Raw genomic sequence first — 72,089 nt, 5'->3', positions numbered from 1 at the left:
CTTCATAATATAATATCAATTGTACAGACAACCTAGAATAATTGTATATGCATATGGAGAGCTCATGTATAGAGTTGACATTTAAGTTGTGTTAAGTTGGTTACACATATGGTTATTTCAATACCTTTTATTGGTTAAATGATGCACCTGATCTTGTACCTGATATGAAGTTATGATTGGCTTAAAGAAACCAAATATGATTGTGTCAATTAAAACTAAGAGTATTTTTCAAACTTTATTTAATATTGAAGATATACCGGTATATTAGTATATTATACCGGTGATCTTATAATATGGTAATGTTGAAGGTATATTATACCGGTGCTCTTATAATATGGTAATGTTGAAGGTATATTATACTGGTACTCTTATAATATAGTAATGATGAAGATATATTATACCGATACTCTTATAATATGGTAATGTTGAAGGTATATTATACTGGTACTCTTATAATATAGTAATGATGAAGATAAATTATACCTATACTCTTATAATATGGTAATGTTGAAGTTATATTATACTGGTACTCTTATAATATGGTAATGTTGAAGGTATATTATACTGGTACTCTTATAATATGGTAATGTTGAAGGTATATTATACCGGTACTCTTATAATATGGTAATGTTGAAGGTATATTATACTGGTACTCTTATAATATAGTAATGATGAAGGTATATTATACTGGTACTCTTATAATATGGCAATGTTGAAGGTATATTATACTGTTACTCTTATAATATGGTAATGTTGAAGGTATATTATACTGTTACTCTTATAATATGGTAATGTTGAAGGTATATTATACTGGTACTCTTATAATATGGTAATGTTGAAAGTATAGTATACTGGTACTCTTATAATATGGTAATGTTGAAGGTATAGTATATTAGTACTCTTATAATATGGTAATGTTGAAGGTATATTATACTGATACTCCTATAATATGGTAATGTTGAAGGTATATTATACTGGTACTCTTATAGTATGGTAATGTTGAAGGTATATTATACTGGTACTCTTATAGTATGGTAATGTTGAAGGTATATTATACTGGTTCTCTTTTAATATAGTAATGTTGAAGGTATATTATACTGATACTCTTATAATAATAATAATACGGTAAATGAAATACATTGTACTCCTATGATCCAAGTACATGTATTACTACTACTTTCTACTAGTAGTATATTTTCACTGGTAGGACAAAAGTAGGAATTAAACAGAAATAATCTAGTATGTAGATAGTTTGAGTTTTTACACTTGTTAGAAGGAAGTAAAACAGCTACCATAATAAAAATTTTCTTGTTTGGTGTTTTCAGATGTTGGCTGTGTCATCCATAGTTTGCGCTGCCATACTTGTCAATTCAGGCTACTCAAACGCTGACTGGAACTACTGCCTTGCTGCTGCTGCTGCCATCTGGTTCATATGTGAACTCGTATTTTTTATTCTCTACATCACACCTTTAGGGTTGCTATGGACAGCACATGCAGCACACCATGTATGTGTAAGTACCAGCTGATATTTACCAGGCGATTACAAGAGCGCAGAGAGAAGGCAATCCTAAATAGATTTTAATAAGTTTGAGTTTTTACACTTGTTACAAGGAAGTAAAACAGCTACCATAATAAAACTTTTCTTGTTTGGTGTTTTCAGATGTTGGCTGTGTCATCCATAGTTTTTGCTGCCATACTGGTCAATTCAGGTTACTCAAACGCTGACTGGAACTCCTGCCTTGCTGCTGCTGTTGTCTGGTTTACGTGTGAACTCATATTTCTTATTCTCTACATCACACCTTTTGGCTTGCTATGGACAGCACATGCATCACACCATGTATGTGTAAGTACCAGCTGATATTTAACATGCAATTGTAGTGGCGTAATGTGACTACTAAATTATCTGTTTTTCAGGCGATTGTTGTGGTGTAATGTCACTACTATCCTTATTTAAGTAAATTATTTTTCCAAGTATTGCCTTAACTCAACGTTTTTTAAAAAATCATCAACATATGCTAGTTGTTTTCCATTGTACAATACATTTCTTTTTTTCAGTTTTTGTTACTCTTGTTCGCCTTTTCTATGTTTTCCGGTTTTCTTTTGCATATATACTAATAATTTGAGTAAGCTCACTATTAAGAGCTTATTTCTTGCTTTCACAATTGAGCATGCATAAAATTCCGTTACCGCTCTCCATGACGTTGTGCTATCACGTTGCGTCGTAACGGAAAATGGTAGCGTATTTGCACCTATATAACGACATATATCGCGTAATGAATCTGTCAAGCTCATGTGGCTCAATTGGTAAGGGATTGGACTAGTGAACGGGAAGGTCCGAGATAAAATCTTCTGCACTATGGAATCTTTATTCCAAGATTTTAATAGACAAAAACGCTAGACAAAAACACAAACTTTGAGACATATATGTATATATATATATATATATATATATATATATATATATATATATATATATATATATATATATATATATATAAATAATAATAATCCTGGTATTTGGTTTGAACTCGATTTTTTCATTTTGATTATCGCTTTTTGGTGTTTTTTCATTAAATTAGTTATTTCTTCTTTTTTTCATGTTCCTTGCTCCTTCATGTCATTTTTTACCTTCCTCTTTTTTTTATCGTTTATTCAGGTTTTTCGGTTTTCATTTCCATTTTTCCATTTTAAATGCTTTTTGATTATTCCTTTTTTAACCAAATATGTGTAAACAAATGAGTTGCGATCTCGGTAAGTGGGTTTAAATCGCATGTATTAATACTGCGTAATAGCGATATCAAGTTAGTAAACTCAATGCCACGTGCATATCCTGTGTTTTTAAAGTTACATTTATTTAGGCCAATCAAGTATGCTCTTTCAAAATTTGAACTCTGCTTAACTATTAAAAGCTTAAAACGGACCAAATTTTTTTGCGAAGCGGTTGCTATGCAAACATGGCATCGCATGTTTCATCGCATAAGTCAGACGAGCATTTTTTTTCATTGACACCATTGATGATAAAGATATAAATGATACTTTCAAAAAATATTTTGGCAATGTAACCAATGCAGAATCGTCCGAAGAAGAGGAAAGTTTGATGTAGATGATTTTCCATGTTCAATTGATAATTATGATGTAATAATTGCACGGTTAGAAGACCAAGAAGCCGTTAGAGTTCCAACTGGGTTGTGAAATCTCATTCACGAAAGTGAACCTCACCCTGGTAACAACAAATTCGACCTTCTCAATCACTCTCTTTTCTGTAAATTGAGTTCAGGAGGCTCAAAGTGTATAACTCAACTCGAGAACAATGAAATCATTTTCTGCAGGTATTCTTGCTCTTAACTATCCAGTACTGAGTTGGATATTGCTATCTTAGCAAAGATTCAATGCAGATTTCATGCTAGTGAGCACAGGGTTTCTATTATTAGAGCTTATAATCCACTAAGACAAAAAGCTAGAAGTGAGTATAAACACCATAGTAAGCCAGTATACAGACTTACATGTATGCTTGCATATATATATATATATATATATATATATATATATATATATACCCATATTTCCGAGTTAGGAGTTGAATAAATATATACCAGTTAGGAGGTTGCGGAATATAAGGGATTAGGAGTTAACGCAAATATATATGGGTAAGCCTCCTATATGGTCTAATTTATCTACATTGTAGATATATATATATTTATTCACCTCCTAATTATTATATATTTTTATGGAAATTTTAGGAGAATATGGTATCATACAATATATATTCATCGCCTTATCATACTTTGTATATATGCATACTAGAAAAACTGTCAAAACTTGGAGAATGTCTAGATGGTTGTTGTAAATTACATATCAATTTGAAGGTAAAATAATTCATACCTCAATGAGTAAGCAAAATTAATGATTACCAGTTAGCAGATTGCTACAAATTACACATAAATTAGAATTTTACCATTGTAACTTATGTAATAGTTACAATGGAAACATTACATAGCATGGCATAGCTTACATACCCTTTAGTAAGATGCCGTAACTTATATCATTTAGGAGTTTGCTATAACTTGTTTCTTTTAGAAGCTGCTCTGATTTACATATAATAAAGTATGTTGCTATAACTTATAGATCATTTGAGAAATTGATATAATTTGAATTTCACATAGTTGGTAGCAATTATCTATATATCAGTTAGGAGGCTGCTATGGATTATATATTAATTAGGAGGCAGCTGATATTTATATATCATTTAGGAGGTTGCTATAACTTACATATCATTGCAGAGGCTGCTATGAGTTACATATAATTTAGGATGTTGCTATCACTTATAGATCACCTAAGACCTTGCTATAATTTGAATTTTCCATAGTTGATAGCTATTATTTATATATCAGTTAGGAGGCTGCTATGGATTATATATTAATTAGGAGGCTGCTGATATTTATATATCATTTAGGAGGTTGCTATAACTTACATATCATTGCAGAGGCTGCTATGAGTTACATATAATTTAGGATGTTGCTATCACTTATTGATCACGTAAGACCTTGCTATAATTTGAATTTTCCATAGTTGATAGCTATTATTTATATATCAGTTAGGGGGCTGCTATGGATTATATATTAATTAGGAGGCTGCTGATATTTATATATCATTTAGGAGGTTGCTATAACTTACATATCACTGCAGAGGCTGCTATAAGTTACATATAATTTACGATGATGCTATCACTTATAGATCACCTAAGACCTTGCTATATTTTGAATTTTCCATAGTTGATAGCTATTATTTATATATCAGTTAGGAGGGTGCAATGGATTATATATTAATTAGGAGGCTGCTGAAATTTATATATCATTTAGGAGGTTGCTATAACTTACATATCATTGCAGAGGCTGCTATGAGTTTCATATAATTTAGGATGATGCTATCACTTATAGATCACCTAAGACCTTGCTATATTTTGAATTTTCCATCGTTGATAGCTATTATTTTTATATCAGTTAGGAAACTGCTATGAATTACATATTAATTAGGAGGCTGCTGATATTTATATATCATTTAGGAGGTTGCTATAACTTACATATCATTGCAGAGGCTGCTATAAGTTACGTATAATTTAGGATGATGCTATCACTTATAGATCACCTAAGACCTTGCTATAATTTGAATTTTCCATAGTTGATAGCTATTATTTATATATCAGTTAGGAGGGTGCAATGGATTATATATTAATTAGGAGGCTGCTGATATTTATATATCATTTAGGAGGTTGCTATAACTTACATGTCATTGCAAAGGCTGCTATGAGTTTCATATAATTTAGGATGATGCTATCACTTATAGATCACCTAAGACCTTGCTATATTTTGAATTTTCCATCGTTGATAGCTATTATTTCTATATCAGTTAGGAGACTGCTATGAATTACATATTAATTAGGAGGCTGCTGATATTTATATATCATTTAGGAGGTTGCTATAACTTACATATCATTGCAGAGGCTGCTATAAGTTACATATAATTTAGGATGATGCTATCACTTATAGATCACCTAAGACCTTGCTATAATTTGAATTTTCATAGTTTATAGCTATTATTTATATATCAGTTAGGAGGCTGCTATGAATTATATATTAATTAGGAGGCTGCTGATATTTATATATTGTTTAGGAGGTTGCTAGAACTTACATATCATTGCAGAGGTTGCTATGGGTTACATAGAATTTAAGATGTTGCTATCACTTATAGATCACCTAAGACCTTGCTATAATTTGAATTTCATATAGTTGGTAGCTACAGTACTGTTTATATATCAGTTAAGAGGCTGCTATGAATTATATATTAATTAGGAGGCTTCTGCTATTCATATATCAATTAGGAGGTTGTTATAACTTACATATCATTGCAGAGGCTGCTATTGGTTACATATAATTTAGGATGTTGCTATCACTTATAGATCACCTAAGACCTTGCTATAATTTGAATTTTCCATAGTTGATAGATATTATCTATATATCATTTAGTAGGCTGCAATGAATTATATATAAATTAGGAGGCTGCTGCCATTTTTACATCATTTAGGAGGTTGCGATAACTTACATATCATTGCAGAGGTTGCTATTAGTTACATAGAATTTAGGATGCTGCTATGACTTATAGATCACATAAGAGTTTACTATGATTTGAATTTCATATAGTTGGTAGCTACTATTTATATATAAGTTAGGAGGGTGCAATGAATTATATATTAATTAGGAGGCTGCTGCTATCTATATATCATTTAAGAGGTTTCTATAACTTACATATCATTGCAGAGGCTGCTATGGGTTACATATAATTTAGGATGCTGCTATCACTTATAGATCGCCTGAGAGTTTGCTATAATTTGAATTTCATATAGTTGGTAGCTACAGTACTATTTATATATCAGTTAGGAGACTACTATGAATTATATATTAACTAGGTGGCTGCTGCTATTTATATATCATTTAGGAGGTTGCTATAACTTACATATCATTGCAGTGGTTGCCATGGGTTACATAGAATTTAGGATGTTGCTATGACTTATAGATCACAAAAGAGTTTACTATAATTTGAATTTTATATAGTTGGTAGCTACTATTTATATATCAGTTAGGAGGCTACAATTAATTATATAGTAATTAGGGAGCTGCTGTTATTTATATATCATTTAGGAGGTTGCTATAACTTACATATCAATGCAGAGGTGCCATGGCTTACATATAATTTGGGATGTTGCTATCACTTATAGATCAACTAAGAGTCTGCTATAATCTGTACAATAAAACAACAATCTGTATAAAACAACAATAATTGTTGTTAGAACCTACATATTGTATAGTATGTTAAACTTTAACGCAGGAATCAATAAATTTGTATTTAAAACAACAACAGCCACCATGCTTGATACTAAAAAATTCTAGTCAAGTACTCTAGTCAACTAAACTAACTAAAGTACTAAACTAACTAGTAACTAAAGTTCTAGTCAACTAGTCAAGTACCATAGAATGGTCGTTGCTTAGTCACCAAACGGAGTAAATTTATTCAGACGTCAAGTTTAATGCGATATTAAAAAAGCCTCAACAACAAGAAGACCCTGCTGCCAGTTTAATTTTGCAGCTTCTTGAGTAAGTTGTGGGCTCGGGCATAAGTCATCATTATAATTTTCAAACACCAATTTCTTTTAACAGTATACAGCTCTGGCATTTTTGGTAGTTTGCCTCAATCTTCCGATCATGGCTTTTTGAACTCTCAATTTTCTTTTAGGCTGCATAACTTTCTGCTCACTAATATAAACGAATAATGTAACTCAATATTTGTAAATATGGTCTATGTTATAGTTTCTTATTCAGTCACATATCGCTGCTGCACTGCATACAAAAACTTAAAAAAACTTAGTTGGTAACAATGCATGGACGCAACTCAGTTACTGTGATTGCTAAAATGAAACACACACATTTTTGCTTGCTGTGCATATCATCTACAGTAATAATATGAATTACTTGCACAACATACTTAGTTATTCAATCTAACATACAATAACAGCAATGTCTTTCTATTCATCTTAAGCCACTCTTAGAACGTTAAGTAAAAACATTTCCCCACTCGGGAATGGAGTGTCAGGTTGCAAAACCTGCGCAATACCACAGCACCATAAATTGGGTAGATTCCAAACAAGCCCATTGTGCCTATGTAGAACCCAGGGAAAAACTTAATGTCACATAGAGAGCCAATAAAAATACAATAACATTCTATCTTGAGGGCATTTTCGCTTTTCAAAACTTCTTTCTTACTGCAATTTATTGTTAGCGATGATCAGTCGGGCTGGACCCAGCACAGTACCAATTTTTTTCTAACTTTAGATCTCTTGACTTTGGGTAGTTTTATTGATCAATAGTATTACTGAGTGCTATTATTCACATTTTACCAGTAATAATAATGCCCTGAACTGTCAAGAAATTGATAGAACATTCTACTCAGACACATTCACTTAAATTTGGAAAATGACCCAAAAAGATATATTTCTCATTGTGTAGTGAATTTCTGATTGTTTTTAGTCAAGCACAGCGTTCTAAGTAATTTTTTGGGCTTGTCGGTTTGACAGTAAGTTGTCAGTAGACTGGCTGCTGCGGCATATTTCCTTATATTTAGTTTTTCTTTAAAAGAATTATTATAATTTATCTTAGAGCTTGTTTCTTGAATAATACATCATAGTGTACAGTGCAGTACAACAGATAATATCTATTGTCGGTATTGTATTATCTATCATAGTCATTGTTTTATGCACATTTTCTGTACATAAAATAATAGCTAAGACTGCTTGATACAAAATAACTATACAAGTGCATTACTGCGGAGTTGGTCTCTTTTAGTCTTCAAAAAGAGCACATTTATTGACAAATACAACGCAATGATAATAAGAAGGTTCAACAACATAAAAAATTCAGCTGGCATTTTTTTTCGCAGCCTTCTTTAGCAAGTTGTTGGCTCGAGCCCGAATCACTGTAACACTTCTGTTAGGCAGCGTTGAGTGTTTAGCATCCAACACTGATCTTGTTGGCAGTTTGCCTGATTTTTCAGTCCAGTACTTGTCAAATTCTGCTATTTCCTCTGCACTTTACCGTTTTCTGCTGACTGAAATAGTAAATAATGTGAATTATCATTTATAAAAATCTGATAAGCTATGGCTTTGATGAATCACATATCATTGCTCAGCTCCATTCAAAAGTTAAATAAGCTGGTTTACGTGCTGCAAGTCAAAACAGAATTGATGGTTTCTAAGATACAAGTGAACAATAAGGACATTAATGCTCGTTAGTGTCATTTCTCATTTAGTAATATAATACTTAACCAATGTATTGTTATTCAAAACACACATATACTGTAAAAGGTACTTTGATGCCCACTTCTATATACTACTTTAGTAGCTAATTATGAAACTAAATGGTGTTCCACTTGCATGCATGCGATAGAGCAGTTTGGATTTCTATTTGCTTCAAATTATTAGAGAAATGATCAGGATTAACATTCATTGAGCAGTCTCAATGGCCAGTGTTCAGAACGATTGCTGCTAAGCTTAGTGTGACCTGACTGGGTAGCTATTTATTGAGTCATTAATTAGGCTAATACTTGACCTATGGGGTCAAGCAATGTGGTTAAACACCATTGTTCAGGTGTTCATTGAAACCACTAATGCCTAGATTGCTCTAGATACCTAAATGCCTCTGACTAGGAGAGCTATGTTTTGTAACCTGACAACAGCAGAACACAAAGACTAGTGTCAGCATTTATGTAGGTAACGAATTTGACTGAAATACTTGAAAAGTTAGACACCTTTATTTTTTCTACTGCATTTGAGCTACAGCAAAATAATCACGCTTGGTTCCCTAGTACATTGTGTTAGTTTAAAGCCACTTATCATAGCATCACCCACATTTAATCTGATGTCTGAAAATCACTCTTCGGTGTTGATAATCCATGTATGTCACTCTGCACTTATTTAAAATCAATGCATTTTTGATTAGATGCTACTACACAAAGAGAAATATACCCTTGGGTTCTTTTTTTAAATTCACGCATTAGTGATTTGCAAATATATGAAAGCAGAGCCTTATTTAAAACTAAAATCTTGTTGTGTCAATATTTGCAAAGTTATGCTTGCTATTTTAACCTTGACCCAAAACTCCAATATTATAATATTCTGAAATACAGCTAAATTGACATAAGGTAGAATCTTAATTTGGAGGCCATGTTCATTCGAGTGCTATTCTAGAAGTGTTGAAAACTAGAGTGCCACCCTTTAATTGACAACCACATCCAGCTGACTGCGACTTCAACATTCTTTGATCTTTGGATCCGATTTTGGACAGGATGGATAGAAAAATGTTGACAAATTTTTACTAACAATGACTCAGTTACAACAATAGCAATTAATACTTTTGTCAATGCATATTGAAGCGAGTTTTCTAACTTCTAAGCTTTACAGTGTTTTCGTTAAAGCGTTGAAAGCAGCACCGTGGAAATAATTAATAACTCTATCAGGCTGATAATAATTTTATTGTTTAAGCGGCCTTGATAGTTCGGCATATATGAAAAAACGGTTTAGCAAATATGATGAAATCTGTACTACTATTTGAGGCTAAAATTTCTTGCACATGCTACAGCATTAGAATAAGCAGTTAACGATGGCATTTTGCAAGCTCAACGCCCAGTGTATATGTTATCACTGAATCACAGCTTAGTTTGTGTGTTATATAGTTTTTTATGTGTTTTTTTCAAAAGAAGTAACGTTCACTTGAACGGCGGCGTTCTATCTTTAACCAGTCATCTATTATAGTACAGGTCTAGTAGAGGGGCGTTTAAATGAATGGGGATTCAATTAGAGATTACATAATATTTTATTAACCCTTTCACCGCTGCATGCGCATTTAGGCGAAATCAATGGACGACCGGCATATGTGCATGTTGCGAATTTCCTGGCAATTGCGTAGTAACTTAATTTTATTATTCGTTGACAACATAACTAACAGTCTTTAAGACTTTTTATGGTATTGACAGTGTTGTCCAAAAGTTTCCCTGTAAAATTACCCTAAGCTCACGAAGCAATTTTAAATTTTTGTTTAGGACTTTTCAACATAAAAAGAAACATTTGTTCTTTCTGATTTTCGAAATATTTAGTGCTATTATAGCTTTCGCAAGTACATCCAGAATTGAAAACAGATAATTACTTATGTTGATAACATTATTGATGATTGTTGATGACTGACGGATTAAGATTTTAGTGATTACACATATAATTAAAGTAGCAGCTCCAATAGTGACTCCAATGGTGGTCAAAGTAATAGTTTTTGTAAGAGTAAGGAACATGGTAGAGCATTGTTTTTCGAGATTCGAAGGGATCGTAGCTTCACATAGCATTAGCAATGCACGAAGTAGGAATGCATTAAGTTTTTTGAATAGTACTATTTTTTAACGTGTTGGAAAAATAAAATCTATAACAAAAAGGTTTTAGATAGAGTTGAAGCTAATAAAGATTGAACATATATTATGAAGCACAATCAACAATTTTTGCCACTATAATTGGAAGGGTTAAAAAATGCAGTGCCATGGCATTCAAACATAGATTTTATAGTAATATTATTTCTTATAAATTTTTTGAAATAAAACTTTTATTAATGTGGCACGCTCTTGTGGAAACTAACCGTTAATCAGCAACATACCCCCTTCAAGAAAGCGTCCAGCTGTGCTTCGTACCATTTTCCATCTGGTGGATATAGTGCTTGGATGCGGTGACCAGGTTTCTACCAAAATAAGCAAAACAATTTTAATAGCCCAAACAGATGTTATGCAGATTAAAAAGTGATGCAAAAGATGCCTGTTGTTTTTAGGTTTTTCAGCAAACCCGTGTCCCTACCTCCCATTACTAAAATTCTATGAAGCTGTAATATTTTATCTCATGCGATATTCTTCTACAAAATTGAAACATAGATTTTAAAGCTTCAACAATTTAAAGAATTTCATTTACTCCAGTCACTTACTTATGACTCAGCCTCTAGTTTAAATCCGTATCAAATTACGACTAAAATGCATCAACTTGTTAATTACAATGAAAATAATACATTATGATAACTTTATACTGCCCTGAGCAAGCAAAACGCCCTATCTGAAAAGTTTTTCAAAATTCACTTTTTTGTGCTTATATGTAATTTAGGTTGAGATCTAACATGTCTCGAAATTTCATATATCTGAGACCACCAGAAATAGCACTTTTCACAATGTGCAAAACGCCCTATCCACATTTACCACACATAAAGTGGCAATCAAAGCGCTCTATCTGCAGATACAGCGTTTTGATTGGCCTGAACATACACAAAGTTGGACATTATGAGCAGCATTATGTAATCAAAGAGTATATAAACAAAGGGAAGCGAAACTGAAGCATATATATTTGGTTGTTTCAAGGCAGCTCATACAAGCTAGTGCACTTCTAAGTGCTCAATCTTATTGCTATATTTTTTATCATAATATATTTATTATGACAAGACGATATCTAAGTGACAAAAGTCTCGATTTAAAGATCCGACTCAGAGATTTGATGAAAAATTTGTTTTAATTACATGTCCATTGGAAGGTTTTGCTTTTTTAAAATACTGACATTATTGCACTCAGTTGTTTGCTTTAAATTATTTTTAATAAAAGCGTTTGATCTTTTTTAAACTACTATTTTACTTATTCCTTTCATTTCATGACATCTGGTTTGAAGGATACCTATATCTTTGATCATCTCTTAACTTTTGAGCTAAATATGGCTATTACAGGGTTTTAATCCATGTGTTGACTGGATGAGTAATAGGAATTGCAACATATATCATTTTGATGACTAATTGCGGATTAATATCAGAATTTAAACTTGTAATCCTTTGATAATCCCGTCATGGCAAATGGTCTTGTGGCAAACTAACAATGAGAAACCAGTCCAATTAAGCAATCAAAAGGCCCTATCTGCAGTGATAGGGCGTTTTGATTGCCTAGTGCCAGCTTAGTAAATTGTCAATTTAAGCAAACAAAATGTCCTAAGTGAAATAACTCCTTTGATTTTAAAGTTTCACGAAAAAAAAATTCAGTAAAGATTGTTGGATATCTCACCATGATAAATAAAAAACAACAACTAAAATACTGCTAATACTGATGCCAGGCTTGACCAAAACGCGTTTGTGCTTGTGCTGAACAATTTACAAATATCAAGATACAGCATTTTGCTTGCTCAGGGCAGTATAGTATAGGCTACTAATAATTCTGCCTGTTTGGTGCTATCAATCAGCTAACACTACTAATCAGAATAAAAAGCATCCATAATTATTTTAATGCTTTTTAAAAAGTTACAAAAGTTAGGAGCATCGACAGAGTCACAGATATTCATCAATTGCTGGCTACTGTGCTATATGTTACCATAACTATTTTAATGCGTGTCGGTTAATCTCACAAAGCTACCCTTGTGTATAATTACAAAGTTATCATTTTATGAAAATTAGTAATAATTTCATTCTTTTAGCATTATAAAGTTGGGGTTTCTTGACCTTTTTAACTTGACAATATTACAATCTTGCAATTAAGGCAGTAAAATCCAAATCCAAATTAGCTGCAAAAACCTATGCATTGTTGTTTGCCGTCGCAATTTGATGACATGAGTAAGTTGCTTAGAAATAGTATTTAAAGTGGCTCGCCCTAAAGGTCAAAAATGGCCATTACCGGTCTAACCTTTTGCATTGGTATTGAGGCGAAGTAAAATACTTTTTCATGATGCCTTTTCATTATAATATGGTACAATTAATTCAATGACAAAATTGGCAAAAGTAATATAAAACAATTGTGACAAACAAATATACCAATTGTGACATGATTAGTCTGTTCTTCTGCTGCTGCAAAACCCTAAATGGCTAGACGCGTGAAAAAAGCAAAATGTTTAGCGGCTACAATCTCGCTAGAAGGTTGAACTTATGTGATAAGTCTTTAGGTTGTGTAGGAATGAGAGGTTGGCTGGTTTCTTACAATCTATTTAATCAATTGACTAGCATGCAAGAAGATAGCAAGCCATGCCACATTAGGAGAATGAGTCACTTTAAGCACAAGCCACAATTGCATAAGTACATAGGTCATTTCTGCTAGTGAGAAGACCTTGGAGAATAAGACCACATTATGCAATTCTGTGAAGATTTTATTACTGCAGTTATACTTGTGCTGCAATATTTCTAATAGAGTGAAAAGCAAATGAGCTGCCCAACCACAACCTCCTTCATTATAAAGTTACAAAGAATAGGAATAACAACAATAGCTTTCATTCGGAGGCTGAGGCTATTGAGAAGTAGAAAGTGAATTAGCTAAGCAGGCAATAGTAGAACACACATAATAAGAGCATAGGCATCATGATTGATGTGTATGCAGGCAATGAATTTATGTACAATTTCACTACCAAATATTTTAGTAAAGCTAGACACCTTTGGCTAAAGAGTGCCAGATATAGGTCAAAACAAGCCAGTGACAAATCTAATGTTATGCATCCTTGTTTGGACACTTTATTTCTAAAGTGTTTAATGCATTGGAAGTTTAACATAAAAGTGTGCCAAGAATGCACAAAGAACATTGACAGCAATAACTGCATAGTACTGACAGCAATAACTGAATAGAACATGATGTTTAATTAAAATGTAACATAAAAATAAACGTTTTATTTTGTTTTGGTAAGCTTGCAGCAAAAATGTTTGCTGTGCACATAAAATATTGTTTTGCTCCAAATACTTTACAAACAAGTAATAATAACTTTATTGATGCAAATTGTACTGAAATTATATTTGCTACGAGCACCAATGGAAGTCAAAATAAGTAATACAATTCTTACAGACCTTTTAAAAACAATGGCCTTTGCTGCTACAGAAAAGTGAGTAGACCAATAGGAAGAGAAGTATATGTTCTTATACTGCTAAAACTACCTTTGGTTCAGAAATGAGATTTGAAAAGAGCAATGAATTATTATAAGCATTGGCAAAATGTTTGGGATGGATAGGAAACAAAGCTGGGTATTGCACAAGCTGGTAATTTAGCTAATGTAAATAGATTTCCTACACTACCTAATTGAAAGCATCAATGCAAAATCTAAATACATGTAAATACTTACTAGCCATAGTACAGAGTGACCTTTTAATGTTTGTCAACATAACATCCATACCGCTTTGAGCATCTTGAAATTATATTAAAGTTGCTTTCATTATGAGCTCCCTTTGACATTTTAAAGTATTAAAATGGGCAAATACAAGTTGCATTTTCAGAGAACTTTTAAATTCAAGTCATATGCCACAAAAAGTTACTCTGCGTTGTTTGTAGTATATTCTAAAAGTGCTAACACTACATTTGTTTTAAATTTTAAAGTTGACACAAATAATTGAGCAAATTATGTAGCTTATTAGTAAAACTTTTGTTAACATCAGCAAACAAACTGCATACATGCTGCCCGATACCGAAGGCCAAAAATAATAATATATATTGCTATTTATATTTTAACCAATAGTTTTGCAGTTTTGTTATTGTACAGCAATTTGTATAAAACCTACTGCATTTCAGGTTTGAGTAACTATGAGTTTTAGTAGTGTTCTGGCCCCTCCTATCGCCTGTTTTCAACATTTTGAGGTAATAATTAAAAGCCATGAGTTGAATTGCGCAACTTCAGCAGCATCTTATATATATATATCATTCGCCAAACTCATTGTCTTGAATCATCAAAGTTCACTAAATCATTCAAAAGGAAATACATACACTTGTATCTCTAATTCTTTTATAGCTTTACCCTTTTACTGCCACCCATGTACAAACTAAGCTACCGGCCTACCGCCAGCCATTTCACCGAAAATTGCCAATTTAGCTTCATGATATGTACATGAAGCATGTATACTATTTTGTTTCAACTTCAAAGTTTATCTATAAACTTTTTGTAATATATTTTATTTTGCTAAAATGTTAACATATAGTGCTATGCAAAAATCAATGTACCTTCACTTTGTGCATTGTTAAAGCTATGTGAAGCTACAATCGCTACGAAGCTAAAACGATGCTCTACAATGTCCCTTACACTTAAAAAACTATTATTTTCACTATCATCAGAGTCACTGCTGCTAATTTAATTATCTGTGTAATCACAAAAATCTGAATTTGAATTGACTATAGTGTCATCAACATACATGTAAGTAATTATTTGTTTTCTGACTTGCGCGATACTTAACAAAACTTACACAAAAAATGTCCATTTTTATTTTGGAAATTCTCAAAAAAAAATTTGAAACTGTTTGGTTATCTTAGACTAATCTATTAGAGAAATATTCGAACCACACTGACAATACCATCAAAGTTTTAAAATCATCTGTTATGTTTTTAATGGATAATAAAATTAGGTGACCACGCAATTGTTGGAAAATTCGCAAAAATGTGCATACGGCAGTTGCTGATAGATTTAGCATAAATTCGCATACGGTAGGGTAAGAGTAAAAACCAACAAAATATTTGTCAATCTCCTGCCTCTAAACATGATATCTCAAATCTGATAATTACTCTCAGTGTTGACTGAGTAACTAAAAGTGGTAATGAGTAACCATGGAAAACTATTCATTTTATATAATTATGCAATTGCTCAGCAATTGCAACCATGACTCATAAAGACTAAGAAGAGCAATACTAAATCTCTTTGCTATGCTACATTCCTTTGATTGGTTTGCGCTATTTATATTAGGTAATCTGCCAATAATAGATGAATAGAACACAAAAGTGGCATAATGGTTTATGTAAGCGTTTAAATAATACAATGCCTGTAAAAATTAACAACTTTTCTTACTGAAGCTATGGCTATATCAAATTATTACACTAATTTTTGGCTCGCATGTATAATGTGCTATTTTACAGCAACTTATTGCAATATCGCATACCTTTAATTTGATGTCTGCAAATCAGTCTTTGGTGTGGGCCATCAATGCTTCTCATCCAGCAGTTATCTATAACTAAAGCGTCATTGATTATTTGCAACTATACAAAGAAAAACTACTTTTGGGCATGCTGTTACATTCTTACGTCAGGTATACATTTGCTAGTTACAGTAAAACTTTGTACAGTATATTTTGTGTTGGTGAATTTAAAGTTTTGCTTATCATAGTGACTTTGCCAAAACGTCAAACTTTACTACATTTCAAAATACAACCTTACTGATATAATGTTTTATAGTTTGTAATCTATAATTATGTATATGTTAAAAAATATTATAAATTTCGGTAGATGAAACCTTGATTATTTTGACATATTTTTTATGCAAACCAACGTGTAATTAGCAACATACCTTTTCTAGAAAAGAACATCCAACTTTGTCTAATACTCTCTGCCATCTGATAAATATGCCATCTTGGCAATAATGCTTACCAAGTTTCTACAAAAATGAAAAGATAATTCAAGTAGCATAAACAGATATACAAACCAAAATGAATGCAAAATATACATTTTAGTTCAGTGGTTAGGTTTTTTTTGGCAAACTTGAATGTCTGCCTCCTACTACTGAAGCTCTATAAAACAGCTAAGCTCTTAATTACTACACAATTACTACACAAGATTCAAACTAAATACTAAAAGTTTTAAAATTCAAAGGCTGCATATACCCACTTACTTGCTTATGCCTATGCATGTACTACTATTACTTACAAAATCGTAACTGAAATACGCATACTCTCACTATTCATGATAACAATAATACAATTACTTTATGATCATGTTATTCTAATAACAGTTTTGACTGTTGGTAGAACCACATTAATAACGTTACTTATCATTATAAAAAACATCAAAAATTATAATAATAATAACTGAAAATAGATTAAAGTTGAAGAATTAACTGATTCACTAAAATAACTATTAATTGTCAGCTGGCGTGTTTGTGTTGATGTTACAAAACTGAACATTCGTGTAACAATAATAAAGTCAAAAATTAGGACTTTACAAAAAGTTTTGATTTTTTCCTTTTTGGTAATATAATGCTGACCTTTCTTGACTTTTCTATGCAGAACAATATCAGCAGTTGGATGACATAAACGGATGTAAAAAATATATCAAACGTGTTCTGTGCTACATTCCTTAAAAATTATAATAATTGAAACATACTTTTTTCACGCTAGTCCTATTTCAATATTAAATAAAATTTATACTGCTTTTCTACAACTGTATGTTTCAAGTAAATAAACTGTAAATTGACTAAAATAACATGAACAACTTACCGAATGTGACTTGCTCCCTTACATGTAGTTATTCCGCTGCTACCAAGCTCTAGTAGACTACATGGGTGAAGAACTAATAGTCCTAACAGCCACAGCAACATTATAACAGCCACATCTCTCTAGCTGTTATATACTGTGGTTATACTTTTGCCACTTTACTTCAATAAATTTAAAAAATCAATTCTTCGACTAAAAAACCATCTCTCAGGTATTGCGTTTGGATGCAAAGTTTCAAAAAAAGATTTATTTTGTGGCTGGATGCAACGGCATCGAAAATATGAATTGTACTGACTATGGACTTATTTAAACTTTTACTACAGCCATGCTTAAACATCAGTTGAAACCATAATGTGCAATTATTGTAAATTTTCACAAAAAAGAGCAGATCAATGAGAAACCTTGCAAAAAAAGGGAGTGCTTAAATGGCAGTCTTGAAAACTATAAAGAGGGTCAGCAAATAAATTGTAATGTATTGTAGTTTGTTAATATACAACTTTATTTCTCAAATCTAATAAAGCTATCATGAATATTAGCAAAACTGACTGTATCCGACATAGCTGCTAATTCTTTGTATTTGCTGATGCTTAGTCATAAACTTATTGCAATATGTTTTTAAATAGATTGTGCTATTAACTGAAACGATACCAAAACAGTTAAAAGTAAGAATGGTTTAAAATTGATATATGCCTCCTAGTTCCATATATAAGAGCCTCCTAGGGTTTATAATTTATTGATAGAAAATTACACATTTTTGTTGGAGTTGTCTCCTCTTTTCCATATATATGAATATAGATATATAAGGCGATTATGGGAATCATGTTTAAAATACTTCTATAGGGTTGTTAAGCACTATAAACACTGCTAGAATTAGGAGGCTCCCTGGACGCCTCCTAATTTTTCAGAGCCTCCTAACATGGATTATATATTGATAGAAGCCTCCTAGTTGGGAAATATAGTTCTATATATATATATATATATATATATATATATATATATATATATATATATATATGCACACTATATATGTGTCAACATGCCGGACAAGTGTCATGTACACAGTGTAAACAGACTTATACAAATATTGTATATCATTTCTAATTACGATCATGAATTATAGACTAAATACTCATACCCGTAAATACTCATATATATCAATATTTTATTACTTACTTCCGTCTCAGTATATATCGCTCATGCACAGAGATGATCACATTGGACATAGAAAAATACACACAGTCAACTAAATATCATAGGTAACTACAATTTATCAAGCGGCGCGGGACTCATATGCACACACAACGAACAACAATCATACTCTACATGTAGCACTTCCTAGGGTGAGTTAGACATACGCCGTGTAAACATATCAACAAGATTGTAAATCACTACAAGTCAGTCTAGTCAATCATTCCAAGAAAACTAATTCGTGGAAAACAAGCCAAACAAATATTGCGTATCAACAGTCGGTATGCTTTCAAAGAATCATAAAAAGATTCTTGGCAACAGCCCAGTTTAGTTTACCTGATTGAATGGAATATCCAGAGAAGCTACAGAAGGGTTGGCTTCACACTTGACTAAAATATGTCTACATCTATATTGGGAGGCAAGTTTTAATGCTGAATCTTTGAAAGCCAGCATCTCTAGTTTTAAATCTAAATATTCAGATTCAGAATAAAATTCTGTCCTAGAACCTGTATTTTTGAAATCCTGGCTAAATTTAGTAGTGGTTGCTATGGTGATTCTAACTATAAACAAATAGTTACGTCACTCAAAACTTTAAACTCGAGTTTCTCGGATTCGCATTTTAATCGCTTTAAAAAGGTATATATAAAATTTTGACTATAAAATCAGTTCTAAACAACATAGAGACCAAATTTCTTCTGCAGAGAAATTTGTAGATTTTCTTTTGTTAAGCTGAGCAGCTATCTAAATTTTGATAATTTCCAACGTAAATCCACTTTTTGAGATCATGACCCAAATAACCTTAGTGCCTTTTACAATGTCATACGTATATACATTATAAACGTTTTACGTTATATGCGTTAAACGTTATACATTGTATACATAATACATATAGCGTACGTATATACATTGTATAATTATATGTATAACTAGGTGAATGCCCGGTGTTGCCCGAGTAATAAAAAAATCTTTGCACAGAAAATTCATTTTTATTTAACATATAACAACAGTTATCATTTTAACTTTCGAACTTTATATCATGAGGAAAATGTTTTCTGTCAAATAAATTAAGAAACTACATAAAACAACTATAAAAGGGTTTAAATGTAAATGTGAAATAATTAGCAAGTAATAGCTAAATTAAGTCTGTTTTGCTACGATTACAATAAAAGATGATTTGGTAATGATACAATTAATACAAACTGAGAACACAACATAAAAATCCTCAATATGTAGAATTAATAATAACAATTCGTGAATAGAAGTGTGTGTGTATAAAAAAGGTTACTGTTTCAGCAGAAGCTATCCATCAAAACTCTGAATACGGCGATACTGGTACAAATGTAAAAATGAGATATGGGATTGTCTTTGTCTGGTACTTTGTCTGACCAAACGGAGAAAGAATGTAGAAGCTACTCCAACTTGAGATAATACAATTGTTTGCGTGCAAAGTATTCACTTTTACCGATTTAGCAACCGGACTTTACGAAAAAACCAGAAATAGAAGTGTAATGCACATTTGAAATTGAAACTGCACATTTAAAAATTTTGAAATTAAAAAATAGGTAACGGCAGCAAAAAACTAGTTTTTAAGCAATTTCAAAAAATATCAAATGCAAAAGGTAATATTAGTTAATAATCAAAAGTACACATTTGGCATGCACTTGTGCACCGTATGCATGTACTTACAGTATACAGTATTTGTTATATGATAATATCTCTAAATTGCTAAGGGTTTTATAGTTCATCGGTTATATTCGGGGTTTTGAAACTTGTGGTAGCAATCACCGTGAGTTCAAATCCAGAACACAGCAAGCTTTCAACCCAAGATTTTAATAGCTATAGCTGGACAAACCAAAACACAGACACACACCGAAACACACACAAACTTTGAGAGTTATATATATAGATACATGTATTCTATTATAGTACGATATGCTTTGTATTCTTGCATTGTTTTGCACTTTATTGCATGTTATTTCATGGTAATGTAATTCATTGTTATTGTTCAAGTCATTGTTATGCATTATATTGTAATGCATTATATTGCAGAGACTAGTCTATCACATCATAATGTTCGTCTTTGTATTTGCTGCCTGCATCTGCTTGGTTGTTGTTGGTATGGACTCAATCGTTGATGCTACGTCATCAGCCCTCAAAAGAAACATCTCCTCAAATTTCAACTTGGGCACAGGGTTTAAAATAGCAGCTCAAGGATACAATGTGAGTTATTATTTAGTTTCCAATAAATTTAATGAGGCTGTTCTAAAAACAATAGTTTAAACAGCTACCAGGTAATTGTATGAAACATTCTATTTACCTCCCACTACTCTGTTGAACTGTGATCAGGTAGTTATATGAAACATTCTATTTACCTCCCTCTACTCTGTTGAACAGTTATCAGATAGTTATATGAAACATTTTGTTTACCTCCCTCTACTCTGTTGATCAGTGATCAGGTAGTTATATGAAACATTCTGTTTACAGGTGCTAAAGTTTTAGACGATGCTCACTCTCTCTTAGTTCAGCGCTATTCGTGATAAGTTATTAATAAGATATAGTGAAAACGAAACGGGAAACAGGCAATAAGGATCAAGATGATGCCAAAATTAAAGTTTATTAAAATACTAAAACTCAGCTTTAAGTGTGTGTTTAGTAAGTAGCTAAACTTATTTAAAGGTTGACTTCAAAGTCTATGTTAAAGTTTATGTCTCGGAGGTAAAAACTTTCTATGGTACATGCGATCTCCAATAAAATGTAATGTTAAATTTTATTGGAGACCTTTTTAATAACCTCTGAATACACCAAAGTTACTGTAGGTAGCTATAGTTGAAAAGGTTAACATACTATTTTGTAACTAATTCTTAATATGTACAGTACTGTTATATAAAATTTTGATGGTTTTTATCAGGTGGTGTCTGCATTAGATAATTACTATAGGTTTCTGGACCCTTCTATAAGACATTCTCGCTTTACGATGCCAACACCGAAACAAATTAGTGTCGTATGGCGGGGATGCAACATATTTGGTACAGCCTTGACGTTCTCTTACTCGCATAAAACCGAGCAATAAAATCACCAAATTTCATAGCATTTCTGCAGAGTAACCTATTATTGTTAAATCAAAAAAACAGGTGCAATAAAAATGCAATTAACATATTTTTGTCGTTTGCTGGTAAAACTCCTTTTTAGCTTTCCCTCGTTTTGCAATGTGTGTTTTGAACAACATTATATATCTAAACTTAAAACAACATTGTATTTGATGCTAAACACAATAAACTAACTTAATACTCTAGCCTGTGGTCTTCGTGCCATTTGTAATCAATGACTTCATGCTGATACCCCCTATCAGTCTCTTGCATGAAACCTGCATGTATTATTACAAGATGGTGATTAGATGTCTGCTATAACTCTACCTCAGGCAGTTTCAGGAGGTATGTTTTATTATGTCTAGTTCCGTGAAAAATATATTTACATCTACAGTACTTACAGGTGTAAGTACGCCATAACTCTATGGGTAGTTATCAATCTCTAAAAAAAGACAACTCTACATTTTACTACCTTACATTAAAACTTCCATATTTACAGGCATTTGGCATATTCACCATAATTGGATTTGCCTTTGACATCTACCTCGGTTTAGAGATCCTTCTAAAGAAACTTCCTGCCTCAGCGACCAGAAGACAAGACTCAGAATTTTCAGCTTCCGATTACACCATCACTAAAGTATTATTAGTGATGTCATAACTAACGCTAGCCATGGTTTTGAAAGAAAATCAATTTTAGATACTAATTGGAGTTTTCTTCCCAACATGCAACTTTACAATGTAGTAATGCTAAGCAGATTAACTCACACATTTATGTATAACAAGTGTAGTTGTTTATCAAACTAGATGTAATCTTTCCGACTGAGTTCCTAAAGGCCTGTACAATTCATTGTTATATATACCTATAATGTTATTGCAAGTTCCAATGGCTATAAAATAATGCGAGAATATCTATTCAGTGGTCAGCTGACAGCAAGGTTATAGCAACAATTATGACAACTTTCAATTGCTCTGAAATGATATGAGAATAAATCTGATGCCTGATAGTAAGGTTGCAATAGAAATGATTAATTTTCGACCTTTATAGAGTGGTTCTTTAGTCTAGAGGTTTCGTGCTGCAAATATTAGGAGAGGTGTATATACCTACCAAACTCCTAGCTAATTTATAACATCTGATATAGAGCTAAAATGATCACTGCCTGACAGCGATATGAGAAGCAAAATAAAACACCAGACATGCCAACATCATTAATAAACTTGGTAATGTTAAAATCACCAAGTATTATTTTTACCACTTCCCTCTTTCTGTATCATCCTTTTCCTGAGTATCAAGATGACAAGGCTCTGTGTGATCATAAAGAGACAATGAAAGAAAGACAGAGTCAACAACAAATACACTTGGGAGTGATAGAACAGGAAACACATTCTCAGATGTGCAGCTGCAGCTGATGAGCTGATGTGCAGCTGATGATAAGATGCAAAGTAAAGATAAGAAATAAAAGTATTTCCATCAGTTTATACATTCAACACACCAATAATCAAAAATAGTTTTAATACTGAATTGAAACTGATTGTGGTTTCTATGATAAAACCGTGATGGAAGCATTGCGTGGCCGTTTGATGCGCCCATTCAGCCTTAGCAATCAGCTGAACTAATCACGTCTTTTTAATATTACGCGCCTTATGACCTAACTATGTGTTACACGCAAAGTTTTCTACAACTCAATACGTACATAATTAAATCTATATACAGCAAAAATTAATAACAAATTAAATGATTCCAAAAAAGTGCTGAAGCACATTTATAAAAATATCCCCATTTTTATTGTAAATTATTCATTTTACGAACGGCTCGTCAGATTTGTGGGAAGACAAATTTAGTCCTCTTATGGGCAAAGCGAATGTCGCCTATATTTTGCCTTCTTCTTTCGATGGAGCGATAGGAGACCTTATGAATGCAATAAATCTGCTAAATTACCCTAACTTACTTCCAACTTGTCAACCTGGCTCCATATAACCATGCACAGCCTCTGCTTGCACTGTCTAAACATATATCATACTATGTATTCCGTAAAACCTCTAGTTGAACGCCATGACGCTCTATCTTTCAAACCTTTCTCTATAGTGGCAGTCGATCGGAGGTGGTGTTCAAATAGAGACTAGTTTTGTAATTTTCAAATGGCTCGCCAGAAATTTAAAAGATAAATTTAGCCTTTTACGGGCGACTAAAATGTTGCCTATATTTGGCCCTCTTTGTCCAGAGGAGCGATATTAAACCTTTTGGAAACAATGAATCTGCTATCTTACCTCCAACTTGCCAAAGATCTCTTAATAAAATATGCATTGGGAAGCCGAGAAATAATTCTACCAGTTGATATCTATTGCTTGCAATTATAACCTGCATGATATTATAGCCTGTGTACTGCTTTGCAAATTGTTCGAGCTTTCAATTTTTATTTCACTCTAAATTTGAGACATTATTATTTCATATCTGTATTTATCAATGTTGCATAAAAGCTCATTGCACTCATTGATATGTTTTTTACAATTTGCAGCTAAAACTAGCTTTTTATGCGCAATAGAAGAGGAGCTACGAGCGTCGATCAATTCTAAGATCAGATTACTGCAATAATGCTATCAAATAATATGGTACAAATCTGCAAATTCATAGTATAAGCTATATAATGATAATTCATCAGATGCTACAAATATATAATCATGAACATGTGACATAAACGAACCATGCTAATATTACATACAGAAACAAAAATAAATGTTTTTTAAACAAAAATATTTACATCGTTTGCTAGGATAGCTGCATTCTATTTGTTGCTTTCAACGGAACGAACATCTTCTGGTTGTCCAATACCTTCCACAATGCCATCTGACTTCAACTTTTCTTCTGCAGTGCTGAACTAGTTGATATTAGTTTCCAAACAATTTTTGGCAGAGCAAAACTTTTACATGTTGCATTTAGCAAAAACGCAACGCGCAAGTTTTGCTCCCTAGACGTAACCTTCCACTCAAAACTTGCAAAAACCATTTTTATATACATGTATGTACATCAAAGTATTGAGACCTCGTTAAGCTAAAACTTTCTATTAGCCTGAGACAGTTACCTTGTAGTAATTATTTCTATGGTGTTGCTTTCAAAGTTCATCTACCAGCGTAAATTTAAACCGTTTTTTATATGTGAACTTTGAAGTATCAATACCGCGTTAAACAAGGAACTACTATTAGGGCAAAAAAGTTATTTAATATTTTTATGGTGTTGCTTTCCAAGTTTCAACAGAAAAATACAAAAAGCTTTGGAGATGAAAAACGAGAGAATTGATTATTATTAATGTAAACGATTCATTATTAATACGATTTTGTGAACATTTCTCTACTGATCACTCGATATTATGGGTTCATAAAGATCAAAGATAGCCAAAGTAGCAGTCAAATGGTGGTGGTGTTCAAATAGAGGGTGGCACTCTATTGTTCAACCTTTCTCTCATAGTGGCAGTCAAATAGAGGTGGCATTAAAATAGAGGTGGCGTTCAAATAGAGGCGGCGTTTAATTAGAGGTTTTATATTAGACCTTTATTGCAACTATCTTTGAGACATTATGACAGAAGTATTGGCTAAGGAATGCTGACAGAAGTATGGGCTCGAGGGTGATGACAGAGGTATGAACGAAAGAACGCTGACAGAAGTATGGGGTAAAGAATGTTGACAGAATTATTGGCTAGGTAATGCTGAAAGAAGCATGAGTTAGGAAATGCTAACAGTGGTATAGCCTAAGAAATGCTGACAGAGGTATTGGCTAGGAAATGCTACCAGAAGTATTGGCTAGGAAATGCTACCAGAAGTATTGACTAGGGAATGCTACCAGAAGTATTGGCTATGGTATGCTACCAGAAGTATTGGCTATGGTATGCTACCAGAAGTATTGGCTATGGTATGCTACCAGAAGTATTGGCTATGGTATGCTACCAGAAGTATTGGCTATGGTATGCTACCAGAAGTATTGGCTATGGTATGCTACCAGAAGTATTGGCTATGGTATGCTGCTCGAAGTATGAGCTAAGGAATGCTGACAGAGGTATTGGCTAGGAAATGCTACCAGAAGTATTGGCTCGAAGATTATGACAGAGGTATGGGCAAGAGAAAGCTGACAGAAGTATGGAGTAGAGAAAGTTGACAGAAGTATTGGCTAGGGAATGCTGACAGATGTATTGGTTAGGTAATGCATCTTTAGTGATATGCAGTGTAACTTACTAGGTAAAGTTTGAAATTAATTTAAATATTTTTATTATATATTTTTTTGTTTTACCTTGAAGTTTAATTTTCAATTGAGAAGCTGCATCACATTAAAAAGTTCGAAATGTCGTCAGCTGATGCTGAAAGTTAACTTAGCCTAGATTCAACATACCATTGAACTTCCATGTAACTTGTTAAAAAATTTGCATTTTAAAGTGATTGAAACAAAATCTTTGCATATATGCATATCATAACACTTGAAACAATTAGGTTGTGGACTGTAATTAAAAGGCTGGCAGTTTAAACCCCCATACCTGACGGGTAACATTCATGCTTCACATGTACATCCAGTCAACTGTACATACTAATTTTTTTTTACTTTTAGCGTTAATTTATTAAGTGTTCCAAATAAACTGCTATTACTACCAGGATGAGTGCAAACTACAGTGATGGACATTCAAACTGTAAAAAAGGAAATAGGTACGGAAAGGATACGTTAGCAGAATGTTAGATAACAAACAGATCAACAGGATTAGAGACTGGGGACCAAGATATGGAAAGATAACGAGACGACGGCCAAACAAAAAATGAAGAGAGCAACTAGAGTGATTTTCGGGAAGAACCTGGAAAAAAGAGGCAAAAAAGTTGTATCGGAAGGTAAATGCTGAGGCTTTCATCCGACAGCGGAAAACAGATATAGATGGAACATTATGAGGACGGATTAGTCTTTCTGGTGCAGGGTAAGGCCGTTTTTGGCAAGATTGTGCCGCGCGGGACATTTGAACGCTTCTTCGCATACTTCTCAGCTCAAACGCGAAATTCTGGTGTCATTCATACTGTTTTAAAAAGCACTTGCCATCAACTATCACTGAATGAGATTTCGTCTTTGTCATGCAATGCATTAACAAATTATGAAGCTGGTGTGACGCGCGGGACCATAATTTGGCATGAAAAACTGCTCTTTGATCAATTGGAAAAATCTTCTGACATTTTGGACTCATAACATTATTTTTTGACGGGCTCAAAGCTCTATTGTCATTCTATTAGGAATACATACCATTTTGTTTCCATGCCAAAGTTTAATGATTCTGTAAGGTTTGAAAGAAGACTACCACCTGTGACGCGCGGGACTGTGACGCGCGGGATGAAAATAACATTATGAAAAAATAAGCATTTTTCTATGTTTTGTAGTTGTTATACCACAAATTGTTATGAGTTGCAGTTGTAACATTGAATATACTTGTGCTAAACCAACCAATAGTTTAAAATTGCTATATATTTGTATTTATTTTATTTAAACATAAAACATATATAGCTTGAAGATTTTCAAACTTTCATGCAGTAAACTATTTTTTCTTAAAAACATATTCTGCTATTATGATTGCCTTATTTTCTAGTACAAAGTGCCTTTCTAGTATCATTGCCTCATTTTCTAGTACAACTATACCAGGTCTCAGTGACCTGGTAGTTGCTGCTGGTACAATAACTGGAAATACTTTAAGAAAAAAATTCCTGTGGGTGGTTCTTATGTCGTCGAGGTTTGGCAGCGTGAACTGCTTGCGTGCACGGTGTATGTACTTTATAGTGTAGCTACCTTCATTAGCTTTCCATGTGAGAATTTATTCAATGCTGATTTCGGAGGCATAGGCCACTGCGACCAGCGTTTGTGGTAAGAACTGAGTCAATGTTCGTGAAGTATCTCCTGTGATCACCTTTTTGATTAGGTTCGCTGCTCTGTGTGGATCGAACAGGCTGCCAAGTAGAAGAACACCATTCCATCAGAGTAACATCACCATCTTCTTTAATTGCTATGTGATGGCAAGATCAAATGCCATGCATTGGAGGTGCAGTGTACCAGCGTTCTTTGCAGATCCTTGCTTTTTTAGTGATCATATTTTTGAGATATATAAAAGCATCAATGGTTTTACTGATTTGGAAGTTATTATCGTTGCAGCTTCTGCAAATGACTTTGCCGAGTTTACGACATACCATCCTCGATATACTGCCATTAGAACCTGTTGTTTGATGCTTTCCCCAACACCATCTATTGCACCTTTGCCATGTGATGCCTCAAAAAAACTCCAGTCAGCTGGCATACCCATTTCTTCCTTATGGCCTATCAAGTTTTGAACTGTAAACTGATTTTTGATTTGCGAAGCGGATCCATCACTTACATTATGAATATGTTGCCAGTTAATATTTTCTTCTTTCAGAATTTCACAAGTTCTCTATTAAACGTGTAAACAGCATCCTTAGTGTGTTCTTGGCTATCACTAACTATTGCACAGCATTTGTGGGCGAGGACTCCATCCAGCTCATAATAAATCATGACAGTAAATACTGTCACCCCTATTGTTGTCTAGTAAGTGCTTTGGATTTCGGTTGCTTGCTTACAGTTAAAGTTCTCACTGAAGTCTTTGTGAATGATCACTGCCCCATTTTTCAAATTCTGTTTGAGGTAACTGATTGATTTGTGTTGACGGTTGAAAGTGTTCATATGAAGGGAAAGTTATGTCAGTTGGTATTTCAGCAGCACAAGCAAGTCAGACGATGGCATCTGATCTTTGAGCTTGTTTAGAAAGCCGTTTTCACCATCTCTCCACTGATAGAAATTCACATGTTCTTTAGCGTTAACAACCAAACTATCGATTGAATTGGCACCACAAGAGTCACATTCCCTCTTTACACATGATTCATTTTCCATGTTACACACAGTTCTTTTCAGTAGCTCGTGAACAGTAGTAGGCATTTCCAAAGAACAGACACTGTCCTGCCGCAGTCCCAGTAGAGCTAATTCCGCATTTTCGCAGTATTTGCAAGCACAGACAACTTGATCATGTCTAGACACTGGCTTGCAATTTACTGGGCCCCACTTTTTAAATTTACTAGGGCTCACCTTGACATCTGGATATTCCTTATTGAAAATCTCAAAGATGTCACTTAACGTGTAGTTCAGCAGGTGTTTCCGAAACTTTTGTCGCTTGTGGACAGGATATATGGCATGATGTTAATAACAGTTTGACAGTCATTAGAATACAGGCCAGTTCAGAAACAAAGTCTTACCGTATCTAGAAGGGAAACCTACTTTTTCTACTGACTGAAAATTCAATGAGTGAGTGAAAGAAAAGTTTTTGTAACCGTACTTTAGAAATACACATTTGGTTCAAAGATTACCTCCTGATTTGCACACTAGGTGTGTGTATCAGAAAAGTAGGCTAATATTGACAAGCTCCGGATTGTGAGTTACAAAACATCATAAAATAATTCTAGTTCATTATTTTTCTCAAAGAAACTGGCTTGTAGACTTGGAATATCTAGCATTGCTTTCACATGACAGGGTATCAAAAGGAACTCCCAAACAAATGCAGACATCACCATATTATTAAAAATGTCCCGCGCGTCACAAATACTTCCATGTACATATAAAACAGAAACTTGCAGTATTTTCAGCAAATTTGCGAGTTTGGCTAAGCTATAGCAGCCCAAAATCAAATTATAGATAAGAATTTTTTATCTCAGATAGCTTAGGAAGAACAGGCTGCAGCTAAATGCACTAAAATTGTGACGCGCGGGACAAACAAATTTTTGCTCGCCTGAATTATAAGGAGAAATTTGCATTTGCTCGGAAAAAACACCTGGGCTAAAAAATCTACCCTTGTATTGATTATAAAAAAAGCAAAATTTATTTCAGAATAAACTGCAAAGTTTGAGAGGATTGATCAATTGTCCCGCGCGTCACACACCATACAGTAAAAACCTACTTGCATGCCAATATCTTCATGAGAGAAGATTTCATTATGAAAGCTTTGTGTTTCTACATGTCTGAACATGTTTACTCACTAATTAACTGGAAATTATGGTTGCAAAATGCAGAAAGAAAAATTGCCTTTGTGTGTGACACCATGCTTGGCCTTGCCCTGCAGACATTTTGGCACAGGATTTTTGGTGAGAAATATTTGGCTACATACTTTACAGGATGAAAATATTCGATGGATTTAATAATTCGCGAGTGCGCATACAGTCAAATCCGCAAATTATTAAAATCCGCGAATAATTAGTTTTATTTTTAACACAAGGGAGAATAACTACTATCTCAAATTAAAAACTAGGCAAGGTTAGTAAACGTAACTGAGTTCCAAACTTTTTTAAAATCTTTGCCGGGGCTTTGAATTAAGCCCATTGCCAATGCAACACACTTCTTTGCAAAATTTTTCAAGGTTGTCACAAGTTATTCGGAAGTTGGCACGGCATCATCGTCAAAAAAAATCTTCTGCAGTTCTTTACATTGAAAAGACTCATAACTTACCAAAAGTTGTTAGTTCATCAAAGGCCTCCAAATCGATGAACATTCATGAAAACCTCTGGATGCAGCCAAAAATTTACAGCTTAGCACGATCGACATAAAATTCTTAGCTAAACAGAAACTTAAACCCATGGTATACGCACGTGAAGGTTTTACTCAATTGCTAGCTGTTTTCACGGATTAATTTATTCACGAATGTGTCCATCTGCGAATAATTTGGTCCGCAAATATGATTGAAAAGACAATTTTCGCGAAATTTAACTCCGCGAATAATTTCATCCTGTAGGGTAATGGCTACATTTACTTACGTATTTGACAGATGTAGTTCGAGAGATCTTTCAATCAAATTTTGGCTACGTGAAGGTAAAAATCCACGCCCTGCAGCACAGACTAAAGAAATATTTAAGAAGAGAGAATAAGGAGAATTGTGTCTGATTACTGTACAAAGTTGTGTACCTGTGTGCAAGGCAACCTGTAGAATACCTATGAGATTTATCACACAACTGTCAATAAAATTAAATTTAAAAGGTATTATTCAATTAAAAAAAGGTATTGTGTGAAGTTTCATGAATAAAATAATGTTTTTAGGCATTTTCTTGTTCTTCTCATCATGTTATTTATTTATTGTTTATAAGTAAATAAACTATTTTATGTCAAAATTGTAGTGCTAAAAGGTCTGTGCCAGAAAGTCTTAGACAAGTATGAAGACAATCTCACAACTTTTAAAGTTTGCTTTTGTAAGTCGTTATAGCCATTATAACCATAAGTTGTAACGATTTTTAATAATTTCTCACTTGAGTCATATAACTATCTTCATCATCGAGCTCTCACTCAAGTCATATAACCATTTTCATCATGTTCTCAACAAGTCATATAACCATTTTTATCAAGTTCTCACTAAGTCATATAACCATTCTCATTGAGTTCACACCAAGTCATATAACCATTTTCATCGAATTCCCACTAAGTCATATAACCATTTTCATCAAGTTCTCAGTAAGTCATATAACCATTTTCATCAAGTTCTCAGTAAGTCATATAACCATTTTCATCAAGTCCTCAGTAAGCCATGTAACCATTTTCATCAAGTTCTCATTAAGTCATATAACCATTTTCATCAAGTTCTCAGTAAGTCGTATAACCATTTTCATCAAGTTCTCAGTAAGTCATATAACCATTTTCATCAAGTCCTCAGTAAGCCATATAACCATTTTCATCAAGTTCCCAATAAGTCATATAACCATTTTCATCAAGTTTTCATTAAGTCATATAACCATTTTCATCAAGTTCTCAGTAAGTCATATAACCATTTTCATCAAGTTCTCAGTAAGTCATATAACCCTTTTCATCAAGTTCTCAGTAAGTCATATAACCCTTTTCATCAAGTTTTCAGTAAGTTATATAACCATTTTCATCAAGTCCTCAGTAAGTCATATAACCATTTTCATCAAGTCCTCAGTAAGTCATATAACCATTTTCATCAAGTTCTCAGTAAGTCATATAACCCTTTTCATCAAGTTCTCAGTAAGTCATATAACCATTTTCATCAAGTCCTCAGTAAGTCATATAACCATTTTCATCAAGTCCTCAGTAAGCCATGTAACCATTTTCATCAAGTTCTCAGTAAGTCGTATAACCATTTTCATCAAGTTCTCAGTAAGCCATATAACCCTTTTTATCAAGTCCTCAGTAAGTCATATAACCCTTTTCATCAAGTTCTCAGTAAGTCGGATAACCATTTTCATCAAGTTCTCAGTAAGCCATATAACCATTTTCATCAAGTTCTCAGTAAGCCATATAACCCTTTTCATTAAGTTCTCAGTAAGCCATGTAACCATTTTCATCAAGTTCTTGTAACCATTGTGACAACTTTATTCATGTTTTAAAACCTATAAAATCTAGAAGCCTAAATTTCAATAAAATACAAAAACAATTTGAAGCATGACAAGACCGTGTAAGAATAATATATAAATAATATATAAATGTACTTATTTTCATCTAATTTCTATGTAAATCAGTTTTAAACTAATAACAGTTCTAACTAATATTAAAACATACTCCATTACGGCTGACAACTTACAACAGGTTGTAGGACAGTTGTCAAATGCTTACGGCATAGTTATAGCCATTAATCTATCAGTTTAGTTTTCTCTCTAGAAAATATTGAAAATAGCTTTAGCGGGAGGTAGAATGTTACTGTCCAGGAATAGCTAATGCTGCCAGTTCTGGTCCGCCTCTAATCCAAATGATGTTGAAATAGACATCGAGACTGAATCCCATTATCGTGAATATCCCAAATGCCTAAAAGTAATGACGATAAAATCAGTCATTATTGAATAAAAACTCGAAAGTGAAGTTTCATGAAGCTGTGGTTGGACAGGTCGGTGTTCGACCATTGATGGTCAACCACAGGCTTTCGAAGACATTAATACTAAGGATCAACAGCTCTGTGTTAGCTTCTACATCACTCACTCTTGTTAGTCAACTCTTCCTGTTTCTTTAAGTTACAGGAAACAGTGAGTAGTTAAAAGTTGACTTGCAACAAAATTTACATTACAGTTATTTGGTATCAAAAGATTCACCATATCTTACTCTGTTGTGTTGTAAGTGCCAATTATGTGGAAATGTGATTACAAGCTCTTAAAAGCTCAAAACCGAAAAGCCGCCGTAGATTGGAGTCTCTTTATTTCGATGAGGTAACCACGAAATTTGGTTATCGTCTTGTCACGTATGTTCTCACGAGAATTGAAAGGCCAATAAAAAGCTCAATATAAAACTTATCGTAGCACTAGTTTATGACAAACACTTCGGGTTTTACCAAAGACCCCATATCAAATATAGATGCTTGCTACTTTGCAGTTTTGTTTCGGCATTATTCAATCGTCAAGCCGAAATCTGATCATGGGACCCAATACTTACCAAATAATTTTTGCAGCACTTTTCGATTATCACAGGTGACCAACAGGCTCGTCAAGATTATCAGACAATGATATGTACTCCTTCGAGCTAAGGTTGAAAAGTTTAACGATTTTTTACGGTAAGTTATAAGATATCAGTGCTAAAAGTGACAGCATTACAATGACGATAAAACAGACGCGTAAGAACAATAGACATAGTTTTATTGAATGCGTGAGGTATATTTGTCAAAATATTTCGACGAATAAGGTTGCAAGAAAGTTGTAAACAGAAACCATCTCTCACAATTACATCACATTCAAGCCGTTTTGGAAAGGGAATCCAAACTACGGCGGTCTCGTGTGGCTGCGATTTTCTGTTCGTTTTTGAGCTTTTAAGAGCTTGTAATCACCTTTCCACATATTTTCAACCTACAACACAACAGAGTAAGACATGGTGAATCTTTTGATATCAAATAACGGTAATGTGAATTTTGTTGCAAGTCAACCTTTAAGGTAACTGTTTTGTAATTAAAAGTAAGAAAGGAAGTTAGAAGTGACCTTGATTAGATGATATGTCATGTTTGTAGGTGATTAAATGCTGTGATTGCATACGAAATATTGTGAATAAAACATCAGCATAGCCTGCATGATAACTCAGTGAACACCTTTTTAAAAATTGATGTTTTAGCTGCTTCTGTACCTAGGGTTTTACTATGCAGAGTTTTGGCACTAAATCCACAATTTAAACCAGTAATTGTGTTTGTTTGCTTTACTAAAACATTATTTAGAGCAAAATTATTGTTTAAATAACTTATAAGTAAGGTCAATAAGTAAGGTCAATGTAATAAAATGACAAACATTCCCACATCAATCAGATACAGTGGACCCTCGGACATACAATTTTAATTCATTCCAGTGTTGGCATCATAAGATGAAAATGTCGTATAGAGGGGTATAAAAACCTATAGTAATTGTCTAATGCAAACATCCGCTGCTAAAAATCATCAAAATTTTATATACGCATTGTAAATATTAAAAATTAGTAACAAAATAGTATGGTAACCTTAGGAGCTTTAGTTACCCACTGTAACTTTATTGTATTTAGTGGTTATGATCTGCTATAAAATGTAACGTTATGATGTACCTTGTGCAGTATGTACCGTAACAAATTCTTACCTTCAAGACCTTTATAACATAAGTTAAACCTAAAGCTAAATTTTAAATGTATTTTACTAAACGTCAACTTTGTTATGAAATAAACATTTATCACCCAAGTATTTCGGTTTCGCTTTCACTATAATTTGTAATGAATGACGCTGAACGGAAAGGGAGCGAGCATCGTATCTATTTCAGGTAGTGTGAAAGGGATTTCGGTGAATAGCATGTCGGCTTTTTCATTATTTTGATGTGTTCAGCACACCAAGTGCCAATATTTAATTTCGAAATAAATTTTTGTTGATATTAAATGGCGAAAAAATGCTGTATGGTGGAGAAAAAAATATTGTGTTCCACATCGAAAGGCAAAAAGATCGTATAACAGCGACGTCGTAACCCGGGAATGCACTGTATCATTAAAAGTGGCCTGTATAAGATACCTCAAAGATTATTGGTAGGGGATTTCCTAAACTATTGCTAATCTCATACCTCCATTCACAGTACCCTTAATAAAACAACGACTGCATTTCTAGTAGGTAATGAAACTGCAAGCAAACGTTTGCTAAAGTGTTGTTAAATTCTCTATGAGTAGAGAGTATGTGATTGTGGTAGACTTGAAGCATTCCGATATCACATGCCAACCCTCTACAATTGTAGACGAATTACAGTAGTCTTGATCGGGATAAACAAGACAATTTTAATAGAATTACAGTAGTTTTAGCCGCATTTGGAATAAACGAGGCTATTTTAAGAGAATAACAGTAGTTTCTGCCTTGATTGGAATAGACGGGACTACATAATAGATGGCGAGGGTCCATTGGCATTAGATAAGAACATGCAGGGCGATGCATCACTAAAGCCGATAGTATGAGATCTTTAAAAATACTTTTTGTATTTAGGTTACGAGAACAGAATGCTTGCCTTACAACAAGCGTGTCCGATGTGTACCAAAATGTTTTATTGGAACATTTCTATTTCTTATTCTTCCTAGTAATTTGTTTTTTACCTAATGTCTAATTTTGTTTATATCAAACTCATTACATTTTACCATTGGAAACCATAGAAACAATACCATTAGAAACAAAACATGGAAAATCTTCCATCTTTGGTGATACACAAGTGAGGACCAACAGAAAAACCATCTTAATATTCTCATTTTATTTGCTAGCATCACCACAGCAGCAAAACAATTGTGACAGACGTGAAAAGTGTAATACTAATAAACAATACATTTAATAATAAGCATTGCTCACAGCTAGAACAATAATCAAAACAGAATTTAAATTAATTTATTGCATCGGTACATTGTTTCATACAAATATTTAACATTTGATCTAAACAAAGATCGAATATTGTAAAAACATTGACTAACTCACGTTGTATGCTCTGGAAGAATCTAGGTAGGGATATCCGATTCCTGTCATGATTATGCAGGCAGCAAAGATGAGAATGAGCATGAGGAGGTGGTAAACCATCATCTGTATATATAAGATATATAAGATTATAAACAATCAGGTTAGTAGAAGGAACTAGTGAGTCAGCTAGTCATGCTGTCTATATAGATATATAGATAGTTTCATAGAACTTCTCGTGTCTATCAAACTCTTCAGCATTAAAACTTTCACTTAAAGAGCTTACAAAACTTTTGGTTGATTTTATCAAAAAATATCGGTATTTTTCAATTATTTACGATTCTTTTGATGTTTGAGGTGATTTGACAGTCAGGATGTTTCAAGATTAAAATCGACAAAATTTGATCACAGTCAAAATGCTCCCATCAAGCAAAAGTACTATTATGACTTCTATTCTGACGGTCGCAAAGAGACCGACAGAATGGAGACACGGAACTCTGCAACTTGAATGCACTAGTCGATATCAGCTATAGCGACGATAGCAAGTAGTGAAGCCATTTCGCACAGATTTTTCTTCTGGGCATTTTGATCGCAATCAAGTTTTGTTGATTTTAATCTGGAAACATCCTGGCGGTCAGATCATCTCAAACATTAAAAACAATCACAAATGGTAAAAATTACTGTTATTTTCTGATAAAATCCAGTAAAATTTTGTGTAAGTCTATATTTATCTTACTGTTTTGAGCTACAAACTACAACTGTGTTTTGCGATTCACAACTTTCTCAACTTGTGTTCAATACTCACTAATACTCATTGTTTCAGAGCAACAAAGAGATTTTTTCCACACAATTCAATAACATACTACCATTAGCTAACATACAAGGGCTACATGAGTTACGACCAAGATCGACTCCGACTAATCAGTAGTAAATCAACACAGTTGAGGTCCATAGCAGCGAGAATCCAGGTGAAATGTATTGTTTGTGGTATCATTCTGGAACCTTCTCAGTGTAAGCAAAGTATCTAATACCCTCTGATCGCTATACTAAATAATAACCTTAATGAAATAATAACTTCACTTACGAGAATTCCGCAGACTGCATTGTCCGCCCACCTCTTGTTCAGGCCGACTACATACAGAATGAAGATGACCAATTCTGCTATGAAGCCAATCACCGCGACAGCAAGACAATAGTCAACAGAAGGGTTAGAGCTACTTTTATATTCATTGACTATGATTGCCGAACAAACCAGACAGCTGAACAGAAACACCTAAAATACAATTTGACAGACTGATAGTATTGCACTGGGGGAACAAGTGCAAACCAACCTAGTATATATGCATGTAGCTGTATACACTAGCTCTACCTGCTGTAGCAGAAGTAGAGTAGACGCTACTACGATGTAAATAATCCGTTCCAGGAACGTTTATGTTATAGGGAATTTACGTTATAAGAACATTAAAATACATGTAAATTGCCTAATTTGTTCCAAGATCTTTCTAAACTCACCCTTTTACTTACATGAAAAAAATAGACTTAACTTTTCAATTTGTTGGCTGTATCATAACTGTAATATTATCAGTTTGCATCAAAAACTTGTTTCCTTTTTCTGGTCAATTTCACTGGTTTTATAGACTATGATTGGGTAATTTTACAATACAGTCATACTTCGACTTACAAGCTTAATGCGTTCCGAGACTGAGCTCGTATGTCAATTTACTTGCGTGTTGGTGCATTTTATTTATATATAGAACAATTAAATATATATTGATTGGTTTCCATACTCTAAAAATGCAAATAAAACACTCAAAACAAGATATTGTAACAGAAAGAACATGTTAGTTATTGTCCTAACTTACCACATGCTTTCAAAAAACAACAAATAAAAAATAATGCAAGGAAATGTGATTAACTAAAATGTAAAATTAAATACATACAGTAGCAGTTAACGCTAGCATTTGCCAGGGAGGGAGATATAAGTTATCCTTCATTACAACAGTTGACTTTGATAAATTTGGATTTTAAAATTTGGATTTTTAAAAACAAACTTAGAAGCAAACCTAAAAGCAAACTTTCATTTTTAACTTAACGTAATTAAAACTTTTTCGGCGTTCATAGTTTGAAGTTTCTTCCTGGTTAGCTAATTTTTCCTTTGTTTCGCTTTCACGATTAGCCGGCCGTTTTAAGATAAACCTATCTAAGAACGTTTGCCTTTGTCGCCCTTTCAACATGCTGCGATTAGAACGAACACAGGTGTCGTCACAAAGGGTAAATGCACGACCACTAGTCAACTTGTCAGAATGTCTATTTTTATAGTTTTGATAGATAGCACCGGCCTTTTCACAAAACATCGTTTCAGTTACGCTGTCACCGGCCAATTTTTTATCCAATGCCATCAGCGATCGTGAAGATCGCTGCGCAGTTTAGAAACTATGGTTAGTCTTTTTGCGAACTAAATGCCATGAATATAATCCTTCTGTTTGATAATTTTGGATGTATTTCTGTCATATTGCTGAGCTAGCTCAATCACGCATACACATATCGCATATTTTTTGATTCATTTTCCGTTTAATATCAATTGTTATCATTTGCTTTTTCTTTGCATTTTACTGGCAAACTTTTGGTCTACGCACAGTACTTTTAATTCACATAATTCTGCACTGAAAATCGTGCACAAAAAAACCCGGTACAAAAGTATAACCTGAGCAGTTGAAAAATACAGAGTGATGCTGCTCTCATAAAACACCTCTGGCATACTTGGCAACTGACTCACGTGCTGGTATCTTAAACATGGCTCGTATGTTAGTGCTAAATACGCTTGAAAGCTGGCTCGTATCTCAAGTTTTTCGTACGTTAGAGCACTCATAAGTTGAAGTACACTATTACTGTAAGTTGATGGGAAATGGACGTATTCGACGTCTGTTTAGAATGATTTGTTTATTTTTACTAAACAGCAAAGTCTATTCTGCATAGTAAAACTAAAAACAAATATTTTATACGTCTGCAATAAAACAAAATTTTTTTTACTATAAAATGTAATATAATTACATAATTAATGATTATTATTGAAATGAAAGGAATGTTGACATGATAATCTGTACAAAACAGTTGTAGTGGCTATTGATCAAGGTGATTGTGTTCAGTTTAAAAAATAACTAAATATTAATCAGCCAGACATTAACTATTAGTCTTGCCTTTGTTTATCACATGAACAAATTATGCATGTATTCACTCTAGTTTATTGGTCTGAACTGATGGAAGTGATAGTGATTTCCCCAGTCAATGTTGTCCTGGTCATTTAGCCACATGAAGAGAGTCGATAACTTGCTACTTATGATGCACCCCGACCTGTCAACTCTCCCGGATTCCACGTTTTTCTATGCTTAAAAATACATACCGAGGCTAGGGCTGATCTATGTTCTGAAATGGTGAATGCTCTGATAGCCACCAAAATCAACTTTTCTACCTGCTGCTTTGACACAGAGTTGAAAGCTGACCTACTCAAAAGTCTTAAAAGTCAGCCAAAACCTATAACTTGATACATCAAGGAGCAGCAACTACCTCATCTCAAACCGGTGCAGACTCAAATGTAGAGATCATATATCACTCCTGTCTAATTACCAAATTCATTTACTGTGAACTTTTGAGAGTTTTGTGTTTACACTATGTTCAGCACCATGGATATGATACAATAATTTTTGCAGAACTGAAATGTAGAACATTAAGTTCGTAAAAATTGCCCCTGATTTGTTTTTATATTTTTATAATTCACTTAAGCATAATTTTAGAGCTGAAATACAATATTAACCTGCATAGGTCCCCATTTAAAAACCTTTCCGCTAGTGCGAGGCGTTAGAGGCTAATTTCTCCCTCATTTGCATAACACCAGGTTGAAAAGGTCTGGATGCACCTTGTCACGATGAAGATGAGCCCACAAAGAGAATATCAAGATCAAATTCTGCTGTCTACTTCTCCGTATCAAGACATACACTTGAACGTACAGTAAATACGTAATTTGTGAGAAAAAAGTGCTGTACTATTCACACAAACCAACTACTCGTAAAGCTGTCTCTTTTGTAGCTAAAACTGCGTCTCCTGGAATGTCCATCTAAACTGTAAATTAACTCCAGGCATACTTTATTCAGTTGCTTTGACTATGATAAGTAATTTATAAGTGGTGTTGTGTATTGTTTTGCAGCTCAGCTTATACCTGTATGGTACCAATGATTGGCATCACATCCCCCTGCAAGCAGCTATGACCCCCATAGCTGATTTAAACTGCTATCAAGATGTTCCAGTGCAAACATCTAGCTAATTTTGCTAGCAGGGCGCACTTGCCTACATATGCAGGTAAATTGAAGAATGCTGCTACATCGAACAGGAAGGATGCTCATGCATTTGATCAGGACACGATTACTTTAGATGGACTATCATAACAAGTGTTTTGACGAGTATATCTGCATCCTGCTCGATATACACTATGTTTCCATGATGCGCATAATTCGCAAACTTGAGCCAATCCGCAAGCCATCTGCGTCATGGAAACGGCATAAATCCGCAAGCTAACCGAGTTTTGCGATTCGCAAAACTTAATCAAATCCATCGTGCTTGCCAATCATGGAAACGGCACTTGCGAATAATGCGGATTAAATTATCGCGGCTATCCCAATATAAACATTTTCACGCTTAAGTCGTTTTTATTTTGATTTCAGCAGTCTCAGTGCTCCAACATTCTGAACGATTGCTGCTAAGCTTAGCATGACAATACAGTAGCTATTTATAGAGTCATTAATTAGGCTAATACTTGACCTATGGGGTCAAGCGCTGGCGTTATGTTAAATCCGCATCGGCAGGTGGCAGGTGTTCATTGAAATGCTGAATTCGCAAGTAACCCAACTTGCGAATTGTTCGAATTATTCGGCTCATGCTAATTATGCGAGTCATGGAAACATAGTAACATAGTGATGCAACTGCATAAGTCGTGAAAATGTTGATCAATCTTGCCTCAACCTAGTCAATTAAGAAGATTGTCCAACCCACACCTATGATACCTTGGGATTTTTTATATATAGGGACAAGCAGAGAGCTGTGTCTCTAACTATAGTTTTGGGATAATTCAGTTCAGGTCCCCTGAACACAACTGAGTCAGAAGCCGTTTCAGAGGACCAATTCATTTTTGTCAGACATGATCATAGACCTATTAACTATACTAGACTGGGCAATCCAATGCATCACGGCTCAGCATTGTGTCCCACTTAAATAGCCACATTCCTCGCGACGCAACGTCAACGCTTTGTTCACTTGCAGCTGGTCAAGCAAGCGAGTCATCATTGTTTACATTGAAAGAATGGCTGAGACAGCTTTGTTGCTACATGTAATTTGACATAACTACTAAAGTACACAAGATATTGGTTTAAGATTTTAGATGCAAAGCTTATACACTATGCTTTTCCTACCCTGCAAATTTGTAAACATAAAGTTGAATATTTCATATGTTAAGTGCCAGTAAAAATGTGTATTGATCTATTCAAAAATTTTGCAAAATTATCAATGTTGCTCTATGCTATGGGCTAACATGTCAGATAGCTAGGTGCACAAACTGATTTCAAATGCATACCTACTGGTAAATGGTACACTGATCGCAGTCTGCCATGAATATAAATGTTGAGTCTTAGGTGTTATGCAAACAGCATCAGAAAATAGGTCTGTGTTCACTTTGTTGCTTTGTTCACTTTGCCTAGTCCAGGCCATATTTTTAAGTAAGAAGCCATAGAAAGTGGAGCAACTACCAGCACTGGAAATGATTCAAAGGCAAATTTTACTTAAATTGTTTTCAAGTGTGGTTGTGAGAGGTACCTAGATATGAAGAGCAAGAAATCGTGCGAATTTTTTTCGAGATATGCATATAAATAATAGTTATTCCAAGATTTTTTCCTAAAGTTCATTGCTGACACTAATATTTGAAAAGTTGCTTCGCACAAAGAGGTGCCAACCGCGAAGTAGACAAAGTGTTGCCCATTTCATGAAGTTTTTCATGACCATGGCAGGTGGACATGGGCTAGTAAATGAGTATGGTGATGGCTGCCATACTAGAACCTACTGCTGTACTAAGGGTAGGCTATTTGATTCTCTGCCAAAATATTTACAACCAACTCAACCAAAGCATAGACGACTGTAATGCCGACCAACACTATCTAAATCATCTCCACTAGACCGCAATGAGCCAGTCCTGGAACCTTCACTTTGCTATGAAGAGCCAACAGCCGCCAAGCAATCTGAAGAGATCATTCTCGACCCTCTACATAAGCGTACCTCATACCTTGGAATAAGGAATTAAATTTTTCAAACATTTCGTGAGGCCAAGTATTTACTTCTGTACAAGCTTAGACAAGAGCATATAGAAACACTGTCCTCAAAGATTCGGGCCAAGGGAGGTTTCAACAATAATCCAGATATCCGTAGCTTCAAATCTGTACTGAGAGCTCGACTAGTGAAAACAGACATCACACCAAGCACAAGTGCTAACTGTCATGATTGTGATAGCTCAGATGGCTCCTGCTCCCTACTTCTCTCATCTAAACAAAGAAAAATTATTGTAGAAAGTGACGATGACTTCCATGATTATTTGGAATCAAGCGAACGGCTGGAAATCGATCTGTCAAAATCTGTCTCGGACGTAGTGGAGTACATCGGTAGGTAAATACAACCAATTCCTCCAAATTTTCTACAAAACAAGAGATCTGGCACACATTGTAGCCTTGCTGCATGGGCTAAACAGCATGACTGCCCATATTGTGGTACATGATTTAGGTATGTACATGTATTTTGGTATTAGCTACTTTCACTTATTGTTAGTGTATAGAACAGATATACAGGTAGCAGAGTGGCTTGAAATAATACTGCAGCGGATCAGTGAGATGTAGGTAAATTTATTTTACGGTTGATACATATACTTTTTATAATAATATTAACATCTGATATATATTTAGCAGGTTATGTGGTACGGAGCTTAAAACTCAACTGCAATGACTGCACCAGCTTTATAGCCTCCTGTCCAGGTTTACGCACCAGGGATGATGTGACACTAATCAGTGTAAAAGATAGAGGTGGTCTGTTTACACCTCATCCTGTCATCACAAAGATATGTCTAGGCTCAGAATTATACTGCAGTGTGTCGACTTCCTTGTAAGTCGACACACTGCCGTATAATCTATTCTGAAAGGAATATTCAAGGAATCTATTCAAGGAATCACTGCAGACATACACAAGCTGGTGGTCACTAAGACTCTTTTGTTGGTTTTACAAAGCAATTTGCATCAGGAAGTTCCATGCTCAAGTCATAGCGCAGCCAGCGTTAGTTAAAACTATCACATCCAGATATGTCAGAATTAGAATTCACCATGAGGCTACAAAGGTAGCAGCTAACAAAAATAATCTTAGATCAAAGCTCAGCCGACTGGTCGTCTTTAGTCATGTGTAGCCTGTCACAATAATTATGTCTAGAAAAGTGTACCATTTGTCGTTTGTTTTCTACGATTTTTCTGATGCTGTTTGCATAGCACCTAAGACTCAACATTTATGTTCATGGCAGACTGCGATCAGTGTACCATTTACTAGTGTGTATGTATTTGAAATCAGTTTGTACACTTAGCTATGTGACATGTTAGCCCATAGCATAGGGCAACATTGATAATTTTGCAATATTTTTTGAATAGATATATACACTTTTACTGGCATTTTACATATGAAATATTCAACTTTACGTTTACAAATTTGCAGGGTAGGAAAAGCATAGTGTATAAGCTTTGCATCTAAAATTTTAAACCAATATCTTGTGTAGTTTAGTAGTTATGTCAAATTACATGTAGCAACAAAGCTGTCTCAGCCATTCTTTCAATGTAAACAATGATGACTCGCTTGCCTGACCAGCTGCAAGTGAACAAAGCGTTGACGTTGCGTCGCGAGGAATGTGGCTATTTATGGAGGACACTGTGGCTTCGCATTGCCCAGTCTAGTATAGTTAATAGGTCTATGGACATGATCAAACTACCATAAATGCAGTGGCTCAAAATTATTAACCCTTTCGCGGGCAGAGCGACGTTTTTGTCGCTTCGCAATACGGCTACTAATGGGCAGTGTGACGTTTTTGTCGTTTCGGTAACGTATTTTATTATTGCAGTTTCTGGTTAGCTAAATGTCGTTTTTTTGTTTACTTTTTTTACCAATAGCAAGCTACGATATAGTAGCTTCGGTAAGCCTTAAAAATTGACTTTAAATTTGAAAAAAAAACGATCGTTTTTAGCAGTGATGAATAAATAAACTTTCGAAAAAATTTAGAAAACTGTTCTAAATAATTTATCAACTTTTATTCTTCTTGGTTCGGTTTTAGCTTTTATTTACCGAATTTTTCGAGAGCTGAAAATTAGTTTACCGTCATGGCGACTTCTAAAAGAAACTCCCGAGATTATTCTAATAAAGCAAGTACTAGTACCGAAATTACTAAGAGATTCAGAGCTGACAGTGAATTTTTAGATTTAGTAGCAAGAGATGACAGTGAATCAGGTTTGGATTCTGATTGGAATGACTTTACATCTGGAAGTGACAGTGATGAAAAGGCTGACAGCAGTAATGATGAGATGGGTGGGTGATGCCAGTGCCTGGAAGAATATAACCAACATGAACAGAAATAAATCTCCTACAATTCAGCAGTTTATAGCCGTGACAGGCCCAGTATTTACTCCAGTAGATGCTCAGCCAGTAGTTTTTTGAAAAGTTTTTTGAGCCTGTCGATCCAGGAGGTACATCTTTGTTGGAGCTCTTTGTTACAGATACTAACAAGTACCACAAGTGCTACTTGAAAAGGAGAAATGTAAAGGAGAATGTCATTGTAAAGGAGAATGCTTTCGAAAATATCATTCGTAAATAGACAATTATTATGAAAAGCATATATTTTATGTTATACATTTTTATTCGTTTATAATATATGTATATATGCCTATGGACATATAGGCCTACATGTATACATATGCACCTTTAAACATAGATATATGCACATAATAACACACAGAAAAGTGTATGAACCTCTTGAAAAGAAATTGATTTTTCTGAAAATTAATTAGCCCATGGGGGTCTGATTGAGCTTTGAAAATTCGCCCGCAAAAGGGTTAAGGATGTGGGGCCATCATTGTGGATGCCATGGCGCTTATTTAAGTTCTGCCTACCAGTGTTATTCCTTCAACATTCTGACAACTTGCTGATACCATTATTGATATGCTTATTGATCACACTAAGAAGTACAAGGCTGCTCGTGTAGATTTTGCGGTCAATAATAATCACAAGAAGAGAATGAAGGGGAATGAACGAAACAAAAGGTGATAAGAGTCTACAAAGCAATCTTCATACTAGTAACAAAGCTGTGAAGATACCAAACTGAAAAGCCTCTCAAAAGCCTAAAGTCTGGATGCAACAAAAAAACAATGTTGGCATTCATTGTTTCACACTGGAAGACTACCCTGACACTCTACAATACAATGTTCAACAAGATCGTGCTACCACCACTATTATCAATAGAGGTACCTATTTTAGCTTGTGATAGCGAGGAGGCAGCATGTCATGACATCATGTCATGCTGCTGATGACTATAATTCACAAGTGGCGATTGAATCTTTTGACATAGACGTTGCTATCATGGCACTTGCCCATGGTAAGAATATTAATTGCTGACTCTATTTAAAGCCTGGTTACCATATACGCCGCAAAGCACCGGCGACAGCACCGCAGGCTATTGCGGTAAAATGGGAACCTACACGCCGCGGATCGCAGTGCACCGCCGGTGGATGCCGGCGGTCAACGCAAGAGTTTGCGCATGTTCAAATTTCGCAAACGGCTGCAGGCAAAACATTCCCGAAATGCACTGTACGGGTAAAGGTCACCATTATAGGAAAGGCATGGCGAGTGAAAATTTTATTTGATTACGCAATTATGTTTACGATATTATTAACGATGTGGCTTTATGTGAACATATCCCGCAGAGCATAGCGTCGCAAGCGTTTTACTGCGCATGTTACCGCCGGAGTCTAGCAATCGATATGGGAACCAGGCTTTACTTATTGGACAGAGGAACTAGATGTGGCTATTAGACGTCAGTTCAAAGGCTACTAAGCTCCCAGATAATCTATCAATGTTAAAGTCTCATAGGTTTGCACGCTTTCTCCAGCTGTGATGCAGTTTCATCCTTCGCAGGCAAAGGGAAGAAGAGTCATAGGAAATTCATCATAGCAGACATTGACTTTCAGCAGGCAATTAAAAGACTGGAAAATCCTTTAGGTTTTAGGAAAACTTTATTCTCTCTGTAAGACTTACACACATAGACTCTATGGTCAGAAAGAACGCATCCAGAAAAATGCTCAGACATTTGGCATTCAGCTGGTATAATTGCAGCAATAGATATCAACTGGTAGAGACATATAGGCCTATCAGCTTCCTCATGCATATTTATTTAAAGATCAATGACAAGTTAGAGGTAAGTTAGTAAATTTCTTGTATCCGAAAAGGTTAATGTCATTCCCCCCAAAGAAAAGTGCAAAAGATAGGCGACATTCGTTTCGGCCGTGAAAGGGTTAAATTTATCTTCTTCAAATCCTGATAAGGGGTTTGAAAAATACGACTCCACCCTTTATTCTACCGTACCCTTTAATAAAGCGCCACTTTAGGCGAAGGGTTGAAAAATGAAGCACCAAGGCATTCAAATAAAGGTTTTATGGTATATACACATGTATACATATATATATATATATATATATATATATATATATAAAATTGTTTCCTCACCCCGGATACCCCGTATGGGTGGTAAATTCTGCTCTAACTCGGGTCTCCTACCAGAGACCTGGGAGTTTGAGCACTCGTCTCAAGATCTTAGCTGTTCCCAATAGCGCACTTTTCTGCAACTCACCTGAGTTGATTGTTGTTGGTATTTGGGCAAGCCACATTTTATGCGCCGGTGTTATTGCGCCCAGTGCCCCAATCACTACTGGGATTACGGTTGTTCTTACATTCCAGCATTTTTCAATTTCTTCTCCAAGAGGGAGATATTTTTCTACCTTTTCTTTTTCTTTGCTGGCTATATTGTAGTCATTGGGTACTGCTATATCTATTATAGTAGCCCTCTTGTTCTCCTTGTCTACCACCACTATATCTGGTTGGTTTGCTAGGACATGCTTGTCAGTTTGGATGTAGAAGTCCCAGAGGATCTTAGCACGGTCATTTTCATTGACCTTACCAGGAGCTTCCCACCAGTGTTGTGGTTTATTAAGGCCATACTCATCACATAGACTTCTATACACAATATATTTATATATATATACATTATATATATATATTATATATATATATATATGTGTGTGTGTGTGTGTTTATAGTTTACATGAACGATCATAGGATATGTAATGTTAGAAAATAGATAGAAGATGAATTTCGACTTCACCACTGACATCCTAAATTGCTGCAAGATAATTATAAGAAAAAGTTACAAATCTGATGTTTCAATGGAAGGAATCTTATCTATGGCAGAGATAAATTCTAAAACATGATTTTCATCAAGTTTTTCACAGAAGTGGGAATGGCAGCTGCGGCAGCTCTTCAATTTTGAATTGTGCATACCCAAATTAGTCTAAAAAACACAGTAGAGTCACACAGTAGAGACTAAGCCACTGAAAGGGAGTGCACATAGTAGAGACTAAGCCACTGAAAGGGAGTGCACACAGAACTTCATTTCTAAATTTCTTTTCATTTTGTCTGCTCGCCTCACAGCCTACTAGTTCATATTTTAAGATTGCCTAATTCTTTTCAACGAGAGTCAACTGCCGCGTATCTGCACATATAAGCCGACTAGTTTTCTGGAGCTTCTGTTTTTCTACAGTCGGTTTATATGCAAAATAAGCTTATATGCGAGGATATACGGTAGTCATTCAAATTACTACTTGGTGCCAAATTACAGTGCAGTGCAATATATCTTTATATTAGAAGTTGTCGTCTGTACCTAATAAAATGAACTGCAATCTTTTCCATGAGCTTGATACTAATTGGATTTGTCTCCACATTTATTAGTTTGGAGGAGACTACTTCTAAGAGGAGCAATGTCTTGGGTGATGTAAATACGTACTATGTCAATCCAAGAGCATAGAACTGCCCCTGTGTATAATTTGACTTGGTCTTTCAACTATGATAAAAAACATCACTTTCCAAATACTATGCAAATATTATGCGATAGATTAGCAGCTGTGGTTTAATGCTTGGTTTAGTAATTGTGGTACAGTGGTTAGTGCGCTGGCATATAATCAGTATGTCAATGGTTCGAATCACAGAAGGACCGTTGGTAGTGTTAGGAAGGGCATGCAATCACAATTGCTCCTGTGACAAACCTCATGAGCAAATGGTCTCAATATATTCTGTACCGAGATACACTATTTGCGGCGGCCAGTAATTGAGAAAAGCCAAAAGAAGGAGGTTTGATGCTTAGTTTAGCAACTGTGGGCTGACCTTTTTGTAGACATCTGATAGTATCTCTACTCTAACCAGCCTGTTGGAGCTTAGTTGAACAGATTTAACACCTGGAATTTACCTGCTAAACAAACAGCAATTTAAATTTTATAAATTTGCTGTTGTGACTTCTTCAACCTATTTTAATCTAGATGAAGGTATCCCGAAGGATTTTCATTTACTTACAACAAAAAAGAATGTTTTGAAAAACTATAATAAATAAACAATAGTAAAAACAATTTTGAAAAAAACCAGCTTGTATGGCATTTCTTATAATCATTATGTTGCATACTCTGAAAATATCCTTCGTGAAAGCTGTAATATATATATACTACTTTTTGGCAATAATTGTAAAAAAATATTTGAAAAAATTTATTGTTAACACTGTTAAAGAAATAATTGTGGGTTTTTAAGCAGTCAGAAAAATTGGCATGTAGCCATAATTCTTTAGCGCCACTATTGTAAGTCTAAATTAGCTAGATCACAACAAGTAGTACAATACAATCGGATGGTTAGTGAAAGTGGTTACCATGAGTTCACTGAATGAAATTAATACTGGACTGCAAAGAATAAAATAATTGCCAAGAAACTGTTATTGTTAAACACATTACAAAATATTTCTTTTTCATAGCATCATATCATTTCTTTTACGGTTTGTCTACATGTATAATAAAGTAATAGGCCTATATGTAATAGTAATATATATAATAATAATAGTAATATATATAATAAAGAATAATCAAACAAACAACACCAGTTTTAAATTTTGATTTAATTTCATTTTGATTTAATCTCATTTTGATCCTAAACATACCAAGCATTACTGTGAGCTCAACTCTGAAAGAGTCAACATGAGGAGTTAACTACTCACACACTTGGCAATCTTGAGAACTCCTTGCCAACTTGTTGGATATCCAACATTGACTGTTACTGAGGCAGTTGTAGTGGTTCTTGTTTCTTCCGCTGCCTCCATCATTATCTAATATCGTCTCTGCAAAGAAAATGAAACAAACTTTTCAGAGCAAAAGCGAAACTTATAATTGAACTTATCATTGTGATCTCACATACTAGAAAGGCTGATAAAAGCTCACTAGTTAAATTTTGAACAGTGAGGCTCATGTAGAGTGACTTTCACTGCCATTTTTAAAATAACTTATTCTTTGTGTAACTACTTGATGTCAGACTACCGATTGGCTCGGCTAAAACTAATTGATCTGTATGAGCTGGTTGCAGGATAATCTGTATCTTTTTGGCCCACGATTAGAACTTAATAGAACTCAAATAAAATCGCAATATAAATAAAATATAGCGATTACCTCAAAAGAATTTAGCAGTTATTTTGTCGTCACACACTGCTTTAAGTAATTTAGTAATTACTTGATTCACTTTTATTAAGAATTTTATGTATGTCAAGGTCAAAAGGATGGGTATGCAAGATAAAATTTAGAGGTACAGTAGACGCTCCTATAACATAGACCTCCTATAATGTAAATTCCAAATAACGTAAAAAATTATGTGAAGTTTTTGCTTCCTGCTACGTAAAAAATTCCATATAACGTAAATTGTCAGGTCGGGCGAGTCCTTAAAATTGATTTGAATGTTAATCTATCACGCTGCAATTGAGAAGAAAAAACGACTTGCATATAGCGTTATATCGTATATGTATTAAATGTATATATATATATATGTACATACGTTATATGTACATCTTTATATATGTATATTACATGTATGTTACTATATACATCTATTATGCTATTATACATGTATATACATATTCTAGTTAATCGTGATAGATCGTCAGATCGTGATAGATCGTCAGATGTGTCGACAAAACAGAGAATAGGTAGCTGCACGATTGTTTGTAAATACTTGAAAGCAATCGATTCGCGCAGGTGCAGGTCGGGCGAGTTTTCAAAATTGATTCAAATGTTAGTTTATTTCGCCGTACTTGCGGAAGAAAGAACGCCGTGCGATTAGCGTACTATTTATTATATATAACTTTCGCGATATTATAATTTGTTGTAATAGATTGTTAAATGTGTCGACAAAAAGACGAATAGGATAGCTGCGCAATTGTTCGTAAATACAAAGGCGATTGGTGAGCGTAGGTGTTACAGCGTCGGTCTACCAGTCTTATTGTCCCGAGGTGGAGTATCGTCGAAAATTATCTTTATCCTAGCCTTGAACCCTGGATAGTAATAGGCGACGAACAGGTAGAACTGTTTTTATAATAAAAATATTTTTTTGTTTTGCCTTATTGTAGACGTTCAAAATATCTGTTATTAGCTTTACTTTGCAGAATAAATTTTGCCGTTTAGAAAAATAAGCAAATTGTTCTAAATGAACGTCGAAAATGTAAAAAGGAAAAAAGGAGAAAGTTGTTTGAAAGTTTTTTTGTTAGCAAGTTTTTTTTCTTGAGATACGAGTAATCTTTGAGATGCGAGCATACGGGCTGGTTCTCGAAGGCCACTACATTACATGAGCAAGTACGCAAGATGCCGCTTTCGAGAACAGCATCACTCGGTCTTTCTCCTCAAATCAGTTTAAAAAAGTTTTTAAAAAGGTTGGCTAAAAGTTATAGTGAATGCGAGGGAAAAAGCCCATAGCCCTAAACAGATACTAAAAAATTGAAGTAAGTTTAGTAATCTAAATTCAATGAAGTTTAATTCAGAGTTTCTATTATGTAACGTCACAAAGGTTTAGTATACCGAACGCGGTGCTCTCAGGTCTCCCTCAGACCTCCCTCTTCCACAAAGTCTGACTCGAAAGTAAAAACTCCATACAGTAGTGTACATAGTGATGTTACCAGATGTCAGATCATAACCGCTAAATAGGTATTTGTTCATTCCTTAGAGTAGGTACTGAATTACAACAGTTAAAAACACATTTTTCTATTGTAATTTCCTGTTCAGGTAAAAAATTTTATAACAGATTAATTTGTACTTAGATATTTTATACAGAAAACAGTGCCTTGAGATATGAGTAAATTGACATTCGAGCTCAGTCCTAGAACACAATAAACTTGTATGTTGAGGTATGACTGTATTAATTTAGCATCTATGAACTACACTTTAAAGTGAAGAAACTCATGCAGACCCAAAGACTGCAGACCCAAAGACTGCAGACCCAAAGACTGCAAAACCTACAGTATATCTTCTACAAATTTGAGAGGCTCGCAATCTTTATATTCAGAGAACCTCGTGTAGGTACCACAGTGTTTTCTAACAATCGTACTAGCAGCCATAATTGATCGACAATTGTTACGAGCCCATGATTAAAATCTTAATGTTTACTGACCCTGCATATCCTTTTATTAATTATTATTACTATATTATATTATTATTATGCGTATTCATATTCTTTGCAGGAAAAACCTTTTTTAGCAGAGATTAGGTCACACCTTTTGCGACCCAGCTGATGAAATTTGATTAGTTAAAGGTTGACTCGCAACAAAATTCACATTATTTTGTTACAAGTCAACCTTTAAGGGTACTTTTGGATTCTCTATATGTGGAGCTTACACAACGGGGTACGCGTGCACCATCTTTTATAATTCTAATGTGCATGTAATTGCAGTAGCTTAAGCCTTGAGATTATATGTCTTACACTTATGACTTATACTTGAGATTCAGAGATAACTGAGTCAAGTAGCCTTTAGCTTATGAATTTACCACTCTGTTGCCGTCTTTATCACTCTATCGCTCTATCACTTTATTGATTTACCACTTTATTGATTTATCACTCTAATACTTTATCACTCTATACGATGATAACCTAATGTTTCAATCTCTTGATATCTCCTGGTTGCCTTACATCGCGATAGCCTATGTATGTATTAATATAACCTTTCACCAATTTATGGCTTGATCACTCTATGGGATGACTGGTATAAATCACAGGTTACTTTCTGCCTAGATCACTAACTCCTAAACACTTTCTATAATGATCACTCTACGTGAATATCACTCTATGTATTGACTCATTTATGATGATGATGATGATGATGATGATGATGATGATGATGTTCATGTTTTATGAATCATACGAATTTCAGTAGATGTCCTATACTGTAAGTTTTAATTTATAAACCTTGACATTAATTAATAACAAATCTAACTGTTTGCTAAGTGAGGGTCTGATGATATCTCAATAAAAATCTGTGGCCCTAAATCATAATACTCAAAGACTTGCCATGTAGGAAAGACACTTGGTATGTGCTACAAAGGGTTTTATTGCATTCATTCGCAGGTCATTCTCTAATAATAGAGCAAGTACCTTGGCAATTGCCTTGTCCCTGAAGAAGACAACTCTAAGTTTATGGATTTGAGTAGATCTAAAGATAAACTTACACAAAGTTTTTGTATATTTTATCAAAAATTATCGGTATCTTTCTGTTATTTTCAACAGTTTTTGAAATTCGAGGTGATCAAACTGCCAGGATGATTTAAGATTAAAATTGATAAAACTTTATCGCGATTAAAATGCAGAGACCAAGTGAGAAGTGCTTGAAGTGCTTGAAGCAGACCAAGTTCTGCTTCAAGCACTCCTTGAAAATAATTCATTCCTTGTAATCAGTGGGAAGAATAGAAATATTTGCTGATGAGCTTTTCATTGTTAGTCATTACATAGGTGAAAGCAATTAAGCAGAAATTATGATTAGGCGTTGCCATCACGACAGGTCACAGCTAGTAGGCATGCTTTAGCTCTCTCCATATTGCCATGACAATGAGCCAAGCCACTTTGGCTGAGAAAAGAGGAAGTCAATCCTACCATTGTTATGAGCATTCCGGTAAAGTAATAGAAAGATGACATCATTTGTGATGCCACCCATGATAACGTGAAAATCCATATGCGAGAGCATAACCGTTATAACTCAAAGAAAATCTATGCAAAGGCTAATACAGTTTCTTGCTAGCTGTCATTTTCGATCCTTGAAAACATTTGAATTGTCCTTAGACTTTGGGGTCATTTAGAAAACCTGGGTTTAATATGAAGTGACCGTTATGAACAAAACCAATTAAAACTCTACCGCTGCCTATTAATACTTCATATAAATGCATGTAACAAAAAGGTGTGAAGAATGATGCCCTGACATAGCATAATTCTTCATCTAGAGTGTGGCAAAGAAGTGAGATCATTGGTAAATCGTTGCTGTACTCTGTATTTGGAATGATACAGAGATTTTGTGGTTAAATGAATGGTTAAATTTCTTGAATGAAAACTCAGGGCTACTCTGTAGACTGTAGAGTAATCAATCAATGATGGTCTGATCGAAACTCTATTTTTACTTGGACCACATTGCATCACTTTATCTCACGGTAGAAATGAAACTCAACTCAGTGATTTACCAGCTACCAAAGGATCTCAGGCGCTGCATAAACTTGCTATGCCACAGGTTTTCAGCAAGTCTGCATGCTATGAAAACCTGCTTATAAATATGACATAATGAGCATTGCTTGCGTATTTGAGTTTGCTGTCATTGCTAGACTCTGATGATTAAATCAGACAGGAATGAATGGTATTAAAAATAATTCAAGAAAATAAATTGCAAAGAAAATAAAACAAACTTTTTACATTAAAAGCGAAACTTATCTTTTTGATCTCACATACTATAAAAGCACTTATCGATGCCTTGAAGAACTTGCACAAAATTGTAGATTTTATCCCCAAGCATTAGTATTTTTCTATCATTTTGATGTTTAAGCTGATCTGACTGCCAGGATCTTTCAAGATTAAAATCAACAGAACTTGATCATGATGAAGCTTGACCAGATTCAAGCAGAAGCGCCATTATAATGACTATAATTGCACTTCGGCAAGGAGACCTATACAATAGAGGCTATACAAGGAGACCTATACAATAGAGGCTATACAAGGAGACCTATACAATAGAGGCTATACAAGGAGACCTATACAATAGAGGCTATGCAAGGAGACCTATACAATAGAGGCTATACAAGGAGACCTATACAATAGAGGCTATACAAGGAGACCTATACAATAGAGGCTATACAAAGAGACCTATACAATAGAGGTTATGCAAGGAGACCTATACAATAGAGGCTATACAAGGAGACCTATACAATAGAGGCTATACAAGGAGACCTATACAATAGAGGCTATGCATGGATACCTATACAATAGAGGCTATGCAAGGAGACCTATACAATAGAGCCTATACAAGGAGACCTATACAATAGAGGCTATACAAGGAGACCTATACAATAGAGGCTATACAAGGAGACCTATACAATAGAGGCTATGCAAGGAGACCTATACAATAGAGGCTATGCAAGGATACCTATACAATAGAGGCTATGCAAGGAGACCTATACAATAGAGGCTATAACAGTGCAACTTGATCGCAATAGCTGATGTCAATAACGAGAGAAACAGGCAGCCGCAACTAGTGATGTCATATCGACATGTTTTTTTTCGGACGGAGTGTTTTAACCGCGATCAAGTTTTGTTGATTTAAATTTTGAAACATCTTGGCAGTCAGATCGTCTCAAACATAAAAAACACTCATAAACGATAGAAAAATACCAATAGTTTTTGATAAAATCTACTAAAATTTTGTGTAGGTTCAACGTGGACGAAACTGTGGCTAGCCAGCCTCACGACACTTGCAAGTGACCCTCAATCACTATGGAATAGCATTCGGACGTAACTACCTCGCATAGAAAAGACTGACTCTCATGAATGCCCTAACTGAAGTTGGATACGGCTGCTACAGAGCATATTTACACATCGTACATGTTGGGATACTGTTCCACAGAGTCAGCTCAATGTCAGCATATAATCGCAAAACACTTCCTCTATTTCAGAAATGTTCAGATAAAACAAAGTTTCAAAAACGGTGATGGAATCTAACAAGCTTGAAAGAACCTGGGTTTTTATATAAAATTATTGAAATATTAAACAACATTCTCTCCTAGTCCGTGTTCTATCATAGGTAGTACCGTTGGCAATTATTACTAGTAAACAACATACAGATAGAAACATGCAGCCATTCTGTACTACCCATATCAGGTAACTCATCCACTTGTAGTGAGGAATACAACATCACTATGTTTTCATGACTCGCATGATTCACAAACTTGAGCCAATCCGCAAGTTATCCGTATCATGGAAACGGCATAAATCCGCAAGCTAACCAAGTTTTGCGATCCGCAAGACTACTGAATCCATCAGGCTTGCAAATCATGGAAACAAACGGCACATGCGAATCATGCGAATTAGATTATCACGGCTATTCCATTATAAACATTTTCACGCTTCAGTCGTTTATATTTCGATTTCAGCAGTCTCAATGGCCAACGATTGCTGCTAAGCTTAGCGTAACAAGACAGCGTAGCTATTTATAGTCATTAATTAGGCTAATACTTGACCTATGGTGTCAAGCGCTGGCGTTAAATCCGGCATCAGCAGGTGTTCATTGAAACACTCAACGTTCATTGCAAAGTAACTCAACCTGCGAATCATTCGAACCATGCTAGTTATGTGAGTCATGGAAACAGTGCATGTGATATCCTCCTGAAGTTGCTGGACTGAACTCATGGACTCAACAACATGGAACTCAACTCGTTCACAGCTGAAGAGCTTCGATTGAAAATATTATTTTTGATTTGTTTTACAGCCTCTGAATATTGAATCAGCTGTTTCATCTATGCCATATGTTACCATCCCTGTGTATTGGAATGACTTCCTTGTTTACCAAAAACTTCACTCATCTAGAATGATGCTTTGGTGGCTTTCCAATAACCTACTTGGTTAACTCAGAGCAACGATCGGCTTTAAAACTGCTCCAGTATTAGTGTAACAGAAATTTCTTGTAATTCATTATGATGGCTCAGTGGGAGAGCAGTTAGAGTAACTGCATACTGTCACATGCATACGATAAGTTCTAAGGCTAAGGCAACGCATCAACCTTTCCTCATCTATCGCTCAGTATCCTCTCCCGTTAGTCATATGCTTTCTAGACTGATATCCGTACGTAGTCAAGAATTTTAAATTCAATACTTCCATATCCCTCAGAATTTGGAGAAAAGAAAAAGTACCATTCTTCAAGAATAAATAAATATATAATATATATAACATGTATGTACATAATAAAGGAGAAATAATAGAAAGTGAAAAATACTGTACGTACAGTATTTCACAAACCATTTGACAATACGTGCAGTAGAACACTACTCTACGGGCTGCCAAATGATAATAAAATGACCTAACCTATTCAATGATGACTTCGTTAATCGACAAGTTTTCTGGGACAAATTACTGTCATTAACCAAGGACTACCTGTAGAAGATTTTTAGTCCTGGTTGTACACATATGTGTGTGGTGACTAACATGTCAAAAAGGTTTGATTTTGTTAATGCTATGTGATCTATCCATACTACCACTGGGATTGAGTTGGGATTCACATACAGCGGACCCTTGCCATACAAGTTTTATTCGTTCCAGTGTTGGTATCGTACAGCGCAAATGTCATATAGAGGGGTGTAGAAACCCATAGTAATTATTTAATGCAAACACCCCCTAATAAAAATCATCAAAATTTTATATGCGTACTGTATATATTAAATTTAGTAACAAAATAATATGTTAACCTTAGTAACTATAGTAGCCTACAGTAACTTTAGCGTAGTAAACCACAGGTGTCCTTTAGCGAGATATTGCCGAGGCCGGGCGTAGTCTACACACACAAAAAACAACAGAGGTCCACGTAGTTATGAGCAAAAACATAAGTATCTACCCAAATATCTCACCAATCTGATGAGCAGCACACACAAAAACTAAACCAATCGACAGAGCCACCCATCATGTCAAAATATTGCAAGTTTCAAGTCATGTCTTGCACAACTCATCTTATGGTTTCTCAAAACTTGTACCAAAGCCCCTATTAATTTGAGACTGTCCGATTGCTGTTGTAGAAATGGTCGCCGCTAGCCTAAACTAACGTCCTGAGTCAACATCTCACTAACTATCAGGGCATTGCTAAAAAAGGGAACCAAAAAGTTCGGGAGCACTCAGCAATGCCCCGATAGTTACTGAGATGTTGAATTAGGACGTCAGGCTAGGCTAGTGGCGACCATTTCTAAAACAGCAATCGGACAGTTTCATATTAATAGGGACTTTGGTACAAGTTTTGAGAAACCATAAGGTGAGTTGTGCAAGACATGACTTGAAACTTGCAATATTTTGACATGATGGGTGGCTCTGTCGATTGGTTTAGTTTTTGTGTGTGCTGCTCATCGGATTGGTGAGATATTTGGGTAGATACTTGTGTTTTTGCTCATAACTACGTGGACCTTTGTTGTTTTTTGTGTGTGTAGACTACGGCCCGGCCTCGGCAATATCCCGCTAAAGGACACCTGTGTACTAAACACATACTTAAAGCTAAGTTTTAGTATGTATTTTACTAAACTTCATCTTTGTCATCAGCTGAGATTTTAGCATCTATCTGCCTCCGGTTTCATTTTTACCGTAACGATTTAACGCTGAACTGAGTGAGAGCGAGCATTGTCTCTTTGATGCGTTGTGGGAGAAATTTCAGCGAATAGCATACCAGGGCTGATAATCTGAAAGAAACACCCAGCTGGATAGGCCCAGACTTGGATATTGTACCCCCAATCACGTTGTTGGTCAATTTGATTTTGGATATTGTACCCCCAATCACCTGGTTGGTCAATTGGAAATACACCCCCTAAACACTGGGAGTTCCCTGGAGGGCGCCCAGGTTCCGCACCTCGCTAAACATCCATTATGATTCATGCATTAATAAAGCAGAAAAAAGCTACAAACAAAATACCCTATTTTATTTAAATACGTTTTTATTTCGGATTTTTCGTTTGTTTAATATTGTAAAAACGACCTTTTTTTTCTGCAAACAGCTTATTTTTTGTTGCTAACATAGACCAATATATTGTAGTTTACTATTGGAAAAAATTAAACTAAAAAAGGCAATTAGCTAACCATAAATCAATTTATAAAAACCATTGGTGTGGCGACATAATAGTCTGCCCACTAGTGTCAGTATCGCAAAACGACAAATTGTCGCTATGCTTGCAAAAGGGTTAATAAAACTGATTCCAAACATCAACCATCAGATCATCATTTTTATTTACAAAGGAAAACATAATGAATATCAATGAAAGAAATATCATATCATTCATTCTGGGTATATTGCTAAAGGGTTGCTAAGATGATGCAGCGCCGACTCTCTCTTTTCCCTTACGTTCCCGTCAGCAAGCACTCAGATTTTAATGCAATCTGCATTAAAATGAAGACTGGACTTTCAGTGCAACTTCTTGGTATTACTTTGGCTGAATAAAACCTTAATGAGCATGGGCCCTTTTACTGGCTTGGCTGTGGAAACTCCCCCTAAAGGAGCAAATTCACTGACAGTGCCCTATGGTCTGAAAACCCCCCTAAAACATTATTTTGGGCTGAACCTAATGGGTCTTTTATGGGGAGTATCAGCCCTGAGATAGCATATCGGCATCTTCGTTATTTCGATGTATTCAGCACACCGACTGCTAAGTTTGAATTTCGAAAGAAATTTTTGTTGATATCATATGGCAAATAAAAGTTATTTGGCGAGGGCAAAATACATTGTGTTTCACATTATAAGGCAAAGAAATCGTGTAACAGGGTCGTCGTAACCTGAGGGGTGCACTGTATTGGGTACCTTGTTGTTTACATTTGCAATCAAGCCGGCCTAGTGTTGGGCCGGTATTGGGTTATCCGCTCTTACCGATACCGAGGGATTCTCGGTATCCGAGGAAACCAATCATTTTCGGAGACAGCTAGTTATCCGCGGCCGGTTTGATATGATTGGTATTTATCCGTAAAAGCCTATCGGTAAATGGTTATACGGATATCCGGATATGCTTCGTTGACGAACAAGCTAATCTCAGCACGCATTGGCGAACAAATTCAACTAAAATTTGTACGCTTACTGTATCTACTGTTATATTACGTTACATTGATAATGCCACCAGCCTCGAAGGTTTGGGAGTTCTCCACAGATGGGAGGATGTATAAAGACTCTAACGGGACTGGACTCTAATTGGACTGCGTATAATTATGTGATTACATTACCTGATTACAATATGTGATAGTAAGATTTATGTAAACTGTTTCAGTATATTTAACAAAGAGAGCCCCTTGCCATTATCTATCTGTTCTCTATTATACATAACGTTTGTATCAATAACTATATTTTTTAATAGAATAAACAATAAAAAACATCTATCATGAAACTTATGTTTCCATCTTTTTTTTTGTTGCTAAAACAAGGAGTCTCCTTGCCGTAACAATATACTGCTGAATAAAGAATGTTTTTTGCACAGGCTACTTTTTGCACAACGATAAAAGTTGTTCGAGACAGTTATGGTTTAAAGTTTAAACCATTAAACTTTAAACCATTTAAAGACACACACTGATAACCACATACCGAACAATAGTACCGACAATACCTAACTTTCTTAGTTGGCAAAGGATACCGAAGAGGGTGGATACCGAGAATACCGATACCGGAAAAACCGATAAAAAAGTGCAAGGATACCGATCCGGCACTAAATTAGATACCGGCCCAACACTAAGCCGGCCTGTAAGATGTGATGAAGTAGTGAGGTACCCTGTGTGTTTATTGATTATTTGATATATTTATTAATCTATACACTTTATGTGCATAATATCTTGATATTCTAATCACCCTATCGATTAATAACTCTATGTATTCACAGCAATAGGCAAATGAATCTATCTGCATATAGTAAATATGTATCAGCCATACATATACTATATACTGTATAGCCTCATATAGCCTGTATTACTCAGTGTTGAATAATCTTATGACTAGACTAGAGAAAGGCACGCAAAGTTTCTTTGGTAGAACAAGCAGTATGAACGGTCAGAATCTTCCGGAAGCATGGTTACATAGGCACATGTATATATTACAGCTGAACATAATTACTTTTATGTCTGAATGTTTCCGAAATTGATAATTTGCTTTTTTCTATTTTCATTCAGGACCATGAAGAACAGACTTGAATACAAATTATCATTGAACCATACATTGCAGGTATTTCTAGCAAATATCGTGTTCAAAATCTCGGTGTACATGATCGGCCTGTGTAGGCACTCAAGCATTTGCATGGCATAGAAAACTTCAGAAAATGATGTGTTAATCCAAGCCTTTTTGAAGCACTGGGAAGAACCTTTGGCACACATTCCTATCCTAAAAACCCTTGATTGGATAGCCATGGTTTTAGCCTGAAATTCTGCATGGTTTCGAATTCCCTTCAAAGCAAGTGTTATCACTGACGCATCTCACTGTAACTATAGTTTCTATTTGTACAGATTAATTTATTGTAGTACTTGGCAACCGAACCAAAGATTATAAAAAACATATCGCAACAAAGTTTGTATGGAGCAGTCACATCGGTACAAACTGAACTCAGGAAATTGATAGTTATCCCTCAATTTCCTGTCGAATTATTGCTTCAATCAACCATATCTTGTAAAGAAATAATGCAAATATTGCACTCGCTAATAATATGTTATCCAATCAAATGCGAGCTTCGGTCACTCTTGGCCAGACAAAATGATGCATGACTGAAACCAGTAGCTTTGACTGCTTTCTAAACTGATGTCAGACGCCGGAAACTTCCTTTCATCTGCTCTACGGCAACCCTTCACACCTTAGCTGGCACATGCCAGGGTGACAAACTATTTTATCACCGATTACATGTATAATCTAGTTTGTCCTTTAGCTTAGCCAACTCGAGTTAAAATAACGGCAAGCACTAGGTTAGTGCTAGTAACTCAAGTCATAGCAAGCACATCTACGACTGCTAGTAACTCAAGTCATAGCAGTCTTTGGCAGGCTGAGTGACTCTAATTGAATGAACAGTTGGATATAAATCAGCACTCATAACCAGCAGAGTATAGAGGGCAACCCGACCCATAAGACTGGAGCCTCAGCTAATTCTCTTTAATGACTATAACATAACACCACACCTCAATCATTCTACTAGATTGCCAACTATAATACACCCATGTGGACTACTGCTACGTTTTGATCGGAGTTGTCCAACTTGTAGTTCTTTATTATTTTTAAACCATAACTGTCACGAACAACTTTTATCGTATATACTAGGTAAATCAGACACACTGATTCCGATTTTGTACTCAAAATAAAGATTAGTCCACTAACTCTCTGAGTAATGAAGGCTTTTTTACAGCGTTTTAATATCGGTCTCGAAAACAACACGGTCGGCACAACAAGCTCCGCCCATAAATACGTGACGTAACCTAGCTTTTTAGGAAAGAAGTTACGTAGGGATGTTTAGACCGATTTAGAATAATAGAGATGGGTGTTTTAAAATGCATTAATATCTAAATTCAGCCTTAAAAATAATATCGATCTTTTCTGAAAGGTAAATAAGCTATTTAGCATTGCATATTTAAAAAAGCGCGATAACAACGCTAGCTTGTAATAAAACCGCGCTTTTGGAGCTGATTATTCTCGGCGTTCAGCCTATTTAAACATCATGTAACAAGCTACGAGCAATTTTAAATAGTTTATATACCTTTCATAAAAATCTGAAATTATTTTACAGGCTGGATTTAGATAATAATGGGTTTTAAGACACCCATCTCTATTATTCTAAATCGGACTAAACATTCCTAACTTCCGTTCGTGAAAAAGCTAGGTTTCGTCACATATTCATGGGTGGAGCTTGTAATGCCGATTGTGTTGTTTTCGAAACGGATATTGAAACACTTTAAAAAAGCCTAAATTACTTTGAAGGTTAGTGGACCAATCTTTATTTTGGGTACAAAATCGGAATCAACGTGGCTGATTTACCTAAAATATACGATAAAAGTTGTACGTTACAGTTATGGTTTAAGATTTGGTTGTCATATGCATGAGGCAAGCTGTTCTGATCACCGATGCCTAGCTGACCGTACTGTCATACCTTCATTGCTCGAAAGGTATTGATGTTAGGCAATGAGAATGAAAGGCATGAGCTGCTATATGTCGATATAGCCGATAAGACAAACTTTCGATATACTGCTATGCACTTTATAGCAGTATATCGACAGTATTCCCACCCTATATCGGTGATTGTCTGTGATAACATTCATACTACACGTGAACGTCATTCACATTATCACGAACCTATCTGAGTTTACATCAGCGAGTAGTCATCATCCCATTATACAATGTGGCAGCTAAGATGATGAAATACTAGTCCAGCAGCAACTACCCTGAAGGGAAATATAGAGTAAGCAATCTGCGATAGCCAATAGCCATCGCTGAAATGTTGCATGTTGCACAGACTGTCGTGGATGGACGGAGAAATATCAAGAGAGTTTGACAGCTGCAATGTTTCCTGACAAAGCTGTGTTGCCTTTGTGATGCACATAGTCTATGAATAATCTCCGAGGTGACAACCCTGACGTACTGCGACAGAGAGCGTACTATGCATTCACTACTCTGATGCTGTACGTCTTTATCACCCTACTGCCTTATCACTCTAGGACTGTATCACTTTAGTGCTGTATCACTCTATTACTTCCTCACTCTATTGTCTTATTACTCTATGCAATGATAACCTGATGTCTCAATCATTATCTCCTGGTTGCTTCATGACTTGATGGCGTTCTGCCTGTATCAATATAACCTTTCACCACTTTATGGCCTAATCACTCTATGGGAAGGCCGACAAGCCTAAATCGCAGGATACAGTAGGCGCTCCTACGATGTAAATAATCCGTTCTAGGAAAGTTTGCGTCATAAGAACAGTAAAGTACATGCGATCTGCCTTATCCTTTCCAAGATCTTTCCAAACTCATCCCTTTGGCCATACAAAAAGGCTAGACCTGACTTTTTAATTTGAGGGCTGTACCACCACTGCAGTATTATTGGTTTGCATCGACAGCATTTCTCCTTTTTATGATCAATTTTACTGGTTTTCATTTCAAGGTAATTTTAGAATAAGTTGATGATCTTCGACGTTCATATACAACAATTTGTTTATTTTTTTTCTAGACAGCAAAGTCTATTCTGAAAAGTAAAACTAATAACAAATATTTTATGCGACTACAATAAGCAAAACAAAAATGTATTTTTATTATAAAATGAGCCGTGTCCACCTGTTCCTCGTCTATCTGTATTCAGGGTCAAGGTTAGGATAAAAGAGAACTTTCGACGATACTCCAACTTGTTACACTCAGATTGGTAGACCGACTCCGTAACACCTGCCCCAATCAATCGCCCAAGTATTTATAAACAATTGCGCAGCTACCCTATCCTGTGTTTTATCAAAACAACTGATGATCTATTATAACGAGCTAGAATGTCATGAAAGTTGTACGTATAATAGATATAACGTTATATGCACATAGTCTTTTCTCTCACAAGTGTGGCGATATATGCCGAACATTCAAATCAAATTTGAGAACTCACCCCGACTCAACGCATTATGCTATATGGAGCTCTTTACATCGTATTTCGCATTATAGGAGGTATACGTTATAGAAGAGTCTTCTGTACGTTATACCTAGACTAGATGAATGCTTGGCGTTGCCCGGGTAGTAAAGATCTGCTTATAAACAATGAGAGGTAATGAGAGTTGCCTGTCACTTGTTATTAGCCTGGCACATTGCCAATGGATAATTTGAGTAAGCTTACTAATAAGAGCTAACTGCTTGCTCTCATGATGGAGCAGCTACCCTCTCCAGGACGTTTCATCATCACGTTGCGGTCGGTCGTAACGGAGAGCTGTAACGTATTTGCTTTCATATAGCGACATATGTGGCTGAATTAGTAATCACGTATTTGCTCCCATATAGCGTCATATGTGGCTGAATTAGTAATCACGCTCAATGAGCCAACATAGGTGCAAACAAATAGCAAACATAAGCGCTTTATAGACTAGAGTAAACAACACAATAACGTTCAATCTATCTAACCAATTTTAGAATCAGTGATAACACACAGGATCTTTAGGCAAGTTATAGCCAGCGTGCTATAACTCGCATACAGCTAACCGTTATAGAACCCTAACGGCCAGCTTTCCGGCATTGCGTAGGGGGTGTGTCAGTATCTCTAACGGCGGTTTTTCGGCATTCTCATGGCTTTGTGTACAAAAGCTGTTTTTAAGTAACAGCGTAAACCAATCAAATTAATTCTTGTTAGTTTGTTTTTGTTCTTAGTTCTTAGTTTCTTGTTAGTCTAAAAATTTCACGTCTATTTGTAACAGTTTTGAAATATCTTTACCTACTTCCTTTGTTACAATAACAAAATTTATTAAAACGATATCACGAAAAATCGATATGACTCCTTTGTTGGTAGGCCATGAATGATTATGATGCAAATAAAGAATTTTATGATACCAGCTATAATTTTCCAGTATATTTTGACTCATGAAATGATGATGAACAAGTGAAAAATGGATATGATTCTACTGTAAATGTTTTTACGAGTTTTGTAAAATCTTACAAACTTATAGTTTTAGTCCGAATAATAGCGAAGTACTGCTGTTTTCTATTTGATGACATTTGCTGTGGGTTGCCCAACTTTTTTACTAGTATTTTACCAAAAATCATTGTATCATGAGCACGTTTAGATATATTTAATAAAAGTTTAAAAACTTTGGATCATTAGACAGATTGCCCAGGGTTTCTGACAGGCATTGACAAAAATGACCAGGGTTCAAGGGGTTAAACACGCTTTAGTAAACTTCAGCTCCTGCAAAAGCTATTGTCACAATACTTGAGATAACAGGCTAATCAGGTTGCTAGTCCATTGCGAGGCCACGCCATTGGAACAATACCAGCAAACTGAATATTCAAACACACAATAGCAGAGTCGCTATCAATCATAAAGGAGGTATAAAAATACAGAAAAAGTGGAGAATACATGACTGTGAAGTCCTTCCTGTGACCAATCTTAGGACATACTGACTGGATTATTATAGTATATTATTATTATACATAAATAAACCAGACACAACACAGTTTTTAAAAAAAGATTTTCTTCTTAGCTACTTAAAACTTCGGTGTCCTGCAAATGCTTAGCTTAATGTTTAGGAAACCTCAGCAGTTGGTAGAGAACGCAAGTTGTAGACTAGAAATATTTATTAGATATAAAAACTAAACTACCTCAAGTAGGTAATAAAGATCAACTATGGTGGCCGATAGAAAGCAATTCATAAACTTTCCAAAACGCCAAGGCTAGTGCAAATATCAAATCGCCAATGACAGAGATTTTCAGTAAGCTCGTCAAAGTTGGCAATCACTACAATTGGCAAATAGTCAAAACACCTGATGCTCTTTCAGACAACAGCAGGCAGCATGGCTGTATAGTAACCACTGTTAGAACACATACTTAAGCCATTATGTTCATTCTCTACACAACTCCAGATTAATTGCGTGCTCCACTCAGAATGCCGTAATATAGCTCAAAGTTAATTGTAGCTGATTTGAGCACTGAGGATAATACTAAACAGCAGCGATCGTAATTACTGGACCGCCTACATAGTAATTTTCATCTTCTTTGTCATTTTTGGCATAAACCTATTTTCTTACCTCAGGCCATAGGCCTACATACATACATACATATTCAGGCCATAGGCCTACATACATACATATTCGAAAAGCAAGTTTTGTAGACATACTTATGATTCGCTGTAGATGCTGCGTTAGCAGAATATGACGATAGACATACAATGATTACGGCTAATCATTCTTAGATGGCAGGATCGGAGACAATAAGCGACTAACCACCCATGATACAAATCGGATCGACAAAAAAAGTGGATATACCACTAGACTAATAAAAATATAGCCATCGAGCAAAATCATACGGGAAAATATCGATACACATGTACATTGTGAGATCGATATGTACATGTACATTGTAAGATCGATATGTACATGTACATTGTGAGATCGGTTCAGGGAAAATCATTTTACCAGCTTTTAAGAATTCTAGCTTATTGTTATGCAGCAAAGGAAATAGGCTCGCAAATTAAAGGACTGCCAAATGCATTTTACATGCAACATACCATTTTGCGGCTAATAATTTTAATTAAAATTTTAATCGTAATCAGATTTTTGCAGTTTTAGAATAAAATTTCATGCTTATTTTTATTATAACAAAATGGTCGTAGTAAAAAGTATAACATGAGTAAGCTATAGATGCAGCTGAGAGCAGCTGCAATTTTGCAAGACTATCATTTACCTTCAACGAAGAACAAACACTGCAGAGAAAAAACCTTTTGAAATGTTTCACCTTAATGGCTTTATACATTTCAGTGCTTTGAAGGGGGTTTGAAGGATGCTCCGAAGAAGCAATCATGAAACAAGCAGGAGAGGGAGAGTAAACATGTTTTCTACTCTACATATATCAGTGAACTTACCGGCAGTGTTGAAGGAAGATTGGTTATGACTAGTGGGATAATGAGACTCTTTCTTACGCTCGGCTAGCCACTCTCTGTACGATATTCCTAGTAAGTAATTTGGCTAACATCAGCATCGACTTACACAAGCATAAATGCTTCAACACGTTTGTAATAATTCCAGCAGGCGTCTCTACTACTCACAAGTATTTAGTGTGGTCTCAGATGCTACTGTATAATCCCAAGCAGTAGCCTTGAACAAAACGAAATGAAGTAATTTATTTGTAGGTCAATCGCCAATTATGATTAGCTCTTAAATACAGAATAAACTTGATAAATGTTTTAATATAGTATGTAAAGAATACACTGTCCAAACTAGGTAGAGCCAGTTTTTTTTAGAAACAATATACTGTATCTTATTTCTAGTCTACAATTCAAAAGTAACTGAAAATAGAAGTTATACAGTAGTTATTTTGAACGTTGTGCCTGCGAATGGCCATAGGCGCAGCAGTAATATTCATACTTACGGGATAGACATGCAAAATATTTTTTATAAATCAGCCAAAAGCATTATAACAAAAAACTAAAAACACACACGTGAGATGAAGTATTATTATTTAGATGATAATAACAGGAAAACATTGAGAATTTTTTGAATAAATCTCTTATCTAATGAGAGATCCGTCGAACAGCCCTTAGCCACTCTAAGAGCATTGAGAAACAAGATTACAACCCAAACATTTGAACCCAAATATTCATATTCCTAGTCAAGCTAGCTACCATCCGTGCCACTCAATCCTCTTGCCATTTTTAAGAATAATTGTACATATAATTATTACACTGACGATACCTCACAGCACTACCATAAACCTAGTTAATATAGAAGCGGCACATAAACTGTACGTGTGTAGGTTGTGAGGCGTCGATAAGTGATAGCAAAATATACATACAAGTATCCTGGAGTTAACTCGTTTGAACAATCACATTGTTGTTTATTTGAAAAACGCTACAGTGACATGACACCATCATAAATATATATCCATGAAAATTGGTTGTTGTAGATAGTTCTATGAAAACAACTATTTACAGATTACACAGTAATCTTAACCTACAATTTACTAACTGAGTGTTAATGCATAAAGCAAAAACGCCATCGCAAACAATTGAACTAATATGTAACAGTTATTTTCGTCTTACGTCTACAAGTTTCCACCGTAACCCAATCAACAGATAGAAATTGAAGTCTTGTTTCTAAAGAGTTGGTATGATGAAGTGTCAACTTGAATACCCACTTAAACTATGCCCTATTTACCAGGAAGTCATACTAGAATTTGGTAGATTTAAAAGCATGTTGTAAAGCAGAATATATAGAACTATATGGACAATAAGGCCTTTATGAGACCATACAGATCAATAAATTTTTTGGTAACAGGCTGGTAAAATATTCAAATTGGACAAATTCTCTGGTAGAGATGATCAGGGAAACACGGAGAGAGGCAGTGCTTTACGCTGCCAACGAGAATTAAACTGCGCGTTGTGTTTGATTATTCATGGCTATACACTAGGAGTAAATAGCCTGCATTCTTTGATCATAATTTATATTTACATAACGCAATGTTTGCTTCAATATTCAGACGCGGTTTTCAAATCTGTTTCAAATCCTACTGCGTTAACAAATCAAGAAGGACAACAGGAATGTTAAACAAAGTGCCTGGATAAACACTTGCCCAAAGATACAGTTTTTACAGTTTTCAATTGGCTTGTATGCGTACACTCTGGTTGCTTGTATACATACACTCTTGTTGCTTGTATTCGTACACTCTGGTTGCTTGTATACGTACACTCTGGTTGCTTGTATTCGTACACTCTGGTTGCTTGTATTCGTACACTCTGGTTGCTTGTATTCGTACACTCTGGTTGCTTGTATATGTACACTATACTTGCGTGTATACATACACTATACTTGGTTGTATATGTACACTATACCTGATTGTATACGTACACTATACTTGCTTGTATATGCACACTATACCTGCTTGTATACGTACACTATAGTTGTTTGTATATGTACACTATACTTGTTTGTATATGTACACTATACTTGTTTGTATAGGTACAATATGCTTGCCTGTGTATGTAGGCCTACACTGTATTTGCTTGCATAGGTATGTTCACTATGCTTGCTTACATACAACATGCCTGCTTATATAGTACACTCTGCTTGTATATGCACACTGCGCTTGCCTATATACATATACTATACTTGTTTGTACATAATATGTTCACTGTGCTCGCTTACAAGCAATATGCCTGCTTATATGAGTACACTATGCTTGTATATGTACACTGTGCCTTCCTGTATACATATACTATACTTACATACGTACACTATGATTGTATATGTACACTGTGCTTGCTTACATACAAATTAGAGTAAGCCATACTATGTACTTCTATCACCAACTCTACCACACAGTTTATGCTTCACTGAGCCTACACCTCTGTTCACATGTCTGTCAAGGGGTGGTCACACGAACGCCGAACCGAACTAAATGACGCAAAACGACGTCGCTCTCAGCTGTAAAAAGTTCGGCCGAAGACATTTCTGGCCGAAACGAACCATTTCAGTCCTGCTCGAAATTTCGTGGCCGAACCCTTGCTCTTATTGGCTGGTTAAAATTTTTAGAATTTTAGCGAGCACGCGTCACATTTCTCCTTGCGTGCGCGTGAGCAAAGTTTAAAAATATATGGGACGATACTTTTATTTCGTTAAATAAACAACATGAAGCAATTTACGACAAGGTTCACCCAGACTTGTGATTGTGTTGCATAAATGTAAGATGTTGCACTTAAGTTTTGCATAAATGTAAGAGAATTGTTGCGATTTTCTTTCGTGTAGAACATAAGTAATGTGTGATATTCATCCTGATGAAGTATCATTGACTGATTTATTTATGTAAAACCCCAGTACTATGATAAAGACTGTTTTTGTTTGTTATGTACTCAGCATAGAAAAACATTCATATGTTAATAAAAAATATAATTAATATAATTATGTTGATGGGAAGGGTTGGCAAAATCTTTGTATCGAGTGATTTATTTTGAGCAGCTGAACGATCTTCTGATAAATCTGCTGTGTAATTATAATTTATAATTGTTCCTCAAAGTTTTTTGTTTACAATAGAAATATTTAACTCAAATACATAAAAACTACTAATGAAACCGTGTCCTGTCTCTATACGTATGGTATCTAGGAAGCGAAGTGACTTCGGATGCCGTGTGACATGTACCATGAACCGAACCAGCCTCCGAACCAAACCGATCCTATGCCGGCAGGCTTGTGACACATTAGCACTTCACAGCGTCGTTGTAATGCTGTACGCAGTAATTTTGCAGTAATTTTGTGGTGCATTGCAGCTTTCTAACGCACAGTGAACATTTACTGTTACTGCAACTGCGTTCTACTGCAAGTTGTTCACTCCGATCTACTGTGCATTTACTTCCATGAGGCATTAGCTGAAACAGCCATTCAGGCATCCTGTGAATGCACATTCTTCAAAACTTGAAACTGCATGGTTGTGACCTGTTTACTACTGCTACTGTGCTACTAATGCAATTACATACATGTAGATATACAAGCACAAAATTACTGCAACTGCAATGCATTTTACATCTAGATACCAGTGAGTACTTAGCATTGAGCATTTAGGTTTGTTTCGGGAGCTTCACACCCCTACTATAAGGTAACGTAACGAACAACCTGTTTTCGTTGATTATTATATTATAAATTTAGTTTCTTACGTGCAACTTAAATTTTTAAATTTAGTTTTTAACAGTTTTATATAATGCATTTTAATGTGACAGTGATTTTTCACTTGAAGTAATTATACTCGCTCTATACTAACTCTATACTTACTCTATACTAACTCTATACTTACTCTGTACTAACTCTCTACGTACTCTATGCTAACTCTATACTTACTCTATACTCGCTCTATACTCCCTCTATACTCACGCTATACTAACTCTATACTAACTCTATACTAACTCTATACTTACTCTATACTCACTCTATACTAACTCTATACTTACTCTATACTCACTCTATACTAACTCTATACTTACTCTATACTCACTCTATACTTACTCTATACTCACTCTATAATTACTCTATATTAACTCTATACTCACTCTATACTTACTCTATACTCACTCTATACTAACTCTATACTAACTCTATACTAACTCTATACTAACGCTATACCAACTCTATACTTACTCTATACTTACTCTATACTTATTCTATACAATACCTTCAATACTTCTATAAGGCTGAAATCAAACTAACAACAAATAGAAATAGTGTTATCTCATCACGGGTTTTCACATTTACATTAGAAAACAGAGACGGCATCTACCAAGGCATCTGACCCTAACCAGCAGTGCAAAGCAACTCCAGGGAAGTCTGTACAAATAGTAACATATAAACAACTAAAGCCGTCTTACAGCCTAAAATGTATACAATAACATCTTTGTGCGCATATCCAACTAATCTATAGCTAGCTTTAGTATGAGTAACTTGAAACTATGATAACAATCACTACGGATACAAGGAGGTCAAGCTTTGTTTACTATTCCATTCACAAATCCTACTAATAAACATTAGGGGTCTAGTAATAGGAGTGAGCTTATTTATTGCTTGCTAGGCAGGGTGTAGTCTTCAGGGTGTCGTCTTCAGTTACGGTAGGTTACAATGGTGCCAATGGTTGTATATTCCCAAATTAGCTCCATATGTTAAAGCTTGACTTGCAACAAAATTCACATTACAGTTATTTGGTATCAAAAGATTCACCATGTCTTACTCTGTTGTGTTGTAGGTGCAAAATATGTGGAAACGTGATTACAAGCTTTTAAAAGCTCAAAAACGAACAGTTAATCGCAGCCATCACGAAACCGCTGTAGATTGGAATCAGTTTATTTCTCTGGTGCTGTCATTACATTTGGTTATTGTTTTGTCACGTGATGTTCTCACGTAAATTAAAAGGCCATTAAAAGGCTCAATATAAAACTTCTCGTAGCACTAGTTTATGACAAACACTTCGGGTTTTACTGAAGACCCCGTATCAA

At 35.0% G+C, this 72,089-nt stretch overlaps 1 protein-coding gene across 1 annotated transcript; it reads right to left on the bottom strand.

The window, feature by feature from the left end:
• Window positions 1-32,441: 32,441 nt before the first annotated feature.
• On the bottom strand, window positions 32,442-67,130 carry LOC137396823 (uncharacterized). The gene is made up of 5 exons (XM_068083135.1): window positions 66,984-67,130; window positions 49,412-49,531; window positions 37,082-37,270; window positions 36,022-36,123; window positions 32,442-32,894 (listed from the first exon to the last, which is right to left on the bottom strand). The coding sequence occupies exons 2-5, from the start codon at window positions 49,514-49,516 to the stop codon at window positions 32,787-32,789; spliced, it is 504 nt and encodes a 167-aa protein (XP_067939236.1). The 5' UTR covers window positions 49,517-49,531; window positions 66,984-67,130; the 3' UTR covers window positions 32,442-32,786.
• Window positions 67,131-72,089: the final 4,959 nt, after the last annotated feature.

The sequence above is a fragment of the Watersipora subatra genome, chromosome 5 (assembly GCF_963576615.1).
Source record: "Watersipora subatra chromosome 5, tzWatSuba1.1, whole genome shotgun sequence".
Taxonomy (NCBI): Eukaryota; Metazoa; Bryozoa; class Gymnolaemata; order Cheilostomatida; family Watersiporidae; genus Watersipora; species Watersipora subatra.
The sequence above is the reverse complement of the archived record's forward strand: the minus strand, read 5'-3'. Positions and strand labels throughout refer to the sequence as shown.

Coding starts and splice junctions, on each gene's coding strand:
- LOC137396823 (XM_068083135.1), bottom strand. CDS start 49,516: ATGATGGAGGCAGCGGAAGAAACAAGAACCACTACAACTGCCTCAGTA. Junction 37,271..49,411: donor TTCTCAAGATTGCCAAGTGT/GTGAGTAGTTAA, acceptor ATTGTATTTTAG/GTGTTTCTGTTCAGCTGTCT. Junction 36,124..37,081: donor ATGCAGTCTGCGGAATTCTC/GTAAGTGAAGTT, acceptor TTATATATACAG/ATGATGGTTTACCACCTCCT.